At 31.6% G+C, this 72,089-nt stretch overlaps 5 protein-coding genes across 10 annotated transcripts in view; 2 read left to right on the top strand and 3 right to left on the bottom strand.

Annotated features, from left to right (window-relative positions):
* The window catches only part of LOC107945864 (protein TSS), a 17,915-nt gene extending 6,380 nt beyond the window's left edge, over positions 1-11,535 (bottom strand). For 2 of the 4 annotated variants that reach the window (XM_041106723.1, XM_041106724.1), the window contains exons 1-20: positions 11,051-11,484; positions 10,883-10,944; positions 9,894-9,986; positions 8,910-8,982; positions 8,460-8,777; positions 8,280-8,347; positions 8,034-8,165; positions 6,423-6,464; positions 5,768-6,286; positions 5,504-5,658; positions 3,799-4,306; positions 3,656-3,718; positions 3,461-3,562; positions 2,742-3,059; positions 1,994-2,287; positions 1,786-1,890; positions 1,486-1,619; positions 1,142-1,325; positions 520-651; positions 110-222 (exon numbers count right to left, since the gene is read on the bottom strand). In XM_041106723.1, coding sequence (XP_040962657.1) covers positions 110-222; positions 520-651; positions 1,142-1,325; positions 1,486-1,619; positions 1,786-1,890; positions 1,994-2,287; positions 2,742-3,059; positions 3,461-3,562; positions 3,656-3,718; positions 3,799-4,306; positions 5,504-5,658; positions 5,768-6,286; positions 6,423-6,464; positions 8,034-8,165; positions 8,280-8,347; positions 8,460-8,777; positions 8,910-8,982; positions 9,894-9,986; positions 10,883-10,944; positions 11,051-11,111 — 3,476 coding nt within the window. In that variant the 5' untranslated portion in view covers positions 11,112-11,484. Of the gene's footprint in view, positions 1-109; positions 223-519; positions 652-1,141; positions 1,326-1,485; positions 1,620-1,785; positions 1,891-1,993; positions 2,288-2,741; positions 3,060-3,460; positions 3,563-3,655; positions 3,719-3,798; positions 4,307-5,503; positions 5,659-5,767; positions 6,287-6,422; positions 6,465-8,033; positions 8,166-8,279; positions 8,348-8,459; positions 8,778-8,909; positions 8,983-9,893; positions 9,987-10,882; positions 10,945-11,050 lie in introns of all 4 variants that reach the window. The other 2 variants (XM_041106726.1, XM_041106725.1) reach the window with 2 other exon arrangements.
* A 25,097-nt stretch (positions 11,536-36,632) lies between these two features.
* Positions 36,633-44,531, top strand: LOC107945863 (histone-lysine N-methyltransferase ATX3). Its single transcript, XM_041106722.1, has 23 exons — positions 36,633-37,841; positions 37,917-37,972; positions 38,061-38,244; positions 38,498-38,596; positions 38,690-38,758; positions 38,850-38,918; positions 39,021-39,109; positions 39,212-39,304; positions 39,414-39,549; positions 39,795-39,867; positions 39,988-40,087; positions 40,176-40,300; positions 40,616-40,761; positions 40,951-41,055; positions 41,229-41,293; positions 41,438-41,651; positions 42,644-42,730; positions 42,872-42,928; positions 43,014-43,103; positions 43,236-43,322; positions 43,744-43,818; positions 43,954-44,054; positions 44,167-44,531. Exons 1-23 carry the CDS (start codon positions 36,993-36,995, stop codon positions 44,255-44,257), a joined length of 3,060 nt encoding a protein of 1,019 aa, XP_040962656.1. The 5' UTR covers positions 36,633-36,992; the 3' UTR covers positions 44,258-44,531.
* A 1,994-nt stretch (positions 44,532-46,525) lies between these two features.
* On the top strand, positions 46,526-50,294 carry LOC107945862 (putative RING-H2 finger protein ATL21A). Its single transcript, XM_016880012.2, has 2 exons — positions 46,526-47,252; positions 49,767-50,294. Exons 1-2 carry the CDS (start codon positions 46,559-46,561, stop codon positions 50,216-50,218), a joined length of 1,146 nt encoding a protein of 381 aa, XP_016735501.1. The 5' UTR covers positions 46,526-46,558; the 3' UTR covers positions 50,219-50,294.
* Positions 50,295-50,321: 27 nt separating this feature from the next.
* Positions 50,322-52,846, bottom strand: LOC107945861 (replication stress response regulator SDE2). The gene is made up of 3 exons (XM_016880010.2): positions 52,012-52,846; positions 51,036-51,585; positions 50,322-50,636 (listed from the first exon to the last, which is right to left on the bottom strand). The coding sequence occupies exons 1-3, from the start codon at positions 52,662-52,664 to the stop codon at positions 50,490-50,492; spliced, it is 1,350 nt and encodes a 449-aa protein (XP_016735499.1). The 5' UTR covers positions 52,665-52,846; the 3' UTR covers positions 50,322-50,489.
* Positions 52,847-54,083: 1,237 nt separating this feature from the next.
* Positions 54,084-59,983, bottom strand: LOC107945860 (cyclic nucleotide-gated ion channel 1). Of its 3 annotated transcripts, XM_016880009.2 has the most exons (10): positions 59,572-59,888; positions 59,254-59,336; positions 58,631-58,728; positions 58,149-58,597; positions 57,789-58,001; positions 57,400-57,692; positions 57,203-57,314; positions 56,157-56,393; positions 55,112-55,506; positions 54,084-54,521 (listed from the first exon to the last, which is right to left on the bottom strand). In XM_016880009.2, exons 2-10 carry the CDS (start codon positions 59,280-59,282, stop codon positions 54,221-54,223), a joined length of 2,127 nt encoding a protein of 708 aa, XP_016735498.1. In that variant the 5' UTR covers positions 59,283-59,336; positions 59,572-59,888; the 3' UTR covers positions 54,084-54,220. The 3 variants fall into 3 exon arrangements, with proteins under 3 accessions (XP_016735498.1, XP_016735497.1, XP_040962655.1); XM_016880008.2 differs by having other exon boundaries at positions 58,149-58,728; positions 59,572-59,983; XM_041106721.1 differs by lacking the exons at positions 59,254-59,336; positions 59,572-59,888 and having other exon boundaries at positions 58,204-58,728.
* Between the last annotated feature and the right edge of the window lie 12,106 nt (positions 59,984-72,089).

The following is a 72,089-nucleotide window of genomic DNA, read 5'->3' as shown; positions in this document are numbered from 1 at the left end:
AGGAGCAATTATGTGAATAGCACATGAAGTAGCAAAAAGGAAACTACATGACATTCACAACGATCAACTATTTCCTAGTCACTTATGAGGTGAATATCTAAGATAATACCTTAGATGGCCTTTGCTAGCTATGGATGCATCTGGCTTCTTAGTACCATTTCGAGCAGCTTCTTGTTGTTCAAATGCCTTGGACTCAAAGTACTCAAGCCATGCAGCAGCATCCTGCAGGGATAAGAAGTTGCAATAATGCATTGGTGAAATGAATCAAATAAAATGAAATACATGTAAAAATTAATCATATCTAACACATGCTGTCAGAAATTATTGATTTAATTCATGCACTTGATGTGCATATGTCAAAAATTAGCAAGCTGCTGTTTCTGCGAACTTTCACTTCATTATAATTTGTTCTGCCAACTAAGTGTTTGAACCACTAGCTGCACTGTTTATAGGCCACAGGTTACTTCTATTAGTGATCTGAATAGAGTACATGTTCAATCTATGAACTGAATAAGATACCTGGGTACGCAAATCATCGGGGCCCAGCTTTGCTCGGAGAATTTGCAAGGTTGTTTGTTCATGTTGTACACTCAAAGGGTAAGCCTCCATCAATGAGAGCGCAATTGCTATTGCATGATAACTTGCTGCTGTCTGGAGACGTTAACATAAAAAGTGTTATTCTGGTTAGGGGAAAAGGAAACCAAAAGTACACAACTTCATAAAATATTAGTGATACTTCCTAACAGCTGATTTGGGAGGATGTATATCCCGAAAATAAAATTTTATGTAGTCATTTACATGTTTGTAGAGAACCTGCATTTCAGCAACAACAACATCTGATACAGTATTGTCTTACTAACCACAGTATGATCTAACTTATCATGCTCATGAAGACCATTAATTCTCTGTAGTTATGAATGCACTTCGTCAGTTAAGATTATAAAAGCAAGCACTTGAGCTTTAAAAGAAAACCCAAGAAAAATTTTAAAAAAAAAAAAACTCTAGAATGCCTTTAGTTTTAGCCATATAAGAAGATTTTTGTGATAATTTAACAAAATAGCATCATAGATTCATATAAAAGAAAAAGAAAATAACAAAGATCGAAGAATATTAAATAGGAAAAGATAAAAAAAATTCACACCTGAATATGGTCTGGACCAAGTAACCTTTGGTTACACTTCAGAGCTTTGTGTAGATATCTGAGGGCAACATGAACATTGCCCAGGCCTTCTTCCATCATGGCTACATTTATATATGTTGCGGCAGTATTTGGATGAGACATGCCACAAGTAAGATGTAAAAGGTACAAAGTACGCTTTACATATCTGATCAATAATAATTTATAAATGTTTAGATTAAAAAGGTTAGCCAGAAAGAAAAGAAAAATGATTTTAAACCATATTGCAAGATTTTATTCAAAAACTCACAACGCGCAACAAGATTTTAAACCATGATTTGAAATGCATAAAATGAAAACAAACGTACTGAAGAGCAAGTTCTGTATGCTGAAGCCTGTAATAGAATACAGCAAGATCTCCATAGCTCTTCATTGTGTCTGGATGGTCTAGTCCTAGTTCTCTCTCATTAATATCCAAGGCTTTTTGCTGATAAATAGTGGCCTGAAATTGGAAAAGATTACTAATTTAAATTCAAATTGAAACTCTCAGTAAATAAAATTAGACAACATTTGATAAGAATACTTCTATAAATTTGTTTAGGGTAATATTGCTCTAGTATAACATGGATTTGCCCAAATTGAAGGATAGAAATGGTTCACAACAAGACCTGATTGAAGTCTCCAGTGTGATATAAAACTACAGCAAGAAGGCTGTAAGCCCCAGCTGTCATTCGATGATATGGACCACAAACTGCTACCAGCTTTGACAGAGCCTGCCAAAACCGGAAAAATACAACAGGTTAGATACAAGAGATTGAAGAAGCACAAGGTGGGAACAAGGCATATAATCTTGGAAAGAGGATACAAGACATATACCTTGGTTCCATAAGTCACTGCATCTTCGAGTTTTCCCTTATCTAAGGCTGTTTTTGATGATTCTAAAAGTTGCCTTCCATCAGCAGATGAGCATGCTGCTTGCTGAAAAGAAATAAAATACAAATCAATAATAAAATCAACAAATTCTGAAACAAAGTTCAGGAGGAAGAAAGAAAACGTTCCATGAATTGAGTTTATCACCTTATGGACTGGAACCAGGCTTACAACATCTGATGGTCGGAACGGGGTAGGAGAATCCATGTCAAAATCCCGTGGAACCAATTCAATTCCTACCTAAAAGAAACAAAGGAGAGAAGGAAATCAATATTTTACCAGCAACACATCCAGTTTTTTTTGTTTATAACCATTCCCTAGGCATACAAAGTATCCTATATAGCCATAGAGAATTCCCTTATTCTCAATTCTTAACAGTAAAAATGTGTTTTTTAGCCAATTTAATAGCGGAATCTATCATCTACATCTACTGAGACAGCAAGGGGGCTGGGGCAGGGAGAAGCATTGTTACCTACAAAATTTATATGCTCTTTCCATGACAAAAGCACTAATGAAACTAGGTTATAAAGTTATAAACTATCCAGGATGCAGTCCTATGCATCATCTCATTGTAATTTCAAAAACAGTGGCAAAGGGCAATATAGCCTTCTTACAACTAATTAGTCAACACAGTGGAATGTAATTCATGTACAAATCCTTAAAAGCTTGAACAAAAAATCATAGCCTTTAATACCTTATGGCATAATCCACGTAGAATTGCAAATTTCCTGATTTCATTGAAATCTAAGTTGCTAATATCCCATTCATATCGCTTCATCAAGAAGAGCTGCAACCATTTCCACACCAGGGAATGGATTCTGCAAGACTTGTGTAGTTCTCCATTATCAGGGACTCCAAGCAGCAGGTTCAGTGCAGAAGCTATTGATTCAGCCATTTTATCAGTGTTATCAACCGTGGCTATCACTGCCTGCACAACATGCTTGAAAGCCCGAACAATCATCTCATGAATACAAAGTGACTGCACATGCGATAGCTTTTCGGAAAGCTTGACCTGAGTAAAAAAGCAACATCAGCCAATAACTTATTATGAATAGAAATATCAACTAATAACTTATTAAGGAAAATAACGAAGTCAGTGTTACATATTGCCATATCTCACAGGCTCAAAACACCAGAAGCAATTTTATGACAATGGGATAGGCAGCAAAAGATGATAGACTGTAGTGAATTTTCACAAACTATGATGCAATATATGTGAATGATGTTTCTAAAACATACAAATTAAATCTGCTCAGAAAACTAATAAAATTATGAAACTACTTATACACTAGGCAGATCTGCACAAAACTTTGGGAAGAAAAAAGAATAGAGTTAAGAATTCCTTTCCAATCTGGATAAAGATGTATAAATAAAGCATTTAAGAATCAAAAGATATCAGACTATAGCACTTACAACATGTCCCAGAGAACGCATCTGAAGACCTCTAGTATGCATGAAATCAGTAAGGGTCCGCCCATCAACTGGTGAGAGTTCCAAAGACCCAAAATCTGCAACCTGCAATAGCTTAATAAGTTCTAGAACCAGGAATTTCTATAGCATTACCTACAGACACAATGAAGAAAATGAGGAAGCAACAGTCAGGGTTACCAATTTCGGAAGAGCAACTTCAGTGTAATATTTCTGTGACAAGTCAATAAGTTCCTGCAAAGACTGTCACATAAAATGGGCACATTAGACAAATGCTTCGTCATATAACAAATTCTATGGTATCAGTATCCAAGAATATTTACCTTGCAATGAAGTCCAGTATCCGATTCTTTAAGTCGAGCAAAGGCCTCTTCAGATAACTTGCTCTTCAACACAAGTTCACCATCTCTTGAATTGGTTTGAAGCGTAGATTCCATAGGAGCACCAGTTACTTTTTCAACAGCGCCTGGATGAGAATTTGAGTTTACAGACCCTACATTCCCATCTGTTTTTTTCTTGTTCTTGAGGGACCTAAGAGGTGTCCCAAGTCCCTCAACCTTCATCTCGTTCTTGGGCCTCTCCCTGGATGGTTTTTTATCTTTTTCTGTGTTTTTTTGGTCCTGCAAATGTTGTATCCAGCAGGCCCCGAGTTCCCATCTCACAAAAGGTTCCTGTTTGAGTTCCTCTTCCTCAAGTTTAGCAATACTTTCTTCCAGCAAACCCTCTACAGAAATTTGGGAAGAACTAGGCTCTTCATGTTCCAGAATTTTTGAAGGTGAAGCTGGCTTATTGGGTTCTGAAGGTTTTGTTTTGTGAAGAAGTAATCTCAAACTGAGAGGAAAAAAAAAGGAACTGTTAAGATTTCTGCTCATGAAGCCAAAGGAACCAAAAATCATACCAAAACTATGGAGCAATAAATGCATGGTACTAAATAAATTACTATGTTTTTCCATTATACAAGATGGAGAAAATGATAAAACTCCTTAAAAACCTACATGTAAGCCAGACGATCTAAATGCAACTCAAGCAAAAACACCAACATAATGATTTACATATTTGAGGTTTGAGCTTTCCCTTCAGGATAATAAGATACTAGAAAATATTTAGCGGAATTTTGGAAAGATCTGTAAGCTACACCATTTAGATATAACTCAAGCGGCCACCTATAAATGATTTCCATCTTTGAGGCTAATGTCTTTCCTACAGGAAAAATAAACTTGGAAAGATTAGTTGAAACTTGAATCTATATACAAGGCGCGCCATCTAGATGCAATTCAAGCAAGCACCAATCCTGTGATTTCCATCATTTAGGTTTGAGCTCCAGGATAAAACAAAGGATTTTGCTAACGAGTGCTCTAAGGACGCTCTTAAAGGTTACTATACATAATAATATCTTCTGCATTGGAAACAATAAATGAAGTTTTCAACCAATGCATTTAATACAATGTTATTAAAATAAATAGTCTATGTTAAAAGATTGCCTAATGGATACTTGTTAGCAAAACCCTAAAATAAATACTGTACAAAGGGAAAGATTTACAAGAGCCGCACCATCTAGATGCAAGTCAAGTGACCACCAATCTACTGATTTGCATCTTTGATGTTTAAGTTATCCCTCCAAGAAAGATTATTAAAGATTGGAAAACATTTAATTCAAACTTGAAACAGTATATTTAAATCATTGTGTAAATACACTCAAGAAGAGATCCATCCATCAAACACAAAGAAAATTTTGTTGAAACTTGAAATATGTAAGCAGAAGCATCTAAATGCAAGTCAAGCGACCTCCAATTCCCTAGTTTACATCTTTGAGGTTTAAGTTATCCTTCCAAGAAAGATTAATGTTGAACATTAGAAAAGATTTATTCAAGCTTGAAACAGTATAATGTTTTTGAATCATACTGTATACACTCAAGAAGAGATCCATTATCAAGCATATTAAAATATATCAAATCAATAGTTTGAAAAAATATATATTATACAACTCATACATACAGATGCTTAACATATAGTGGGAATTAGTATAACCTGTTAATATTGAGGGCATTGGCCCCGCCTTCAGGCTGTTCAAGTTCAATGCTTTGAGATGGATGACTGCTTTGCTGATTCTCTCTCCTCTCAACTTTCACAGTGGCAATATAGCCACAGTATCTCACATTTAGCACACCTAAAGTGGAAATGTCCTGCAGTCGACATGTAAAAGTTGTTTCAATCTCACCAATTCAGAACGTAGAATCCTAAATTGTGAAGAGAAGTTCGTTCATGATTAAGGTTTTTCTTAAAATGTCTTACGTGTGCAGCTGTATTTTCATCAGCTGTGATCCCTTTCAGTAAGTTTCTTTCCAGCAAATTCTTTTGATCTCCAATTGCTTGGATACCATCAATTTTAGTGTCCACCTTACAGCTTGCATTCGAAGCATCTTTCATTACCATAATATTCAAGTCCCCCACTCTCTTGGAGTAAAGAGGTTCATCATTATTTATTGAACTTGAATTTAGCTTTTTCGTTACATGCTTCACAGCCTTAATGGATCTGAAAATGGCCACGTCAACAAATAGACTGTGAAGAAGGAATGCTTTCCTGTCCCTTATCTGCCTCTCCTCTGCTGTCTTGCAAGGCATAGATGCAATAAATGAAAACTCATTGGCCCAAGGTATCAAATCACTTTTGCCATCTCTTCCTAAACCGCCTCCATTGCCCCCCCATGTTTCATCCTCTGTAGGAAGAGGTGGGAAATTTGAAGGTGATTGTGCTGCGATTGGAGGTACAAGCCATGTATTGGCTCTAAAGCCATAAGGAAGATTCGCAAACTGGAAAAAAGAAATTCAAAAAGAAAAGCAAAGTTGTGAAACAATACGATAGTAGTTTATCTTGATAACCAATATCTTGAACTGAGTCCATCAGAGCAATTAAATTAAATGACAAGCAGTGATGCAATGAACATACCTTGTTGCGTTCCAAAAATGCTTTCATGAGATCAGCGTATGCCTGTAATATGCATATCAAGATATTAACATGAGGATGTTGTTTACATAAACCAGAAGAGGGAACATGAACTGAAAAATACAACTTTGGTTCAGACAAAATTTAGTTACTTGACAAAAACAAGTCAAAGGAAACACATAGAAAAGAAGCGCAGCAGATTCGTAATATTGTCCTTAAAATCTCTTTGAAGAGAACTTTCAACCGATTGAAGAAGTCAACAACTTATCTAGTTACCTCAAGCATCACACACTAACTACAATTTTTTATTTTACACAAACTATCGAAAAATTTCTCATCAATTTAACCATTACAAAACTATGTAAAGGTCAAGCCAAACAATAGATTATATCCACAAGTTTAGCATGATACAATTCTTACGTAAATCTTACAGTACTCGATTCAACTTCCTATTCAAATATTATTACTTTCAGTTTCAAAGACATAATAGTTGCAGTACAAAGCTTAAACATCATAATATTCGAAAAGTTTCTTTTAACCAAACAAATCCAATATTATTTTCCCCAAGTCAACGTCCAAATCGATGACAAATCCATATATAAAAATTCGAAGCTATATAATTCCAAATAATTGAAATCATATAAATTACTAACCAATGAAATGTATCACTTAATAACCATATTAACCTAAGTAAAAAATTATAAGAAAAAATTAATCATGTTTACCATTATATTTCAGGAAATTGGGCTTCCAAAATTAATAACAAATTTACTTCAACGAATGTACACAACATCAGTGCTTATCATCATGGTTTCACCAAAACCAAAATAAGCATCTGTTCTTTATGCATCATCAACAACTACCTTACCATAGTGCAACGTTAAAAACAAAATCTACCAGGGTTCACAAAAATTTCAACCAATCATACTCCAATTCAAACAAGCAAAACTCATATCCATGATCAAAGATTCACCAAGCATCCATCAAAATTCCAAACCAAAATCAAAATCCATAATATCTCTAATATCATTCTCCACAATACTCATTCATCTTTTAAAATAATATATTTTTCCCCAAGAGAAGTCACAAACGTTAACACCAATAGTACCTCAAATTCTCAAAATGTTATCACACAACTGCGGTATTATCTCTTTTAATCCCAACGAAGCAGAAACCACATCCATGATCAAAGATTAACTAAACATCCATCACATCTCCAGAATATCAATAGATCAAAAACCTAAGCTCGAATTCATAAATTTCCCAATGATCAAAATGAATCTCCAAACTAACCCATTCAGCTTAAAAACACAAATATTATCAAAGATTCCACCATAGAAGTACCTCAACTCTTAAGATTCACTGATAAACAAACTACACGACCAAATATTATCATGCTTATCAAGGGAAAACCATTAAATAACGCATGCAAGACAACATAATCTCATAATCTGCAAAATATGAAGATGATCAAGAGTTGATGCGAATCTCATTTCAAAGCATTTTATTAGTTGTTGTTTTTTTGGGGGGGCAAAAAGCATTTTAGTAGTTTCGATAAAAGGAAAATAAACAAACAGAAGTAATATCGTAAAATGAGGGAAATAAAAAACTGACATTATCAAAAGCTCTACTCAGTTGGCGCAACAAATCAACAAGATTGCGACAAAGGATCTGCTGCTTCCCAACGCTATAAAATCCTTTCCGGCAAGCTTCCACGTGAACCAGCTTTCCATTGCAAAGCTTAACCTGATTATTATCAGAATTTTATATTACAAATTCAAGAGGAAGAGAGATATAGCATTTGCGAAGAAAAAGACGCATCACTACAAGCGGTTAAAGAACGAAAACGGAAAATCTCACTTCTAGAGAGAAGAGATGATCGTCAGTGGCGATCTCCTCAACATGGCGCTTCGCCGTCCTCCTTATAACTGAAAGTGAGATGAAAAAAAAAAAGTTTCTCTCGCTAAGTTCAAACTGTACGCGCGGGAAACAAGAAAAAATTCAAAGTTCGCTCGAGAGATCGAGAGAGAGAGAAAGTACACTGAAGAGGAGGAGTGAGATGAGAAAGGGAAAAGAATTCATAGAAGGAGCCAAGCTTAGGACGAGAATGGCTTATCTCGCCGTCTACATAGACTGGTACGTCCTTCGCTGGAGATTTTGACAAAGATTCTTTATTCGTACTGGCGGCGGTTTTCTTGGCGGCGACACCGCCCTTCTCCCCAGCAGCCGGCGCATTCTTGCTAGCGTCAGGCTTGATCTGATCTTTGGCAGCGGCCGACGGACCAAAGCACGTAGTACAGGCCACGATATCCAGCACCCGTCTAACGTGCGCCACCGCGCCGTCTTCATCGTAGTCCTCTGTTCGTTTTTGCAATCAAAATTTTAGTATTTTTTTATGGGTTTTTTTTGTGTGTTAATAATAGTTACGTACTTAAAAGCATGCAAATGCAATGGCCATATTATTCACTTTTTCCTCGTTTAAAATTTTACCTTCCGTCAAAGTTAAAACGCACGGCTTAAGCGCTGAAACGTCGACCGCATCTTTTAACCGCGGCCCTCTAACCTGTAAAAGTGTAAAAACAAAAGTAAATGAAAAAAAATTAGTTTCAGTTGGGATTAAATCTTGCCCTTTAACTAAGCCTAAATTGCGAAAAAGTCACCCAACTTTCTCTCAATTCTCATTTCAATACAAAAACTTTGGAATTTTCTTTTATGGATAACGGAAGTTTTGACAATTGAAAATTAAATTAAACATTATCTTTGATAAATATTTTCGTTATATTTAAAAGAAATTCTAAATTTATATTGACCAATTGAGCAAAAATGAAATGTACATGCACACTTTTAATAATTCAATTTAATTTCTTTTAATCCTTTTATTAAAAAAATCACTTTGGTACTTAAAAAATTAATAATTCAATTAAAGCTATTTTGACACAAAATTTTTTGCTTTGGCCCTCCATTTTTTTTAAACTTTCCTCCCAATTTAGCTTGTCTTTGAACTAGTTTAATTTTGTTAAACAAGCCCTGTACCTTTTTTTATATCCAAATAAACCCTTATTGCAAATGAAATATTTTATTAGGTATAAATTAAATGTTAGGGTCTTAATTGGATACAAATTATAGATTAAGGGCTTATTTAAGTGTAACAAAAGTATAAATACTCATTTAAATAAAGTGATACGATTTTGAGGACTTATACATAAATTATCCACAGGTAGAAAACGATTGCCACAGCGTGATTGATTCAATGACTTACAACAATATTTCAACTTGTCAATTTGAATCTATACGTTTGTGTCCTTCCATGGATTTTTAATATATATATACATATTGGTCGAAATTTTATGAATTATAAAATTAAACAAATAAAAAATAAGGTTTTTGAATTAAAAAAAACAAAATAAATCTTTTTTCTAAATTTATTTTAACAAAATAATGTACAAAAAATTGCATGCACCTTTTTATCCTCACCTCATGAGATAACGAAAAATTTGTGACGTGGCAGGTCTCGGTTTTTACCGACAAAAGACGACGAACGTCTAGGATTTTGTCCGTTGATATTCCCTGCACATTTTTTTTCAAAATTAAATTAATAAATTTAGACCAATTATGAAAAATTCAGACAAAAAAATGTGAAAATTAAAAAATAGAAAATGAAATGAAAAAGAAAAATTTTAATTTCTTGCCAATTTGTCCACAAAAAACCAAAATATTACAACAGTCAAATTACGCAACCGTAACCTAACTTAATCACGCAACAGCTGAATTTTAATTCATTTAATTTTTCACAAATTATAGGGAGATACAAAAATAAATAAGCATTTTTAGTAACAAGGATTAAAATATGGTCTAGTTCTATGCCCAATCCCTTTACTTTTTGAAATTTTAAAATTGAATCCTTTTATTTTTTATTAAGGCTAATTTAAATTATGAACTTATCTTAAATATGAATATGTTCAAAGATTTTGATTTAAAATTTAATGGGAAAATTGTAATTCAATCCCCTCATAAATGATGAGATTATAAGCTAATATGTGATAAAATTGCATCTTGACCCCAAAAAATGAAAAAAAAATCTATTTAATTCCCCAAAAAATAGTGAAATACAAGATAAAATTATATTTTAACCTATAAAAAATTTATAATTCAATTCCAACTCCACCTAAAAAAATTTCCAGATTCGCTCCTACTTTAATTTTAGTTTACTGAAATTTAAAGGAAAAGGACTAAACTACAAAAGTTTAAAGAGTACAAGTACTGTTAACAGAATTAAACCTTAACAAAGCTCGAAAAGCATGTGCAATGAAAAGTCGCCTCTAAATTTTAAAGAAACTCGTAAGCACCACACACGCATGGTGCCAAACAAAAATTAGAAGCAAAAGCTCGTAATTAATTACTAATTATTGTTAATAAATTATGGAAGCTGCAAAAAGAACATGAAATACATTTTTAAAACAAACCTTGAGAATAACATGGATTTCATCGGGAAGGTGTACGGTAAAATCCATCGCTAATGGAAGAACTGCAAAATTGAGGTTAATTTTTAGTGAAAAACGAATAATAATGGCGGATTTTAAACTTAAAATGAGCTGATTAGTAGAAAAAAAAAGAAATAGAAAATTTATTACGCTTATCTTCTTTCTTCTTCTTCTCTCCTTTGGCTTTTCCACGGCTGTTCCTTGGAGCCATTTTTTTCAAGCTTTTGAGGTAAAAGATAAAAAAGAAAATGGATCTTTAATGAACTGAATGAAGGGGAAAAAAACTAAGTGGCGGCGATATATAGAGCCGGTGAAGCTGACAAAGAAATGAAAAACGAAGGTGGTTTTAGAGAAAGGATAATGAAGAAAGCGTATTAATCATTGAGAAAAAAATAAGTGAAGGTCTGTAATCCGATAGAAGAGAAATGGTAGGGACGATGAATATATGATGATTAATATAAGAGGGAAATAAAAAGGAAAAAGAGAGTGTGTTGGGTGTGATAAGGAAGGAAGGGCGGAGATTTAGCAGTCAGACGAGTATATTGGCATTTTATGGCTGTTTCTAGACTTAGACGGTGATAGCATTTTGTGGGAGGTTTCTCCTCCTTTATAATTTTTCTATTAACTACTCTATGGTACATATGATATATAATAGTCGGATATTTGTAATTTTGAATATAATTTTACCATAAAATATTTTTAAAATATAATTTCGTGTTAACCGTGTTAACCACCATAGATGTGATCTGAATTCAAATTACACTAATCATATCGCGGATTTTTTCTTTTTTATAATATAAAAAAAAAATTTTAAAAACTAAAATATATAATATAAAAATAAAATGGGTTGAAGTTTTCATACAACTAAAAGTGTATACAAATAATCTAATTTCGTAAAAAGTAAATAAAAAACCTATAAATATCCAAATTCCCACCATTCATTTTTCATCTTTAGGTTAATTACATTGGTCCTTCTTAAGCTAGCACTCAAAATGATAATATCGTATCATTCATATCATTTTATTAGCCTAAGCATTAATTTTAGCGTTAAATACCAACTCAGATACAACATATAACATATTTAAAATATAATTTTAGTCGATTGAGTCTTAATTCAACTAACATGGGCATTATTGTCAATGTAGAATGGCATGGGTTCGAATGTGTTGAATAAGCTATGGGTAGTTCTAGGCATTATCTCAAAAAGAGCATACGGATGGTGGGTTATTTTTCTATAGGTAAATTACACCCAAGGTTGTTAAACTTAGGGGTGTTCAAATGATTAACCGAACCAAACTAGTATTAACTGAATTATGCGAACTAGTATTAACCGAATTAACCAAAACGAAATTTATATTTTTTTTGTTAAAACAAGTATAAAACATATAAAAAAATACATCGATAATGTTCATTTATCTTGAAAGCTAACCGAATTAACGAAATTAATTGAAATTTTAAGTCTTGAAACACTACATAATTAACCGAATTACCTGATTTCGAACCAAATTACCTAATAATCAAACTTTTAAAAAATCATTAATTGACCTCTGTCCGAATTAGATTGGTTAACCAACCAATTAACCGAATTAGATCATTCAATCGGTTAATTCGATTTTAACTGAAATTTGAATACCCCCAGTTAAACTATTAGTAAGTTTACGTTTTGGTCATGTGCATATCCATACACACACTCATTTAAATTACCATACAAGCACAGCTTGTACATCAATTCCACAACCTTGGGGATATGGTGAACGCCATTGATCAATAGGTCAAATGTTTTTAATAAAAATTTAAAAAGTAAAACAAATAACACATGTAGCATCTATTTAAAGATCTTGTTGTAGTGGATTCTTTTAAATCAACGATTGAAATAAGAAAGAAAGAAAAAGAAACACCAGTCCATTGTTGATCATGCTACATAGGATTTACATTGAGAAATGTTAAGTTTACCTTTTAACTGGTTCATATGATTTCATCACTAAAGAAGGAGAAACTAATTTCTAAAGAAAAGCAACATATTCGATAATCGATTTAACAAGTTCTAAGTCACCAACACAATTTCTAAGTTCTTGACATGGCTTAATCAAATACCTACAATCTCCCCGTTTCCATCTTTTAACTACAACAACTGCTTTAAAAAGGATCCCATAAAATCCCACTATAATAATATATCACCTTAGATATTACCGATAACATAAGAATAAAAGCAAGTTTAGTTTAGATCCATAAAATGGATTCAAATAATGGAATCCAATAATTAATATTCGCATTTGCTTTGAATTCACAAAAAGGAAACTAAAAACCCACAAATATCTAAGTTCATACTATTCATTTTCATCCCTAGGTTAATTGCATTGGACCTTCTTAAATTAGAATTGAAAATGACAATATCGTATCATTCATGTCATTTTGTCAACCTAACTATTAGCTTTGATGTTAAATACCAACTCTATTATGACATATAACATATTTAAAATACATATAATCATATGCAAATTTGAGGGGCAGGTAGGGACTTGTCCCCTTCCCCAAAAAAATGAAAAAGTTTCAATCCAATCCTCTTATAAATAAAGAAATTATAGAATAATATATAGTAAAATTATATTTTAGCTCCCTTAAAATGAAAAAAAATGTTTAGTCCTTTCAAATAATTATAATTAAATTCTAGCTATTGCTAAAAAAATAATTCTAGACTCGCCCATGCAAATGATACAAATTTTGGAGGTGGGATTAGTTATTTTTCTTTTAACTTCTCCTTAACAATTAGTACACATGTATAATAGATAGATAGATGGATAAATAGATAGGATTAATCGCACAATTCATTAGCTTTCGCATTAAATGCTAACTCAAGTCTAACATGTAGTATATTTAAAATATAATGATGGGTTAATTGCATTGGATCTTTTTCAAACTACTAATCAAAATTTACATTGATCTCCTAATCGAATACTCGAATCTGATGTCAATAAGACATTTTCAAATAACGATTTAATTATTACTTCAAGGTGTAGTATCATATCAATCAAGTCATTGCCTTTAACCTATCCATTTGCTTTTAAATATCAACTTGAATCTAGCATAAAATATATTTAAAGTACATGGATCAAATTGTTAACACGTATATATCTACTACATGGATAACTTGGATCAATGTGTTGAAAAAAAAACAACTCTCTTAAATTCTATAAACATATTTGTCTTTTAAATATATTCATATATATATACATATATAAGCATACACATAAATGTATATATACATAGTTTATAAAGGCATATACATATATCTATAATATATATAAAAGTAAGAGTTTAGGAAAAACCTTTAAACCGACAAAAATACATTTTGTTTTCTGCCATACTAAATTGACATTTAAAAATATTTATAATTTAATTTAGATTTATTAATTATAAATCTATTTAAAATTAAGTTCTAATAGTCTTATTGACTCTAAAATAGAGCAATAGCTTGAATAAAATTCAAAGCATACACACTAACAAGTCAAAATAAGTAACAATTAAGGTTAAAATTGTTATGAATATCTTATTAAGTGGATGTCATTCATGATCATGATAAAGTTTTAATATACTTTAAATTCTAATAACTATTAGAATTAGATCTCTAGTTATTTTATACTTCTTATGCTTATAAATAGAGACTCTGATGAAGCATTGTAATCACCACTTTTGATTAATAAAGTAGATTCTCTATTGCTTTCATTTTTTCTTTGTTCTTTATTCTCCCCATCTCTCTTTATTTTATAACACGTTATCAGTATAATAATTCTCTATTTTTTCAAAATCTTTCGAAGTCGTCCCACAAATCAATCTTCAAGATGTTGAAAGATTCAATCACAGAATGGATGCTCGTGATAATAGTCAAGGTGATGACGATGATGTTAAAGATCTTCAGGTATATTTTACTATGTTTTATTTATGATATCATATTTATTATAATTGGAGAATAATCATGACAACATGAATGGATAGATTCTGATTTAAAATCCACATATATTTACGATGTTGATTATGAAATAAAAAATCAATAGAGACGTTTAGAAGTCTGTCCTACCAGATTTGTTGCTTCCCCGAAGTGAATGTAAACATAAAGAAAATAAAAGATATACTCATGGACCACTAAAAGTAAAAATATAAAAATAAACTAAAAAGGCCTATTTTCCCGGCCCGCTAGAAAATATAAAAATAAACTAAAAAGGGTCCAGTCCATTTACAACAGGCCCGAAAGGCCCAAACCCAAATCAACCATGGCCTAAACTTAAAACAATTTCAGTAAAAAAACCTAACCCTAGCCCTTGCCTCGCGCCGCTGCTCCCATGTGCGCCTTCAGCACACACCACGCCCGAGGCCTGCCACCGCCAGTCGGCCTTACACCAAAATGGCAAGCCACGCCTCTACCTTCACCAAATACCTGCAAGCAACATGAAAGAAGAAACAAGCAGCACAAAATAGCAGAGACAGTAAAAATAAATGTATTTTTTTCGGTTATATAATCCGAAAATCAAAAAATGAAACGGGGGGCGACTTTTGTATCAAAAAACAGATTCAATCGAAATAAAAAACAGATTCAAGGTTTTTTTCTTTTTTTAGTTTTGAAGTATTTTTTATTTTTATTTTGTTCTCATTTCTTTTCGTTTACATCTATATAAATAAATATAAAAAAAGAGGGTACCTTTCTTACTTACGCCACGTCGGAAGGGGGGAAGGCGAGGGGTTTTGGCTCGTTTTCGGGTCTTTGGCTTCCCTTTTTACGAGTTTCGGCTCCATATCCGTGGCCTAGAAGCAATGGGCTACAAAAAGGGACCAAAAAGGTCCGATTTTGAGCCTCCGGTCGCCACACACGGTGGCGCTACGGCGGAGGCTCGTCGGATTCTCAGGTCGGATTTGTGGCCAGAGAGAGCATCTCTCTCTCCCTCTTTCTCTGTTTTTTTTTTTTGTAAAATGAAGAAACTGATTGTTTCTGGCCTTTTTTATTTTTATACTAAACATACAACGGCGTCGTTTTGATTTTGGGGCTCACAGGCCAAAACGGCGTCGTTTTGGTCTCTGACCCGCGCGGTGACCCAACCCTGGGGGAGGATCCGCGTGTTTTTGGCTCTTGGGTTATTTGCGTAATTGGTCCCTCTGATTTTGTGACGCTTTCAAGGAGGTTTTTCGCATATTTTACAATTTTGGTCATGAATTTTCGCGTCTATTTCGATTTGGTCCCTCGACCATGTGCGTGCGTTTCACTGGAACGACGACGTTTGGTCAGCATGGGAATATTTCTGTCTTGGTCCCTCCTCTTTCGGCGCACGTCACGATTTAGTCCTTTTCGTCTTTTTTATTTTGAATTCGCCCAGTATTTTTGTTTTTATTTCAATTTAGTCCCTTTTTCAGTAATTTTATTATTATTATTATTTCTATTATTATTATTTATTATATTATTGTTACTTATCATATTATTATTATTACATAATAGCTTATATACATATATACATATATACTTCTGCATACCTTTTATAGTCTTTATATACACGCATGTACATATACATATTTTTTATATTTTATAACTTAAAACTATTTCCATGCATATGTATATTCCTTTTTTTAAATACTAAATACATACGCATATATATATTTTATATTATAAAACTTAAAAGCTTTATATATGTACCTTCATAGATTTTTATATCTTAAAATTATATATACACATATATTTTTATTTTGTTTTATAACTCAAAACTATATATACACACATATATATCTTTTATATTTTTATAGCCGTATTCATTTCTTTATTTATATTTTCATTATTATTTTGAATGAATGTTTTGATTTTATTGCTTATATGCTTGCGTTTGTGTATTATATTAGTTTGTCTTTGTATTTATTTCGTAGTCTTCGCTCATATTATTTATGCTCATCATCATATTCATTTTTGTTCGCATATTGATACCATGTTTTATTTCGTGATAGATTAATTTTATTTGATGTATAAATTATGATTTTATTTGAATAAGCAAAATCTCGTGTTTAGATTTGCGAAGGTCGTACCCTAACTTATTGGGTTTCGATTTTCACCATAAATCTAAATACGTGAATTTTTTAAACTCAAGTTTTAAATGATCTCGGGAATAAAAAAGATTGTGTCCTAACTTACTGGTCGTGACCCCTTTTTTTAAATCCGAGATAGCTAAATACCTTTTAAATTCTCGGCATTCATTCGCGCATCGGGAATTCGAGATATTTTGTCCTAACTTACTGGATATGATTCTCTTCCTCGATTAACGTGAAATATGCCCCTTTTCTCAAGCATTTTCAACATTTTAATACAAGGATCGTATTTTTAAAATTCTTCAAAGTTTTCAATTCTTGACAACAAGACATTAACTAATCAACTAGGTACCAATTTTTGGGCGTTACGAGGGTGCTAATCCTTCCTCGTACGTAATCGACTCCCGAACCTATTTTTCTAAATTTCGTGGACCAAAATCGTTGTTTTAATAAAACCAAACCGTTTATTAAAAACAACCACTTTTCGAGGTGATCCAATCACACCTCATTAAAAAGGATTGATGGCGACTCCCGTTTCTTTTTTCAAAACCCAAGTCGACCCCGTTTTTCATCCTAAAAATGGTGTCAACAGCTTGGTGACTCCACTGGGGAACCAAAATAAGAGAGTCAAGCCACGAGTTGATTACTTTTTGTCTTTTTGTCGAAAATTGAAAACTTGATTTAAATATATGATCCTTGTGTTGCATTTCATTCGTCTTTATTTCAGTCTTTATCATTTTGTTTATAATTACTGCGTTTAGAAGTATATTTCTGCACATTGCATTGCATGACCGTTGGTCACACCCTTTTAAGTGGGAGTGAGAAACTACACCTTCGTGAGGTTTTCACCTCCGCATGGGATAGTGAATCGCTTCCGGGATACATCCGTACCTATGTCTTCGTGAGATTTTCATCTCCGCATGGCCATAGGGAAATGTATTCCCCTGAACCGAACTCAGTCCGTATGAGCTTATAATGGGTGAGGATCGAGGAATCTGTTGGTTCAGGTACCCTTACTTTAGAACCGAACCGCATATAATGAGCCTTAAGAGCCTACCCTAGGTAGAACCACACCGAATACCTAGAGGTCACCCGGAAACTTGGTTTAAATTTACGGTCATTTTGTGGTGTTTTGCCCTTTTTTTTGTTCCGATTATCATTATTTCTGTTTGTAATTACTCTATTGGTTTGAATCTTTTATATGTTTCTGCATATTGCACTACATAACCACTTGGTCATACCCTCTTAAGTGGGAGTGAGAAACTAGTCCTTCGTGAGGTTTTCACCTCCGTGCAGGATAGTGGATCGCTTTCGGGATATATCCGTACCTATGTCTTCGTGAGATTTTTATCTCCGTGTAGCCATAGGGAAATGTATTCCCCTGAACCGAACTCGATCCGTATGAGCCTATAATGGGTGAAGATCGAGGAATCTTTCAGTTCAGGTACCCTTGCTTTAGAACCAAACCACATGTAAAGGACCTTAGGAGCCCACCCTAGGTAGAGCCACACCAAACCCCTAGTATATACCTGATTAGGTACTTTTGTTTTTTGTGTTTGCTTATGTTTTGTACTAACCCCTCTTGTTGTGTTTTGATTATGATTGCATTGCATTGTATTTTCATCTTAGGAAAGAGATATGGATTCAAGTTCGATTACTAAATTAGAAAGCTTGTCATGGAATACGAATTCCTTAATAAAGTGGAAAATAATACGACTTCCCGAATATATTCTGAGGAACGCAAGAAAGGTGATGGAAGAGGACATGATTCTACTTCGCGGCCCAAGGATTCAAGACGATTGTCCAAGAGCCTTCGACATTCCAACTCCCTTAAAGAAGCTGATGAGCCTCGTGAAGATGACGACCAATATCTAAAAAAGAAGCTAGCAATGGCGTCTGTCGAAAATTGGCGAGATTATCACAAACATGCAGATGAAGAAAAAGATTGATGTTGTCTCTAGGAATATAAGGGCGAAGTCGTACATGCCTCTGCTTTATGTAAAGGAATTTACTTTCTAGAAAAGTTTTCTAAATGTCATTGAATCAGATTCAACATTTCTTTAGGCATTCATTTCACGCATTTGCATTACATGCATTAAAATCCATTAAAAGAGTCTAATTGAGTAAGTTTATTTCAGCTAGTCAACCTAACACCCTTATGGTATCCAAGCAAAGACTAGAGAAATGGAACGAATGTTGGAAAAATTGGAGCGAATGCAAATACAGATGCAGGAACAATTGATTGAATTTCAACAGGAAATGAGAGATCAGATGCTAGAATTACAGAAAACCATGATGAGCCAGTTCAACTGATTGCTAGCTGGAGAAAAAATGAAGGACTCGATGGACCACCCTGGGGTTGATAATGAGGATTTTACTTATTTCCTAGATTGTACTTCGACAAGTGCCCAAGTCCAGCCTGATGGGCGCCTACAAGGGGCACTCTTCACTATCGGATCTCAATAATATCAGGCTGGTACAGCAACACCAGTGAGTTACCTGACGGACCTAATATCTAATTTGAGGAACAATTTTCCTGTTGCTCTTGTTAAACCAGCAAAAATAAAACAATCAATGGTGGAATACCCAGATACTACAAAGGCCCCGAGGAATAAGGGGAATAAATGGGATAATGAAAGCTTAATGATAGATAAATATATTCTGCATTGGGATTTTTCGTGAATTTGCTAATTATGGACTAAATTGTGAAAATGAGAAATTGAGATGTTAAAATGTGAAATAAATGAAATATATGGGCCGCTAGAGACCTTAGGAAGATTCGGCTAAGGCATGGTTTTGATGAATTTTGTGTATTTGGTGTATTTTTGGTATTAAGGACTAAAATGTGAATTAAATGAGATGTGTTATTAAATAGTCAAATTTGAATTTATTTAGATCAAGAAAAGAGGAAATCAGATTTGGATCGGTAAAATTCGAAGGTTGTCGAATAGTCGTTCCGGTCCGTTCGTGTCTGTACGAGGTAAGTTCATAAATAAATATCGTTAAATTTGAATGTATATGTATTATAAATGTCGAATTGTTATAAGCACGGGAGAATTGTTTGCGAGCTTGATTCGATTGAATTACGACATCCGAAAGTCCGTACGAACCATAGGAATAGTTAGGATACATATGTCATGACATAGGATTCTGATATATGATTTCGTGTAAGACCACGTCTGGGACGTTGGCGTCGATTTAAGATTTACGTGTAAGACTATGTTTGGGACATTGGCATCATTTATGATTTCGTGTAAGACCTTGTCTGGGACAGTGGCATTGTTATTTGATTACATGTAAGACCACGTCTGGGACGTTGGCATTGTACGAGCTTTTCAAGCTATCCGAGTATCCTTTTTTTATTTCGAATGGTTCAACGGGAAAAGACATGACAAGACCGAATGTGAGTTCAATTTAAACGATTACGGTATGTATTAAGTTTATACGAACTTTGAAAGAAAAGATAAGTGTTGATGATTAAAGTGATCATGTGAGCTTTATGAGAAATGGGATTATATATATGTGTATGGAATTAATTAGACTTGGTTGTTTCAAATTGAATTATGAATGCTCTTGTGTTAATTTATTTGCTTATGGCTTACTAAGCTTTCCAAGCTTACTTTGTGTGTTTATTCGTTGTTTTATAGATTTTGGAAGCTAGCTCGAGCTCGGGATCGTCGAGAAACGTCATCTCACTATCGATATCTATTTTGGTATTTTAAAAGAAAACTTGTATTTATGACATATGGCATGTATAGTCTAGCTTGTTATGGTTGGATTTGAATTGTGTATATATATAGCCATGCGAAAATGGTTTGATCATGATGTTAATGCTTGTGTGTATTCGGTCATGACATAAGTTTAAGTTGGAAGTACATTTCATGATATATATATGCTTATGGTGTTTGGTTTTATATTTCGGCTTAGTAATGAGGTAAAAGATGAATGCATCTTTGGTATATGATATGTGAAAGATAGGTTAAGTGATGGTAAGTCTTTATTTGTATTTGGCTATTTAGGTACGTTTGGTGAAGGCCAGTAAATAATATGTTTCATGATTGTTATGGGTTGATTGTTTTGGTACGGATCAAAATGGTAAAATTGGTATGGCTTTTGTGGCTAACTTGGATAGCCAAATAGGTAAAGAGATGAATGGTTTGGTATATGTATTTTGAATTGATTATAGAGCATGCGAATTTGGTATGCTATGAATTGTTCTTTGTGTTCATAAATGTTTAATCTGGCTATGGTGAGATGCATGTGAGTCGGTTATTTGGTAATAATTGTTTATGTTTTTATAATTATGTTTATTAAGCTGTGTGGATAGCTTGACTTAGATTAATAGCCTAATGTGTATAATATGTGAATTGGTATATTCATTAAATAGTTAAAGGAATGGGTTTTGCTACGGTTTGGTATTTGTGTTTAGAAATGGCTTTTGCTTTAAAGTGATATACGCATGTTATAATAGCACATAAAGTATATTGGGCTGTGTTGTAAAGTTAACTAAAGATTTATATGTGAAGGAATATTAGACCGTGATTTATGATTTGTCTTGTTTGAAATACGCATGTGTAAGAGCTTATTGAAAGAGGTGTTCAATATTGAGCCAATAAGATAAATGTATACAATTGAGTGATGCGATGTATATGTTAGGTATATGACAATGTATTGTAATAAGTTTGTTTATAACTTGATTATTTGAATACCATGATTACAGGTCTTATGGTTCGACTATTAAATTTTATAAGACATTTGTAATATGATTTGATATATGTGGTTGGTTCGAATATGGGAATAAATAAAGGATACTGATATGATTAAATTTCGAAGCATAGTTTGTTTATGTGATATTATTATTAAAGTCTGTTTGAATTTTAATTAGCTTTATGTTGTATTTATATACGAATTTGACTTGTATGATTATGTGAATGTTTGAAACTGTGTTAGGTTCGGTAACGCCTCTTAACCCATTCCGGCGACGGATACGGGTTAGGGGTGTTACATTTTGAATGAGGAAAATATTATATTTCATATGAATCACTACTGTTATAAATATTTATTTTGAATGGATGAAAAAGGGAGGATTGAGTTATTGATTACTCTTGTTATTAAATTGAATTAATTGTGATTATTTTTGTGATATTCTTTTGTCATCATCCCCATTAAGGGGTTGGAAGCAAAATATTTGACTGTGAAAGATCTATTTATGAGCAATAAAATATGATAATTCTATCTAAAGCTGGTTATGGTTTGATGCACCTGAAGTTGCAATTTTTTTATATATTTAAAGATGTTGGCATATTCCCTGAAGCGAATATTGCATATAATTGTTTGGAAATTATATTTATTTTGTTGACTTAGTGACATTATAATATTCACATTGACTTAAACATTTCCAGCAGTAAATGTAACAATAGCACTTATATGTGGATACAAAGTAAAAGAAATGATAATAAAATTATCAATTTGTTACAATTTAGTACAATTGAAACACATGTTAAAGTAAACCAGAAGTTTACTAATACAAATGCATTTACCATTTGGCGTGACCAGTTAGACCATTCTGAATCATATATGATGCAAAAATTAATTGATAATTCATATGGACATTCATTAAAGAACCAGAAGATTCTTTAATTTAAAGAATTCTCATTTGTTGCTTGTTCTCAATGAAAATTGATTCTTAGAAACTCACTAGTTAAAGTTGAGATTTAATGTCTTGTATTTCTAAAATGAATATGGGTCCATTCATCCACCATGTGGATGGTTTTGATATTATATGGTTTTAGTATATGCATCTACAAAATAATCACACACGTGTTATCAATTTGCAACCTATCGTTTGCGAGATTGCTTGTTTAAATAATTAATTTCAGATAATGCAATTAAGACAATTCATCTTGCTAATACTGATGAGTTTATATCTCAGTCTTTTATTGATTGAGTTTGAAATTTTTTGTAAAAGTTTATTATTTATGCGCATAATGGTTTAGAGAAATCATTGATTGAACACATTTGATTAATGTCTAAACCATTACTTATGAGAACTAAACTTCCTATTTTAACATGATATTATGTTGATTTACTGTTGTATGCATCAAGCCAATAAATTATAAATACTTCCCATTACAATTGATTTTTGGTCAAGAGCCAAATATTTCTCATCTTACAATTTTTGGGTGTGCGTATATGTTCCAATTGCTCCACCACAACGCACAAAGATGAGTGAATCCTCCAAGAAAGTTGAGAATATATATTAATTACAAGTTTCTTTATATTATTAAATGTTTTGAGTGTATTTGAGATTCAATTATGACATGATTTGTGACTACAATTTCGATTCGATAGTTTTCCCGACATTAAGGGGAGAGGAATAATAACTTGTAATGAGTTAAGGGGAGAGTAATTTGAATCAGAAGTTCAATAAGGATAACTCATTACAAGTTAATTGTTAGATGTATTTACAAACTTAATGAGAATAACCAAGTGTTATATATCATCTAATGTTTTAATTTGAAATCAAAGTCCCAGTAGGACAATCAGTTAGAATAAATAATAGATTGATCGGTTCCAAAGATGAAAATTCTTCTAGATGGTCATATAGTGGAGGCGGGTGCTCCAGAAGAAACCCAAGACATAACTAATAAGTAAAACTCCAAAAGAGATTTAGGTACCTAAAACTAAAGATTAAAATAGTGAAAATAAGAGATCTAGATAAGTTATGTCAATTCGAGAAAATGTTGAACCGAATAATAAAAATGATCGACAATGATTTTGCATGCAATATTATTATTGAAATAATGAAATAAAAGGAGGATCTTGAATAAATCTATTGAGAAATATAGATATGGAATAAATTGATCAAAATAGAAAGACGCAACTCTAGTACAATTAAATTTGTGGAGTTTTTGGACTAGTAGTCTAAATATCTAAAGGTATAAAGCTAGTGAAGGTGCAATTGAAGTAGTTTTGCAAAAACGGAATAAAAATATGAAGTTTTTCACTAAGTCCGGGCATTGATTATGAAAAGATATAATATTCTTTTGTGGTGGATGTAATAACCTTTAGATATATTATTAAATTGACAATTCATAAAAGATTTAACTTGCGTCTAATGGTTATTGTTACAATATTTTTTGAATCACTGTATAGTAAAGTTTATATTAAAATCCTTTAAGGATTTAGGATGCTAGAAGCATATTGAAATTCTTGAGAAATTGTTCATTTATATGAATTGAAATAATTTGAACACATGTTGTAAATTTGAGTAGTTGAAGGAGGATTATAAAATTATTCAAAATACCTATTTGTGTTTTTATAGAAGGATCATGATTAAAGTTTGTTATGATTATTATTGAAACTCCGGAAGAGATCAAAATATATTTTCCCGAATTTCCCTTACTCGTAACTTTTAAAAGAATGGTAATATAAATGCTTATCAAATACATCCAAATAGTCATTTGAAAAACTAGTATTCAAGATTGAATACATAGAATATGAGAAAATATGTGATGTTTTCATGAGGGGGAGTAAATACGCGTTGCATTCTTTTACCCTTAACCGAGGTTCTGTCCCATTGGGTTTTCCTGATAAGGTTTTTAATGAGATAGCATATTTTGCGTATTATAGATCGTGTACTCTTTTTCCTTCATTAGGTTTTTATCCCACTCGGTTTTTCCTAATAATATTTTAACGAGGCACATTATCTACCAATAGAAATCCAATGGGGAGTGTTATGAAATCTTATTAAGTGGATGTCCATCATGATCAAGATAAAGTTTTAATATACTTTAAATTCTAATAACTATTAGAATTAGATCTCTATTTATTTTATATTTCTTATGCCTATAAATAGAGACTCTGGTGAAGCATTGTAATCACCCATCTTGATTAATAAAGTACATTCTCTATTGCTTTCATATTTTCTTTGTTCTTTATTTTCCCTATCTCTCTTTATTTTATAACAAAAATATTATTTAAAAAATTAGAATTATTTTTATTTTTTTACAAGTAAACTTTTTTTTATTTTCATATTTATTAACTTGAATAGAAGTCTAAGTATATAAATAGAGATTAATTTCATCTTTTAATGATCACTTAAATAGTTTTAGAGTTACATATCAATTAAGATTTAAGTTTGGATCTATAAATAGCTTCCATTAGTAGCATCTAAGAAAAATTATCGGTAAAAAGAATGAAAATTGTTAGTATTAATAAGTTAAAATATCTCAAAAAGAAATATTTGAACGACAATGACATTGGAGAGCACCGGAGATTTACCATATAAGATTTCAATAATTATTTTTAATCATTGTTATTAAATAAGTTTTTAAATTTAATGTATTTTTTTCGTATTCAATCAATTTAATATAAATATCTTTTGTACTTATCATGAATCGTTATTGTAATTAATGGATGTTGTTTTACCTTTTTTATTTTAATTTAATATTTTATTTTATTTTCTAATACATGAAGTTTAAATGAATTATCAATTGGGAAATATGGACTAAATCTACAACCATACGCATAGTACAAAACTAATAATTGAATTTAACCAAATGGATTTAACTACTACTGTTTAAGTCAAAACTAAAATTTCAAATTTCAAAAAGTAAAAATACTAAACTTACCCAATTTGAAAATTATGAGGACTAAATTTGATCAAATTAAAGTGTAGAGGCTAAATTCAAAACTTTTGCAAAGCACAGGGACTAATCCCAAAGTTTAACCAAAAAATTGGTTTAATATTCTGTATTCATTCCCAACCACATGCGTTCAACGACCTTTATGACATTCTTTCAGAAAAGGAAAAAGAAAACAACCTTTTATGGTACAGTTGTGGATCATTAATTCTTATTACATAAATTTGTTCACATATTAGGTTTACACGTTGGGATGTGATTGAGTTAAAAAATTGAGTATGGGATTTGATATGAATATAATTTAGGGTTAAATTCTACCATTAGTGACAAAATTATGGTAAGTTTTTGTTTTGGTTACTAAATTATTTGGAAGTTTTCATTTAAGTCACTAACTATTCAAAAGTTTTTATTTAAATCACTAGGCTATTAAATCTTTATAAATAAATAAAAAAGCCCGTCAGCGAGCTCCAAGCGACGATTCAACGATCAATACAGTGGATCAGTACCCATCCACGTAGAAGAACATACCTTAGATTCAAATCGATCTGGCAGTTAGTCTCGGAGATTAGAGAAAAAAGTTGTTTAAATTTTAGTTCGCAAATTCATGACACACAAAGTTGTTTCATGAAAAAAAATTGAATTGTAAAAGAAAAGGGAAAAGAGAGCTTTCGATTAGTGCAGCCAGTGTAAATAGAGAAAGACATACAACATTAATTTTAACAGCCCATTGACTTAAATGAAAAGTTTTAAATAGTTCAATGACCAATTTTTAACTTTTTTTTAATTAAGTGACCAAAATGAAAACATACCCATAGTTCAGTGACTAATATGTAGTTTACTTTATAATTTAATAATACGATAATAAATTTTTCACTTTGGTGCCAATTCCTTTTTTTCGGGACAATGTCAATCCTTAACATTCATAATTTAGTTAATTTGCTTTTTATTGGATAAAAAAGTTGACCGAAGTAATAGCTCAGATAGCAATTCATGTATACTTAATTGCTTACATGAATTATTTTTTTTTATAATTTTTATGAAATACACATAAACTGTTATGTGAGCAATCACGTGATTCTTGTTAAAATTTTAATATTTTAGTCATATTATTCGTAAGTTTTTTTTAATATTTTAATCAATTTTAAATTGTAAAATAAGTATTTCAAAATTACATCGCCAACAACCTTTAAAAAAAATTACTGACATTTTACTTGCAATTATAACCATAAATTAAATGAGATTCATGAAAATATTATATAGAACCCATTTTTTTTGAAGTAATGTTATTTTTCCAATTTGGTAATTTCTTTTAAAATTTTCCGTTTTAAAAAATAAATTTAATCCATTAATATCTCTATGATTTCCATGTTTTAAAGATTTTTCAAGATTAAGACAATAAACTTTCAAATTTAACTTTTTTTTTTCTAAATTGAATACAAAACCAAAAATATCTTCGAAGAAATCGATTCTAAAAAATTATTGAGGAGATTTATTGTTTCATTATAAACATTCTCATCAATTCGTTTATTTCTATGAATAATACGTTTTTCATGAAGTTTAGGTTCTATTTCCATCTATTTCTTTAGCACGTGCCATAGCATTTTGGAAAACATCTTCCCTATATTTTTCAAAAAATGAAAGAAAACATTTTAATCGTTCTATAGCTACATCAATTTGCATATATGTTTCGAATGTAAATTTTTGCTCAACAAAAACTCAAAATTTTCAACCTCATATATTGCTAAACATTAAGCTTTAGATTTGACTTTAGGATCATCGCTAACTTCAACTAATTTCAATAAAGCATTTTTTATTTGTGGAGTTTGAAATCTTATAACTTTAACACTTTCAATACGACTTTCCCAACGTGTTTGTGACAATGATTTCAGAGTTAGGCTAGGTATATGATATTGTATAATTTTCTATCTTTTCGTTGAAGAATAAAATAATTGGTATATTTTTTTAACGAAAGGTTTGTTCTTACTAATACATTTCGCCAGTATTCCTTTTTCTCTATTTATTCGATATTGAACATATTACTAATTATTTTACTTTTAAATAATCTTATTTCTAAATCGACCCATATGCTCGTTACTTATTTCATGTTCTTTTAAGTTTTATACTAGGATTTCTCCAATCATTAGTATATTTACGTACTAGTTTACTGATCTGTCATAATTTAAAGATATGAAAAATATAAATGAGTAATTTGATAGGCATATTTAGTGGAAACTGGAAAGTAATAAATGTTTATTTTTGCTTTTGATGATATGAAAATATATAAATATATATATATATATAAAAGTTTGGTTGAACTTTCAATAAGAAACATTTAAACGTTTTACTTCTATTTAACAACTAGTCATGACTTACATATAATATATATGTTTATATTTATATACAGGGGCCTACATTTTTCAGGGGCCTAAAGCAAGGGCTTTACTTGTTTTACCTTCCAGATGAGTAGCGTATCTAGGGGATAGTAGGTAAACTGAATTATGGGTGAAGAGTTCCAATTTAGAAAAGGGTAAATTCAATCAATGGTCACTCCATTGTGCATAAGTTTTCATTTTGGTTACTCAACCATAAAATGTTAAAATTTAATCATTTAATTATTTGAGGTTATGTTCATTCATCACACAATTGTTAAATGACTAATACAAGGATAATGTGGCATTTCTTTAATTAGCAAATAACAAGTTTAGCTCCCAATATTTACATATTATGTCAATTTAGCCCTAGTTCTAAAAGAATAGTCCTTGATATTTTCACATTACATCAATTTAGTCCTAATTCTGTTTTGGGAAACTACGTGTTGATTGATTGTTTTCTCAAAATTTTAAAGGTTTTTTATGAAATGAGATTGTTGGATTGTTGAGTTTTATTGAATGCACGGTGGACATTGAAATATTTTATGTACTTGTTTTTAATAAATATATGAATATTTGGAATTGATGAAAATATAATATTGGCTTAGACTTGTATGGTTTTTAAGAATATTTATTTTTCTTGTATTGATTTTTTTAGAATTATGATGAAATTGACGCAATGTATAAATATCGGAGGCTAATTTTTTGAATTAAGACCAAATTGGCATAATGCGTAAATATCAAGAACTAAATTCCTTATTAAGTAATTTTTGTTTAAAAAAAGGTCATGCCATCCCTCCATTAGCTATTTAACAATTGAGTGATCAAAAATCATAAGCTTGAATAGTTAGGTAACCAAATTGTAGCATTTCATAATTTGGTAATCAAAACGAAAACTTATACATATTTGAATGGCAATAGTTAACTTACACTTAATTTATATATTCTTTGTGATCAAAACGGTTAAATTTATCTATATGTTTCAAAATAATTTAGGGTAACTACACCATTAATCATTAAACTATGGGTAAATTTTCGTTTTGGTCATTAAATTATTTGAAAGTTTTCATTTAAGTCACTGAACTATCCAAAAAAAATTATTTGAGTCACTATGTTGTTAAGTTTTTTTTTTTTAAGTTCCACTAGTGAGCTCCAAGCAACGACTCAACGACCGATATGGTAGATCAATACCGATCGACAATAAGAAGAACATACCTTATATCCAAGTTGATCTAACGATCAGTGTCAAAGGTCAAAGAAAAAATATGTTTGAAATTTGGTTCACAAATTCGTGACATCCAAAGTTATTTCATGAAGACAAAAAAAAACAAGTTGTAGAAGAGGAAGGGAAAGAGCGCTTTCCATAGGTGCAAATAGTGCGAATAGAGAAAGCCATATAGCATCAAATTTAATAGTCCAATAACTTAAATGAAACTTCTTAATAATTAAGTGACCATAACAAAAATTTACTCATAATTTAACAATTAATGGTGTAGTTTACCCATTAATTTATCCACATTGTAATTTTATTCAAAACCTAACAAGAGAAATAAAAGATAAAATGTTTTAGCAAGTCAATATAAGCGAGGGTATTCTTTATAATGTTTTAAATATTTTAAAACTAAATTTTAATATTTTTATCTTAATTATTTTTATATAATATTTAATATTTTTATCTTAATTATTATTTTTATATATAATTGCATTTGACACTTTTATTGAGTCTTGCAAGTACCATAAACTAAGGTGTCCCTCCATGAACTGTACACGATCTTTTGTGGAGGCTAGGGGCAAGGCTTCGATATAGGAACAATCCCTTCGATTTGTCAATGGTTTAGGCAAGCTACCCGGTGGATGGCTCTTTGCAAGCTTTTCTTGAAGAAGCTGATCCCCTCAACACACACATATATAATATTTAAAAATATCAACAACCATTTAGTGTCACGGGCCGCAGTTCAAAGCCCGTGACCATCGCACCAAATGCATCCATGGAGGTCTATTGCTCAGATGGGGATCATTTGGCCCACGAGAATTGGTCCGATTCAAAGAGCTATTAGATAAGCCTGTCAGATTGAAGTCTGGTTGGTCCAATAATGAATACATGGCAACTTAGGCTGATATGGTAACTAATTTTAGAAGATAGAAGGAATCATATTTGTAAAGATTAGATTAGATTTGATATGACATATCTTGTAAATCCCTAAATAAAGAGATATGGTTAATCTCGTCCGTTGATGTAAATGTATCTTGACCGTCGGTTTTGGGGGAGCTCAACTATAAATAGAAAGCCTCCCCTTCAGTTGTACTCACTCCATTCATTGTTTCATTATTCTTTGTGAATAAGAGAATAGAGAGCATTTACTCAAACACTTTGCGAGCGTTCTTTCTATTGTTCTTTGTTGTCCTTCTTTTGGCATAAATCTCTTCCGCTCTTCAATTTGGTGCCTTGGAGGAGTTCTTAAGGAATCCTCACTTGATTTAAGGCTGACTTAGGCAAGTTTGGACGAACGGATCGCCTAAGGCCGCACGGATCGCAAGAGAAAACTCTAGCCCCGTGACACTAGCGGCTGGTGAATGTTGTTGTTGTTGTTGTTTTCTGTGAATTAAAAGAGGAGGACAAAACCCTAATAGCAAAGCGGCTAGGGCGACTTGAACTCAAGCCACACATGGGGAGGTGAAAACCTTTATCGTCAGGCCAATACACGGGGTTCCCGGTGAATGTAGTCAATATAAGTTGTAATTAATTAGTATAAATTCAAATTTAATATTTTAAATAAATAAATAATTCTTGAAACGATTTTACATACGTTTAGTCGTCTATAACGTGGGTGGATGGATAACCTACCATTCTCTTTGAATTTGATATTCACCGGTTAACTTTGATGTTAACCTTTTATTTTTTTCTAACCCTCCAATCTTAGAAAAAAAATTATTTTAGTTATTTGTTTAACTTTTTGGTTTTTTAGCTTTTAAATTTATATTTTTTGTCAAATCATTCCAAAATGAATGAAAAAATTAAGATTTTACTGGCGTGACATACATATATCATATGGGTGACATGTCAATATTTAATTAATTTTTAAAATTTAAAAATATTAAAAAAATAATTTTTTTATATTTTGATACTTTTTTTAACAATTTAAATAATTTTTAATTTTTAAAAATAATTTTTTATATTTTTGTTGGTTTTTTAAAATTAATTAAATATTGATGTGTCTTCCACATGAAAATCTATGTGCATGTCACACCAGTAAAGTTAAAAAATATTAACTTTTTCATCAATTTTGGGTGATTTGATAAAAAATGTAAATTTAATGACTAAAAAAGACGATAAATTAAATAAAAATTTAAAATAACTTTTTTGTAAAGTTGAAGCGCCAAATTAGTTATTATACCTATAAATACCTCATTTATTTCTTAATACTATTATACGATGAATTTTTATTATTTTGTTGTTTAAAATTTATATTCATATTAGGCAATTAATTAATTAATTATGCTGTAACGTATATGGAAAATCAAAATTATCAGATATTTGACAAATGGATAATATTTTACTTCAGGAGCGAAGTTAGAAAATTTTTTTAGGGGCCAAAATTAAATTGTAATTTTTACGATAGTAAAAATAAAATTTCATCATTTTAATAGCTTCTATTTTTATAACTTTTAAAGGATTAAATCAAATTTTTATCATTTTTAGAGGGGTCAAAGTGCAATTTTATCTTTACTAATTTAAATTTTTAAAAATTTCAAATGGCCTAAATGAAAAAAATTTCATTTTAGGGGGACCGAACCCCTACCAGGCCCCTAGTTTCACCCCTGTTTTACTTATATATTTTTTTCAATGCAATAATGTAATTATCAAAGTAGAAGTTGTATTTATAAGTAAGATTTTTCACATAAATTTAGATTGAGATATGTTTGATTGTAATATAATTAATAAACAATATAGTAATGCTAACGAGATATTGATTTAATGATAGGGTTTACGTCTCAAAAACCTTTGAAGATTTTAAGTTCGAGTTTTATCGTGTGTAGGAATGAAATTAAAAAACAATTTAGGATGGTTGAGATTAAATTATATATTTTTATCTAAGTTAAAATGTAATTCCACCGTTGTATTGAAATATATCTTTATAGTTGTAGAATGATTAAATCAAAATTTTATCATTTGATGGGCAAACTATAATTTTATCATGTATTAACATAAATTTTATAGATTTTAAGGGACTAAAATATAACTTTCCCATTTCGGGGAAGTCTACTTTCTAGACTTGTCCATGGCCCAGGCCCTAACAAAATTCTAAGCCCCACTAGATCTGGCTCGAAAAACAAATCTAAATTTTTGTCGAAGCCCGGCCTAGATTATAGATGCTAAACCCAGGGTTGGCTTGTATTAAATTTTTATTTTATTTCTTATATAAAAAATAAAAATTATAATACACCAAAAACACTAAAATAAATGTTTCCCAACCAATTGGAAATAAATTTAAAAAGTCTTTATACTTAAATAACACTAAGATATGTGCAACTTAACAAGCAAATGCCTCTAAAAATAGTAGTAAAATCAATAATAAAATAATAGTTATATAATATTCAAACAATAACAACAAAATAGTAACAACATAATAGTGAAATTACAGTAAAACAGTGAGTAAACAGCAGCAAAACAACAATTTCTTTTTTGCAAATTTGGGCCAGCCCAAGACCAAAAAACTTTACTCGAGGCTTGATCCGTTTTTTAAAAAATCTTTTTTTTTGCCCAAGCCTATTTTTTAAACCCGTATTTTTTCCCAAACTTTATTTTGAATTGTTTAAGACAATAAATCATTTACATTGATATTAAAAATTAAACCCTATGTTTATTTTAAAAATACTTCGTAATAAATTGATATAATCTAAAGAAGAAATAAGATTAATATGTTAATTTAATTAATAAATTAAATTAATACACAATTCATTGGTTTTATTTATCTTTTAATGTATATAATTATATATATTTAAATTTAAATATGTCTCTCTAATAAGAAAACAAAAGAGAACAAAAATAAAATGCATGTTGAGTGGATAAGAGACAAAATAGACAAAAATAAACTTGGATTGCTTGACAGGTCAAGTTGCGTGACTTTTTGCTCTACTTTTTTCTTAAAATGAAATCTCATACACAATAAATTTTTTTTAATAATATTTGACAAAAAAGAGAGTGAATTTAGGATATAGGGCGGACAAAATTTTAAGTCCTTAAATAAGAAATATATATATATATATAAGACATTGATGTGAGTGCAGATAATGAAATGTGTAAAAATAAAAATAAAAATAAAAATTGTGGATTGAGTTTTTATTCGATTGACATATATATTATTGTCAATGTAGAATGATGTGAGTTCGAGTGTAATAAAGCACAATATACTCATATTTATAGCTTGAGAAAGGGTTATGGGTAGTTCTAAATATTGCGTAAAAAAACAGATATGATCAGAACCTATATGACTATTTTTGGTCTATTTTATATTTTTATCATTTTATTATCTTTAAATAATAATATGAGTTTTTTGTGTGAGTCATGCTTAAGGTTGAATTTAAAATTGTTTTGGAGTAACCTATATCGATAGTCACCTTATTATTAGTACTTTTTACATAATTTAATTATGAAAATTTTATAAAATGGTCAACTAACTGTTTAACTTTTTATTTCACCAAATTTATTTTTTTTTTTAATCTGGGGAGGGGAATGGGGTTGAACCAAGCTCTGATGCCTGTAACTTATCACTCTTGCCATGGGCTAAGAAGTTGTTGGCAAAGGAAAGATAATTTAGTATAATAACAACTTTAACCTTTAATATTTATATATTGCACCAATTTAGTTTTCAAATTAATATAATGAAATGAAGGATATTCTTGTTATTTTTTTTTCAACTTCGTGCTTATATATATTATAGATATAAATTATAATTAATGAGTTTATTTAATATAAAATAATTCTTTATACTTATGTTAAAGGCTAGCAATAGCTCCGACATATTTTTTTAATTGGATGACTGAAATAAATTTACGCTAATCCTTTTGAGCATAATCTCAAACACATATAACAAGTAATACAATTACAATCATAAATAATATATATTCGGTTAATTGGAACCAAGATAAACAAAATTGATTGAAAACTAGAATACATTCAAACTTGGACTATAATAAATCTAATCAAAGCTTTCACATGATGAGAGTCGCACCATAATTATGAAGATCCTAATACCTCAGCTTACAAACATGGCTAGGGGTGGCAAAACAACAAAACACCTTGAACAATATGGGTTTCAATTTGTGGCGGGTCGGGATCAAATTCAGGAAAAACCCACTTCGGGATAATTTTCAAAATATCCTTTATATATAATATTAGTTTATAAGATATAACAATAAAATTTATATTAATAGTTGCTCTACAATAATTATACTTGAATTTTATTATTCTATCTTGATAAAAAAATAAAAACTGTGAAATATCAAATCAGGTGTTAACTTCTCAAATCAAATTGGAAACAAATAGATTAATGTTTAATTTTGAGTTAAATTGAGATCAAATTAGGTTGAAAGCAAAGTTTTTAAATCTAGTAAGGTGTCAAGTCATCAGTTCGTTAGTCTAATCAATCTATTTAATTCGAATGAATAAATTGTTAAATTTTTGATAAAAGAACAAAAAAATCCAATTCAGTCGGTTTAACTGTTTTTTAGCCTGGTTCAATCGGCTTGTATCAATTCCTGAGTGGCTTTGTCTAATCAATGTTTTTATAATTGGACCGATGGTCGAGCAGATTAGGCCACTAGTTCACTAGTCTAATCGATCTATCCATGATTAAATAAATCATTAAAATTTTCATAAAAAAAATTGGTTCAATTGTTTTTTTGCAATTCTCAAGTCAGCCGGTTCAATGCCTTTCTCTAGACTGATACTCGTATCTAATTGAAATAACTTTGAATCTAACATCTTTCTTCGCACCAATACTCTGATCGATTTTCCTTCCAATTAATTCGAAATATGAATACAACCTAATTCAAACATCCATGTTAAAAATATATGAGTCAGGGTGGAGAAGGGCAAAAGCCCGCCCCATTGCTCCATTCCCATTGAAGGCTAACTAATGCTTAGTTTGGATGGGCGGTGCGTCTACCTCCAATGAGGTTAAAAATAGTGGTGACAGTGAGATTAGTTATTGTAGCGGTGAGATTAGAAACAATGATGGGGTATGTGTTTGGATTCAAACACAGGTGTAGCGATGAGATGAGAATGAAAAAAGACTATTAAAAACATTACATTACATTACATTAAATTAAATTATATATGTAAAATAAATAATTATATTCCATATTAAATAATATATATTAAATTTTTATTTATGTTAAAACAAAAATTAATAAACAATTACATAGTTCATATATCTACTTATTTATAATTAACTTTTATTTATATATTTATTTTAAAATATATTTACAGAAAATATTAAAATAATTATGACAATAAACATTTAATTTATATATTTTATAATAAATTTATATATTTGCTACGTCAACATATAAAAGAATAAAATTTATTTAATTACTATATAATAATAACATTTGTAATTTACTTATTTATTTAGATACCCAAAAGTCTTATTTTCACACCCATATGAAATATAAAGTGGTAATAACATTACCCACTATAGTTTCTTTTTGTTTATTGATGTTTGACACTCTAGCCCAAAACTTACTTACCAGTGCGTTGGAAGATCTTTCGCTGGCCAAATTTATTGTCATCCAAACGAGTATATATGGTGCGATTGCACCAAAATCAAGAGTAAATGTGTTAACTGGGCATCCAAAGGAACTCTATCACTAAAATATTTTTGAATTCAAGTAGAGGTGTTCATGGGTCAGGTCGGGTTGGGCTTAAATATGATTTAATATGTTTTATACTTGTTCAAGCTCGATCGACCCAAAATATAGATTTAAAATTTTGCCAAAACTCATTCATATTTGCAAAAGACTAACCCAAATCCATTTTAGGCCAGTTCATAATATTTTTTATTAAAAAATATTTATATTATATTATATTAATATTTAATAAATTTATACATTTTTTATATAATCATCTTATCATTATTTTAAATGTCTATATTAGAGTAGTATTATATATTTAATATATGTTTATTTTTCAATATGTTTTAAATTACATAATATATAAAAATAACATAATTTAAACACAAATCTAATATTTTTACACAAATTTATTTTTCGAGTTTATTATTTTCATTCAAATCCTATCAAATTTTGAACCGACTTTCGAGCTTGTAAGGTAAATCGTCCCATAGACAGATATAAATTCAACCCAAACCTTGTAAAAATTTTCAAAATACAAAATAAAAAACCAATCCCCGCACCTTTTAATTTGGTTTCGCGCTATGCAGTAGCCAAAAATTTCGCTTCTTTTTCCAATCTTCCCTCCATACTTTTTCCCATTATTTGGAGGCAAATACGTCGCCGTTGGCGCCACCCCGCCAAGGCCCACACTTTAAACCAATATTATATTACCCTCATTGGCCCACTTAAGCCTTTAATTATAATTTAAACCCCCATTAATTACTTTCTTTAAATCTATAAACAACCTCTTCTCATCTCTCTACCTATAATTTTCAAGTCACTGAACCCACACAAATTACAATACCTTACCCTATTCCATTCATATATAAAAGCAACAGCAACAATTCACGTTAATTAACCCTTTGCCTTTTTTGTTTAATTTTTTCAGTTCTAAAATTCGAATTTTCCTTTCAGTGTTTCATTCAAGATTCACGGGAAGAACGTGCGAATTTTATATCTTCATTGTATGGATCGTATTTTTAAGGTTTTCAATATTGGATTCAGGTGCGATTGTGTGCGATAATTGTTTTTGAATTTAGGGTAAGTGATTGGGTTTTAAATCTAGCTGGGGGCTTTGTCTCGATGTGAAAATCAGGGTCTGGGTACAGAGAAGGGGGCAGGAAGATGATAATCAAACGGACGGGGAATCTTGAAATGCGGAGTATGAAACGGTGTAAGATGGAAAGAGAGGGCTACGATGATTGTGGGGAAGAAGAGATATTTTACGATTACGAGGGTAATCCGAAGAGATTGAAATCGAACGGTTATTATTCATACGGCGAGTTCGATGATTTCAGTAGCGGTTCAGGTTATTGGAGTAGCGAGGAGTCGTACTGGGCTGGTGAATTCGAGTCGAATTCGATGAATTTGAATAAAGCGAAACAAAATAAGAAGAGTTCCAAGAGGAATTTTAAGCCTCCGTTGTTGAAATCATCTAGAGGAAGAACTCAAACGCTTCCTTCTAGATTTAACGACGCTGTTCTTGATTCATGGAAAAGTAGAAAACTGAGAGTCGATTATGCGGATTCGAGCCTTGAGGATGATGAGTTTGATGGGTCGAGATATCTGAAAGATAAGTATGGATATGGAAGCTCGGATTTGTATCTAATTAGTAAAAGAAGAGAGGAACGAGGAATGAGTTGTGTAGGGATTAATAATAGTTATGAATACGGAAGTTATTTGGATTCTTCTTCTTCGACATTGCTAGAAACTGAAGAGACTGTGCCTTATAATAGTTTTAAGGGTATAGAGAGGTTGAAAAAAGAGAGAGGTGGAAAAAGGAAAGATGTGTATAAGCCGGAGGATTTTGCTTTGGGTGACTTAGTTTGGGCTAAATGTGGGAAGAGATACCCTACTTGGCCAGCTATTGTCATTGATCCTATATTGCAAGCTCCTGAATCGGTCCTAAGTTGTTGTGTTCCTGGTGCTATTTGCGTTATGTTTTTTGGGTACTCAAAGAATGGAACTCAGAGGGTAATCTCATCTCTTATGTTGTTCTTGTTGTTTAGTGTATGGTAGTATACTCATTTTTTTCAGAACTGCAAGCAGGATTATGCCTGGGTGAAACAAGGAATGATATTCCCATTTGCAGAATTTATGGATAGGTGTGTGCTCTGTAGATGACTGTTCTTGGCTGACTTTACTAAATGGTAATAAGGTGTTTCTAATGCTCTTGGCTTTTTCCTAGTTCAGATATCAGGGGCAGACCCAGTTGTTCAAGTGGAAGCAAAGTGATTTTCAGATGGCTCTGGAGGAGGCAGTTTTGGCAGAAAATGGTTTCCTAGACTCGGAACATAAGACCCAACAAATAGGATACACAGATGCTCAACCCAGTTGTTCAAGTCAGGATCTGGATTGTTTATACACCCACAACCAGGCAAGTTCCTTCAGAACAAGTTTTCTTGTATTTATGAGTTGAGCTTCACAGCACCAATGGTTTTATGGGGTATCTGATAATTTCAATGATCTAAGTGACATGAGACGTGTTATAGTTCTACTATGGATTAGTTCAGTTGGATATATATTTTTCTTTTTCTATAAATTTTGGTTTAAGCTCTCTGGTTTCTCCCATTTTGGTTAATAGGCTTGCAAAGTAGCTCACTTGTAAGAATGCATGTTGATTTGTGCAGGATACAAGACCTTGTGACAGCTGTGGCTCGGTTGTTCCATTAAAAACTATGAAGAAAATGAAGAAATCTGCTGAGCTTTTGTGCAAACATTGTTCTAAGGTTAATGAAAAGACTCTTCCTTTTGAGGATGTTGTGTTTGAATTTGAGCTTCAATACAACTTTAGTTCTTAAAATGTTTACATTTCTTTGCAGCTGCGGAAATCAAAGCAGTATTGTGGCATATGCAAGAAGATTTGGCACCATTCAGATGGTGGCAATTGGGTAAGATATTTGCAGCTGCTGTAACTAGTTTGAGTATTTTCTTTGATAAAACATTTGTGTATTTTAAGATTGGTTTAACCCTGTGGATTAGGTATGTTGTGATGGATGTAATGTGTGGGTTCATGCTGAATGTGACAACATTAGCAGTAAAGTTTTCAAGGTTTGCTTATCATGCCCAACTTGCCCCTTTTTATGTTTATGTTTCTCTCTTATGTTACTTTGTGCTTGAAGTCATTAGAACTGCCTTGGTTATTGTTTGAAGGATATGGAGAATATTGATTATTACTGCCCCGAATGTAAAGCAAAGTCCAAGTTAGAATCATGCTTAGCAAAAAGAGAGCCAAAAATCAAGTATGTTGGTCCAATGTGTCTTTCCTTTGAATTTTACTTATGTGCATTAAAGGAACCCTCTATTTTGTTTCTACCTAATAATGTGATGAAAAACTGAAACAGATCTAGAGAAAAAAGTGGGGAAAGTGTTCCTCCTGACAAGTTGACTGTAGTCTGCAATGGCATGGAAGGATCATATATTCCAAATCTTCATTTGTAAGTCTTGAAATGCTTTGAATTATTTGGAGTGCGTTAAAGTAGGTTGTAAACTATTGTACTTCCATCTACCATTTGTTCTAATGTGAACTTTTCCTTCATGTTCTAGAGTTGTATGTGAGTGTGGTGCATGCGGGTCAAAGAAGTATACACTAAGTGAATGGGAGCGGCATACAGGCTGTAGAGCAAAAAAATGGAAGTATAGTGTGAAAGTCAAGGACACAATGACAACTCTGGAAAAATGGGTCTGTTCTGGTGTTTTTTATTTTGGAAGCATGGCTTTGTTTATTCATTTATTTATTTATGTTGCTTTAAAGCCTTCTTTGATTTTGCCCCAAAGAAACAAGGTTTATTTCTTTTTATCATTTTGCTTCTTTTCCTGCTGAATGGTTATCATTCATGGCCATTCTTGAATTCTTCAGTCTTTTTGTTATTATTCATTCCTATAATCTATGCTAACATGCATTATATAAATTTGGTATGTGTGCAGATTGTTGATTACAATGCCCATGGTGTTCATACTCTAAAGCTAGATAAGCAGAAGCTAATTGGTTTTTTGCAAGGTAAATCCCGTTTCTTAAGGACCATTTTTCTTCAAGTTCCTTTTTAATCATCTTTTTGTCCTTCGTTGGAGAAGTTAATTGCTTTCAAAAGTGTGAAACTTAATTAACCATCTTTTTCAGAAAAATATGAGCCTGTTGATGCAAAGTGGACAACAGAAAGATGTGCTGTATGTAGATGGGTCGAAGACTGGGATTATAACAAAATTATAATCTGCAACAGGTATTTTAATCACGTACCAGTTCTTGATTTTGACTTGCATATCATTTTATGGCTCCCAGACTTATGGAAAGAGAATTTTCTTTTCCAGGTGTCAAATAGCTGTTCATCAAGAATGCTATGGGGCAAGTAATGTTCAAGATTTGACATCTTGGGTTTGTAGGGCTTGCGAAACACCTGATATTGAGAGGGAGTGTTGCCTTTGCCCTGTGAAAGGCATGTTATGTAAAATTAGTTTTTGCTCTCCTTTGTTAAGGTTCATCATCCTACATGTGTAGCTATGTAGATTGTGAAGATCTTTACAGAATATATCCGGGAAAGAATAGGTGGCGGGGGCATGGATATCTGCATAAGAATATATCTGGACATTTACTTAGTTGCAAATATGGATGGCACTTCAGTTGTTAACTCATTTGACTTCTTGCATCAAGTCATTTTTGTGATTTACTTTTGTCACTTGAATAGCTCTTTGTGGAGTTTAATCATTTCTTTTAAAGTTTGTTCTTAAAATGTGTAAATATGATTTTCTAGGGGGTGCTCTGAAGCCAACTGATGTGGAGTCACTATGGGTTCATGTCACATGTGCCTGGTTTCGGCCTGAAGTTGGTTTCTTGGATCATGAGAAGATGGAACCTGCTGTTGGAGTCCTCAGAATTCCACCCACTTCTTTCTTGAAGGTGCCTTCCTAATCAAATTATCTTTGTAAACCATCATGTTTCAAGAATTCTTTTTTAAGATTTTTTTTTGCTAAATGTGAGGACCTGAAATATCATCGTTTTCTGCAGTTCGTTTTGCAGTTATTTATGGTTTCATCACATTGTTTCAATAGATTTCATCTAAGTATGTTTTAATTGTGTGGATGACAGAGTTGCGTGATTTGTAAGCAAACTCATGGTTCCTGCACTCAATGTTGCAAGTGTTCGACTTATTTTCATGTGATGTGTGCATCAAGAGCAGGGTACATCATGGAAGTAAGTTTTTAATCCTTTTATGTTTATCTTAAAGGCAAATGGTGATCCCAGATTTCTCAGTTGAAGAGTGTTTGTATGAACTCCAATTGCTGCCGAAATGCTCATGACTGAACTTTACAAAACATGTTCCTTCATGGTTAACTCATATTTGAGTCTTTCTTATTAATTTACAGCTACACTGCTCGGAGAAGAATGGGATGCAAATGACGAAAAAGTTCGTGTACTGCACTGATCACAGGTTTGATATTGTCCCTTTTCTTTTTTTATTTGCTATTGTACATATCTTCTTAATAAAGAAGATGGAAGATACTTTTGGTTATGCTTCTGTATGTGTCACCCATGTTTTTTTGATGGTATCCTCATATTTTGGTCTTTGTTGCAGGAGCCCAAATCCAGATGCAGTTGTTGTCATGCATACTCCTTCAGGGGTTTTTGCTGCCAGAAATGTTCTTCAGAATGTGAACGATTGTCCTAGAGGTTCGAGGCTAATTTCATCCAAGAATGCTGAGCTCCCTGAATCCCCAGCTCTGGATACCAATGACTTTGATGCATGCTCTGCTGCTAGATGCCGCATTTTTACAAGGTCAAAATTTAAGGTAGGTTTCCAGGAGTCTTGTGATTTGCTGTCATTTTAATTTTTTATATCAGTAACATTTTCCAATTTTCTCTGCATATATTTATATACTTCCTGAAACCTTTTCATATTCTGCTTGACAAAAGTGAAGCCATTGATTTTATGTGATTATTTATTTTCCAATTAAGCATGCACTTTTTATTAGGGGTGAGCAAAACTCTAATTGATTTGAAAAAATCGAAAAAAAATTTGAATTTCGAGTTAATTTAATCGAGTTATTCAAGTTGACTCAAATAAGTAATTTGAGTTTTAAGTTCAAATCGAGTTGAATTTTATAATTTGAATAACTCGAATAATTCGAATAATAGATTGGTATAAATACTTTTTTGGTCCTTGTTAATTTTGAAAATGAGCAAATTGGTCTTTCTCTCAACAAAAATTACAAAATAATTATAAAAATTCCAAAATTTATATTTAAAATGAAATTATAATAATTTTTAAAAAATCCTAAAGAATTTATAAAAGCAAGTTAAAATTTTTTAAAAATTTCTAAAATAATAATTTTGGAGACCTAAATAAGTTAATTAATGATAAGTTTATCATACTAAAGTCTCTTATTTTATTATTATTTTGCTTTGAAAAAGTTTCAAATATATATATGTTTTCTAATTTATGTGTTCCAACATGGAATTGATTATATTGTAAGAAGAGTTTAATTTGACATGTTTAATTTTTTAATTTAACTTGATTCAATTTGACTAATTTCATTTTACTCGACTCGATTTGAAAAGATTTCAAATCGAGTTAGGATGATAAAATAGGATTCGTCAACTTGATCAGTTTGAAATTTTTTCATTTGATTTGACTTGATTCAATTGAACTCTCACCCCTACTTTCTATTGAAGTTAAAGCTGTCTGCTGGTGCCACTAACTTTGTATTTTGTAAACTGCTAGCATGATGCAATTAGTTGTGTCAGTTTTATCTTTGCTTATACTATTCTTGTTATTTGCCAGGGAGCTGAAAGGGAGCCAATATTCCACAGTCCGAGTGGGCCAAGTCATCATCATATAGATGCATTAAGAGCATTAAGCACATATAAAGTACCATTCTTCTCTTTGTTGTAGTAGATATCTTATCTTTTGAACATTAACTTTTTAATTAGAGAATAGCTATCAATTAATTTGGCCTTCAGGTCCTTTTGGGTTTGTCAATGAGTTCATAATACCATTGTCTTGTAACAGGAAGTAGATGATTCTACTGTTTTCTCGTCATTCAAGGATCGACTGTACCAGTTGCAGGTAAGCTATGATCCTTGATTATGTCCCATTGGTTATTTCTTAGTTTGATGTAGTCTTCTAATTCAATCTTTGTACGTGTCTTTAGAGGACTGAGAACCACCGAGTTTGTTTTGGCAAATCTGGTATTCATGGATGGGGCCTCTTTGCACGTAGAAACATTCAGGAAGGAGAAATGGTAATACTTTGTCCTGCAGTACCTATTTCTGTCCATTTTCATAGCATTAACATCAATTTGGTTTTAAGTTGTATTTCCTCAAGTAAAGCATTATTATGTTTGGTGTTTTGATAGTCAGCATGTGTATTCCAGGTTGTTGAGTATCGTGGTGAGCAGGTTAGGCGTAGTGTTGCAGATCTTAGGGAGGCACAGTACCGTTCTGAAGGAAAAGATTGCTATGTAAGATTCTTATAATCCCCGTCCTTAATTTAGGAATGTGCTGCATCTGGTATTAAAAGGATTTAGATTTAGGGATGTGCTGCATCTGGTATTAAAAGGGTTTAGATTTGAACATCTATTTATCTCCGATCCCACTTGACTGAGTAGTTTTACCTTCTTGATTTACTTACTGTAGTTTGGATAAACCTCTAGAATTCTCGGAAAAAGATTCCATGCCAATGGTTGCGTGTTGGTTAAGTTAAATGTCCCTATATGTTAAACATTTGAGGTTTTTCTGTTTACCGTATTGACTTGACTTGGTGCCTCCTTAATTGTCTGTAATTAGTCAGGCTTGAAACACTCTGGTTAGGTCCATTTTCATTGTTGCTGACCTCCTTATGGTGTTAAATACTGATTCTTGATTATTCAAAATGTAATGCAGCTGTTCAAAATCAGCGAGGAAGTAGTGATTGATGCCACCAATAAGGGGAATATTGCACGCTTAATCAATCATTCGGTATGGGTCGGGTTGATGCCCCCTCCCATTTTTTAAAAAAAAGGATGCCCCTATAATTACTTGAGTAGTGCTAGTGTTGATTGTTTAGCATCATGAATTCTTTATTGTAATCTGAAAATACCACCCATTTTGCAGTGCACGCCTAATTGCTACGCAAGGATCATGAGTGTTGGCGATGAAGAGAGCCGGATAGTTCTTATTGCTAAGACTGATGTCTCTGCTGGTGATGAGCTAACGTAAGATCTCTAGATTCTGTTTTTCTCACTATTTCCATTTCCATCGGTGTTTATTCATTCTAGTTGGTATCCTTGTAGCCATTCATTACAATACATATGATTTGTTTGACAGATATGATTATTTGTTCGATCCAGATGAGCACGATGAGCTTAAAGTTCCTTGCCTATGTAAAGCTCTTAATTGTCGAAAATATATGAATTAAGGTTGGCTATACTTACCATTCTTTTTTCTCTGGTATAAAGGCATTAAAGAGCTTCTAATTGATGGGATATTTTTACATTTGATATATAATTCAGAACTGAAACAAATGAGGAACCTCATTATTTTTTGTCCCCATTTACCCAGTGAGCTTGTAATTCTTTTTTTTGTTTGTAATTCTTTTTCAATAATTTGTAAATTTTATCAGCGATTTAGCTGGTGCCTCTTACAGTAGTATCAAATATTGATACACTTACAATACTCTTTTCAATTGTTCATATATTTTCTTGCAACGTGAGGCCTACGCGATTTTATCAGAATTTAGTTAGTTTTATTTTTATTTTTTGAACAAAGCAATTTGGTTTGAGTTAGACTTGTGTTTTCACTTTAATGTAGAAACCTTTTTTGTCTCAAAAAGTAATGTGATGTGTAACATTTCTATAGCTAATTTTTATCTTTTTAGATGAAAATGATGATTCATGTATTAAAATGAATTTTAGGGTTAAAATTGGTTGACTTAGTTGAGTTGATTTTTTTTTAATTTTTTTTGTCTAAATGAGACATCAAAATTAGTTTCTTTTGATGGATTTGACTTAGAAGGGAAAGAACACAAATGTATTTTGGAGAAACTCTTCAATTTAATTGATTGGTATTTTGGATTTGGAGAGGGAGTTCGGACTATTATATGTATGTAGGTCAAAAAAATTATGAATTTTGAGTTAAATGAGTTAATTTCAATTTTTTTTAAAAATTTGAGTTTAATTTTTAAATTTGAATAACTCAAATAATTTAAATAAATTGAATATTAAATTATAATATTTTACATTTTAATTTCAAATCCCTAAATATTTTTACTTTCTCTCAAAACTTTTACTTTCTTTCCATTCCACCTTTCTTTACCCTAAATCCATTTTCCTTTCAAAATTTTATTTCTCCTACTTATTTTCATCCCCAATCCTCAAAACTTTTACTTCTCACTCTTTACTCTTAAATAAAAAATCATCCAAAAAAATTCTTGAACTTAGATAGTAATAATTTTATTTATATCTATTATTTATATTATTAAATTAAATTTCACATTTTATACTATTTATATTATTTAATTGTTTAATTATATTAAATATTTATAAATTTATGTTAAAATTGAATTATTGATGATGCCATAAAATATTCATGTTAAAATTTTATGTTGATATCAATTTTACATTTGATCTATAAGATACTTTTATTAAAAAAATCACATTGTTTATGTTTAATATGTTTTTTAATTTTAAAATACACAGTGACAAGAATCAGAAGATAACTGAAGCAACTGAGCAAGCAAAGAAGTTAACTCGTATATAAAAGATTAATAAATAAATTATGAGGGGATGAAAGTTAATAACAAATTTGATTACGGTGGGTGACAGTAATTACAAGGACCCAAAGTCATTTTTTTAAAAAATTAACTCGAACAAATATATTCGATTCGAATTCCATTTTACTTGACTCAATTCGAGAAAATTTCAAATCGAGTTAAGATGATAAAATATGATTCGTCAACTCGATTAACTCAAAATTTTTTTATTCAATTCAATCGAACACTCAGCCCTACTTAAATGTCAAAAGGTAAACATATAAAGTTCTATATGGAGTTACCTATTCTCTATATGAGGCCTTGCTATCCAAATGACATGCCCCACATATGCTTGTAAAAGTGCAATACATGGTCACAAAAAGGCATAAATGTTAAGTATGCTTCTAAAAATATACTAATGCATTTAACCCTAATCATTTGGTCATAATTAAAATTTCAAATTCTAAAGAGTATAGAGATTAAATCCACATCTTACTTATTATACAAAGATAAATAGCAAAATTTGACGTAATAAAATTATGATGTAATATAAAACATAAACATTTGGACCACATTTTTTTTATTACGATCAATGTACCATTCATATTCATTTTACGATCTATAAAGATTAACTTTTTTGTAATTCGTGATTACCCCTTTTAATAATTTCATCTCTAAATTCTTAACTTAAATTTTATTTGTGAGTGCAATCTTTTTGTCTTTGGTCCCAATGCAACATTTACATGTGTTGTTTCCATTAGTCTTATAGAATTCATACTAATTACGGATCATAAACAAGCAACATGATGATCCATGGGACCTCCTAAATATTTTAACCTAAAAAAAAATCCCTTTATTTAATTTGTAAGTAGTTGACTTTCTAATGTAATAAAACTATTTTAATATAAAGTCTTGCAATGAATTCCTCCCTTAAAATTTATCCACACTTATGAACATTCCTCATTAAACATGAATACCTTCATCATCTTCTTCACTTTCCTCTTCCCTCTCTTACATACATCAACAACAGCACAACCATGTCCCATCACCAGATGTGCCCAAAACCAAGTCCCCATACGCTTCCCTTTCTACCAACAAGCCACTAAACACCCCCAAAACTGCGGCTACCCCGGCTTTAACCTCAGCTGCAAAACCCAAAGCACAACTTACCTCAGCCTCCCATATTCCGGCGACTTCTATATACGCGATATCAACTATCTCGATCAACTAATAACACTTTACGACCCCAACAATTGCCTTCCCAATCGGCTTCTTACATTCAATATATCAGGAACTCCTTTTGTTATTCCTTTCCATGAAAACTATACGTTCCTTACTTGTCCTAGTGAAGTCATCAAGTCTCGGTTTGATATTATTGAATGTATGAGTAATTCGACGCATTCGGTGTTGGCTACTTCTTCGATGAGACTTGTGAGTTCGTTGGTGTCGTCGTATTCGTGCCGTGTTGTCGTGGCGGCATTGCCGGTTCCGGTTTCGTGGCCGGTTAAGGAGGACGAAGAGTTCACGGCTGAACTTGGTGGTGATATTCAATTGACTTGGTATGTACCTCAATGCGGGGATTGTGAAGCACAAGGTGGGATTTGTGGGTTTAAAAGCAATAATAGTGACGAAATTGATTGTTTTCGTCGTCTTCCTGAATCAAGTAAGTATCTTTATTTCGAGCTTTGATCTTTGACATTTTTGCATTTGGTCTAATTTTGTTTTTAGTCCCTCTGTTATGTTGGAATTTAGTTTTTAATCCTTCTACTATTTTTTAATACCAGGTAGAGTTTTTATTCCCTCCGTTATGTTCTTTTTTTTTTTTTAATAAAACGGTAGAAGGTAGGGTTCAAGTGAGGAGTTTAGGATTCAATGTTAATAAAAAAAGTTGAAGGAAAGTTGACTCTTTTTGAAAAAGTTTATGAAGTATTATTTTTTCGGAGTTGGTATACTTTCAATGTGTTAATATTATTGTCGGATCAAGTCAGGTTGTTCAAAGATCAAATTAGGATCGAAACATAAGAGGAGCTAAAGAAGGCCTTCGCCGCCTAAAAAATTTAGGCGCTTCAATTTTTTTTTTTAAATTTACTAAAACCATTAAAACTTTTGAAAATTCTCATTAATTTTTTTCAAAATTTTTAAAAATTTTAATTAAACCTCAAAAATGCCATGTCTTCCACGAGATTAAAACCAAGATCTAATTTCTAGAAAGACTTCATTAAAATGAAGTCATTTGTCATTACACGGTAAGCTCGGTTGGCATTTAATCCCTCTACTTTACTCTAACATAATTTAGTCATTTAATTTTAAGGATAAATATCAAAATTATACATGAACTATGGTTTAATGTGTAATTGTATACATAAACTTTGATTTTGTGTAATTTTATACATGAAATTTTGATTTGATCCGATTCTTATAGATTATTAACACAATTATTAATATAACATCATTTTATGTTTATATATTGCATACATAAATTCTATTTATCTAATATAAAAATAAATTGATGTATTTATATCTTTAAATGTGTATAATTAAATCAAAATTAAAGTTTTAAATATACATTTGAATCACAATTAGAGTTTCACATGTATAATTACACCAAATTAAAGCTCATGTATATAATTGCACATTAAATCAAAATTCATGTATAATTTTGGAAATTTCCCCTTATCTTTATAGTGTTATTAGCATTTCCAAATTGATAACATTGTTAGTTGTTGATATTTTTTAGTTAGCCTTAAGCATTCAATTGACATGTCAATTTACTTGAACACGGTTGATTATATTTTCACGCGAGCCTGACTCTGTGATTGAATAACAGTAATAAAACCTACATCACCACTTTAATAACAACTAGTAGTTCGACATGTAAATTTATCATTGGTTGAATATGGTTAGCTTCTAGTTATCACTTTAACAACATCTAAGAACCTTATTAGAGATTAAATCCAATATTTCGATATAGTAGGAGGACTAAATCTGAATTAGACATTTTTACATTTCCACTAACATCACATATCTTTTTTGATGATTAATTCAACATCCTTAGGCTAGAATTAATGTTTCAATCAACTCATTTAATAATAAAATTGAGAAAGGTGTGAGAATGAAGATATTTGGAATTACTTCAACCCATTATGGATTTTATTTTGGACTTCATTAAAATAAATTGATAAATGAGTGGCTTTTACGAAAGGAATAGATTTCTAGTGTTATTTGACTTTAGATTTTTTATTTTTGAAGTTTGACTTTAGTATTTTCATTTTTGAGGTTTGACTTTAGAGTTTTTATTTTTGGAGTTTATTTAACTTTACTATAAGATGATGTAATTGCATTATTTTATGTTATCGTTGTTAAGACTATAGAGATTGACCCATTTATTCTAATGTCAACTACAACGAAAGGCTTAATATATATATATAAGTATGACGTCATTTCTCTCATATAGTACGGCTAAAACAAGATAATGTGTTGTATATTAAATTAGTAATGCAATGAAAAGTCAGAAATTATGTACGAGTTGGATAGGTATGTTTTGAATAAAAAAATAATTAATTAATTCAATTAAGTTTTTAGTTTGATTTAGTATATTTATATGAATTTATGAGTCAATTGATCTAATGCTTTTATTCAAACCAATGCCTCGATCGATTCAGTTCGATTGAAATAATCATGTTGCATTTTGCTTTTGAAGTTTAGATGACAAAATTCGAATGGCTTATTTACTTACCCTGCCCCATCCCTCATAAAGTAGAGAGAATATGCTAATAGTAAAATAGTGAAAGATTTAACAAGATCTACTTTTACCCCGCTCCATTATCATCATAAATTAAAGAGTCGTAAAGGAAATCATTGATCTGCTATTACTTGAACCGAACCAAATTATCTAGTTGGAGCGGTCAAAAACTGACAGATGTACCAACCCAAATATAGGAGTTAAATTGATTTTTGAGCCAATTATTTGGAATCAATTACAAAACCGGAAAAAAAAATTCAATGATTGAACCAATTTTATAATTTTTATAAAATTTTTAGTTATTCAACCATTCAATCCAATTATTAAAAGATCCGCAATAATAAAGTTAGCCAAATGTTAATCTTGTATTTCCATCTTCCAATTAGCATTTGATCTAATACAATGTCAAATTTTCCTTTTGGTATCATATTTCAGGCCAAACAGGCAATGGTCTTAGAGTTTTCGGGATCATCTGCTTGTCAATTGCTGCACCGGCACTTGCGTGCGCAACCGGGATCGCCCTCTTCGCATGCTGCTTCAGCAGTCGCAATCATGCTGGGGAAAGCCCCATGCAACGGAACAACAGACCTGCGGCAGTGCTGCCGCAACCTGCGGTTGTCGTAACAGGGCTGGATGAATCCACAATCGAATCATACGAAAAGCTGGTGCTCGGTGAGAGCCGGAGAATACCCGGCCCCAACGACAGCACTTGCCCTATATGCTTATCTGAATACCTTAGCAAAGACACTATCAGGTGCATACCAGAATGCAAACACTGCTTCCATGCAGAATGTATCGATGAATGGCTACGAATGAACTCTACATGCCCTGTGTGCCGGAAATCTCCAACGGCAGAGGGTGCTACTCCACATACCAACCCTGTTTGATATATTACGAATGAACACTTCTTGTATTGTATGTATGCAATCACAGTAGGCATAATAGTTCTTATTCTTTTATGCATTCAAGAGTATCCCCGGCAAAATTCGATTTTATCGAAGCAATTTCCATACATAATGAGGTTTCAGCTCACAAGTACCATGTCATAAAAGTTAAACAGAACACGATATATATAAACACGCACACATTTCATATTTTGACAAAAAGAAACTCCTTAATACTACCATGAGGTTAAATGAAGCCTTACAACATTGGTTTTCATTTCTTTGCAAGCAACTTCTTTGGAAGCTTATCCAAAGAGATAGACTTTAGCAGGAAAAGCCGAGCAGCTCGTTCTTGCAAAGTACCGCCGCACTTTAGACCACGAGCCTGCAGTTCTGATTTCAACCTCTCCAACCCAAGAACCTATAATACAACAAAAAAAGTTAGCACCCAAATCACAATAAGCATTATAAAACGGGTGATTGAAGAGTACGCTAAATTACATTATATATAACTATGCCTATGACCCGATTTAAGCTTGGACTAAAGGAAAGCATTTGATAAACTTGCAACAAGCTAATACCCTACTCATTTAGTTACATGATCGAAGTCCGAAGAGTACGTTGAAAGCTTTTCTATTTTTATTTTTTAACTTCCGTCTAGTATGTATATAAACCGATGAGAGCAATAGTGCAAAGAAGGCCGCATTAGTTCACAAATCCTTTCTTTGCAATTCTTGCTCTCAAAAGTCTAAACACATTCCCTCAAACAACCTAAGCCTACATGGAAAGCAGGAACAGGAAAAGAACTTCGAGTGCATACCTCCATCTCTTGTGGCGAATTGAAGTCATCAAAGTTCAGCGGCTTTTCAGGTATGGCCACGTTAGTGTTTGAAACTACTGTTTCTCCATGAAATTCTGATTTCACATCAGAACAACCATCGACTCTATCTATCAGTTTGTTCCCAACTCCTTCATTTTCTTGAACTGGAACATCGGCACCCTGACTAACTATTTCCTTCTGATCTTCGGTTTTAGTTCCATTATTTTCCAGTATCTCGGGTTGAATTGCTTCAACTTCAACCTTATCATTTTCTACATTGAGCACATCTTCCCCACCGGATTTCGAGCTTTGCAGTGGAACAATGTCTTTCTCTTCCTCGGAACCACTCTCACTCGATACTCCACCTGAGAATTCCCCATCACGTCTTCTCCTAGAAACCAAACCGGAACTCCCCTCGGTTCCCTTACTAGAATCTGAATTATTCCCATTGTTCAAAACTACAGATTTTTCATCTTCCTCATCATCTTCACTCTCTTCATCATCACTGCTATTATCACTATCACTCTCATTTAATTTCCTCTTTCCCATCCTATTCAAAACAAGAAAAGCAAACAAAAAACTAATAAATATCCCAAATATTAAAAAGAAATCCATAACCTAATCTTACAAACAAATTAAATGATGGTTAAATTCTGCTATTAGTACTTTGCGAAAGTTGTGAATTTAGTCCCTATACTTTAATTTGATCAATTTTAGTTCTACTTTTCAAATTTTGAAATTTTAGTACCAAACCAAATAGTAGCAGTTAAATTCGTTTGGTTAAACTCAATTACTAGTCTTGTACTATGCGTAGATTTGATCCATATTCTCTATATTTTCAAAACAAATGACAATAAGTAATCCATTAACTCAAATTTTGAAAATATCAATAATCGTTGGTGCTGACATTTTAAAATCTAAAAAGTACAGGGACTAATAGCAGAATTTAATCTTAAATGATCTTGATAAGACTTACCAAATCTTTAACCTTTTAGGGTCAGCTCCGCCAGGAACCGCCTTCCTCTTTCCCAGGCACGCGGCCTTAACGGATTCTTCAACCACCGCCACACACCTTGCTGATTGCTCCCTGTACTTCGCCACATACTTCTCGGCTTCTCCATCTCCAACCCCTTTTTTCCCATTTTTCGCCTTTTTCTTAATAAAATCCTCCGCCATCTTCTCCAATTTCCTCTCTTCCTCCTCCGCCTTCCACTCCTCCAGCCTCTTCTCCGCATTCACGTGCCTCAGCCTCCTTCCGCTCATATCACGGCAAGCCTCGAAATTGCTCGTCTTTTTCTGCCCGGCCTTTGTGGCTGCGCCACGTAGCAGCGATCCGAAACCTCCTTTGCCACCGGGAAGGCTGAAAGAGAGGTTGAGGGTGGCATTGGGGTGAAAAATTACAGAATCGTCCTTGAGCTGATGGCCGCGGATCAGGCGCTGGAAATTGATTGGGATTTTCGTGATTTCCTGAATTTGACGCTTGACGGAACCGACTTGGACTTGTGGGGAGGAGAATTGAAGCGATAACGTTTGGCCATTTACAAGTTTAACGAATAGCTGTAATTGCCTCGGATTAACGTTGTTGTTGTTGTTGCTAATGTCGTCTTTGCTGATTCGATGATCTTCCATAACTGTTGATTTTGATCTGAAATTGGATATTTTCTGGGTTTCGTCTGAACGGAATTTGGGATCGGGGCAAATTTGAGGAAATTAGGGTTAGGGTTCTGATTTTAAGTACCCCCAATTTTTAAATAATCAATATTTTTTCTTATTTTGAGAAGTGGGGTGGCGGTGAATTGCCATTTGTGAGTCCCGCTTTATGTAGCTAGGTCTAATTATGTTTATAAATTAAAATTTAGGTTAAATTTTGCTATTAGTCCCTGTACTTTACAAAGTTGTGGATTTAATCTTTATTTTTTTTGTCATTGTTAGTCTCTGTACATTTTTAATTTTAAAATTTCAGTCCTCATCAAAGGAAAACTATTGAATTCATTAAGTTAATTCTGCTATTTTCAAATTTTGATTCAACAAACAAATTATGTGCCAATATTAATGGTGACTCATTATTTCGATGAATCATTTCTTCGGACAGAAGAAAATTATGTAAACACTTACTCGAAATCTCACTTATTAGTTTTCATTGTGGAAGACACAATTTTTTCTGAAGAATTCGCCATGATATATCTGATCCTTGCATAATATCATGAAAAATGGATACAAAATTTTTTACTGTTACTTAGTATCGACAATATGTGTAATATCTTATCAGCTTATTATTTTAACATATTACTCACTAAATTTTTAGTTAATAGATTAATAACTATCATTTGTGTTAAGACTAAAATTTCAAATTCAAAAAGTACAAGAACTTAGAATGATCCAGTTGAAAAGTATGGATTAAATCTACAACTGTACACATAGTACAAGACTAGTAATTAAAATTAACTAAACGGATTTAACAGCTACTGTTTGAGTCAGGACTAAAATTTTAAAATTCGAAAAATACAAATACTAAAATTTACCAATCCAAATTTACAAAATATAGGGACTAATAGCAGAATTTAACCTTAGTTCTTTCAAGCGAGTTGCAATATAAATGATATAGCTCAAAGAAGTTGTACATTTTTAAGCTCATAATTAGGGGTGTTCATAGTTCGATTAAAATCAAATTAATCGACTGAATTGATCTAAGTTGATTAATCAGTTGGTGGCCGAATTTAGTTCAATTGGAGGTCGATTAATAATTTTTTGAAAAATCGGTTATCAGTTAATTCGGTTTGAAATTGGATAATTAACTGAAATAAATAATATATTTTTGAACTATTAAAAAAAAAGATAATGAACATTAGCAATGTATTTTTTATATGTTTTATATTTATTTTAACCAAAAGACAAAAACATATAAAATTTGGTTAACCGACCAAATTAATAAAAATATTTCAGTTCGGTTAATGTATTTAAAAAAAATTCGATTCAATTAACAGTTAAAAATTTTTACATTTCGGATAATTCAATTAATAACTAAACTGACTATTTAAACACCCTTACTTATAATTGATCCCATAAATTGATTTGCATTTAAAAAAAAACTATATATGCATCTGTTTATAAACAGGTTTTCCCCAAAATTTACACTAATCGAATAGAGAAACGCAAAGCTCCTTAATTAGCTATTTTCCCATTTATTATTCAGCCGTAAAATCAGGCTCGGCTGGCTTTTGAGGAAGCAACGGCGACAATCTTTGAGGCAATCTAGGGCTGCTTTGCGAACCATGCCTCCGCAACGTTCGTAACGCATTGACGGCAAATTTTGAAGCGTAAAGCGTGGCGCCGAGGCTTGGTGAGGTTTCGTTCCCGTTTGCCAGAGCTGCAAGCGGCTCTCCCTCGGCTTCACGTAGTGACTTTACCTGCTTCCTCCTGCAGTGTCGGCGCCAAGCTGCTTGTATAAACGACGCGGCCCATGTCTGCCATCTCACCGAGTAGAACCTGCATCAACAAAATCACTGCGTGTAAGCATTCCATTTGATAAAGAGAACTTATCAATTTTCATAAAAATAAAAAATATTTTAAAAAACCCAATGCAACTTATCGGTTCATACTATTCTTTAGACCAATTTTTGGCTGGTTTTTGGTCCAATTAAATCGGTTAAGTTTAAACATTATAAAAAAAAACCCGAGCTTCAAACAATCCAAACTCATAATGATTGGATCTTGAAACTATTTGAACTCAAAACAACCCAAAACAAGTTTCTTGAAAACTTACCTAAAACAATTTGAACAAAAAATTTTATATGAGAAAACCTAAACCTAAAACAAGCAAGACACAAAATAATTCAAATTCAAAATGACTCAAAATCGAGATAGTTTTAACTCGAAATTGATCTAAATTTGAAATAAACTCAATCTAAAACAACTTAATCCAGAACGACTTAAACTTAAAATTAACCAGAATCCATGAAAACTCATGCTTGAAACTTAATCCGACCTAAACCCGAAATTAACCCTAACCAATACCAAATTCAAATAGCAAATTAGTAGAAAAAAGCATTGGAATTTAAAAAGGAAATATTAATTACTTGAAAGTATGCATGAATTGCTTGCTGCTAAGACGTCGAAACTGAGAAGCCACGAATTTCAAATCATCCGCCATTAAAGCAAAAGCTTCAACTTCTTTCAAGGCCTGCACTGTTCTCGTCGAGATCGGTAGGTTCGACGATGATTGGGGATCCAATGCCCATGTGAGAAGATCGTCGCCGCAAAAGTCACCGGCTTTGAGATGAGCAGAGTTGAAGAAACCGGTTCTTCCGCCGTTTGTGGTCGTACTTGTCAGATCCCCTCGGATAATAAACAGCATCTCCTCCACCGGATCACCTTCTCGGAGAATATAGCTCTTGTCGGTGTAAAGCACTGGTTTGAGACGATCACACATTGCATCTAATAGTTGTTCATCCATTTTGTCGAACATTGGCACCTAAAAGAAAAAGATTAGTTCAATGTTAAAGCTTTAATCGCATGTTCATATGAATAAAGTAAGCATTCCATTTTTTCCTACTCCTTTCAACAATGTTCTCTTCAAGACTTGAACTCCTTCTCTTGAAAATCTAATGGGACTTACCACTAAACTCAAACAATTATTGATCCAGAGCCCTTAAATTTATTAAAATTATAAGTTAAGTCTATTGTTTTAGTTGTAAATTTTAGTAATTGATCGAATTAACCAAAATCTCGAATAGTCCAATAAGGTTGACATAATCATAATAATTTATTCAAATGGATCAATTAAGTCGATTATAACCCAATTTTGCTAGCTGGTTGGTTTTGTTTGGCTTACATGTAGAATAAGCACGTTTTTCCGTTTAGGTATTTAAAGTTTTTCTTTAATCAAAATTGGTAACTAAACTATTAATTCATCTCATTTTGTTCCGAAACACAATATCAACCATTAAAAATATCACATTTTTACTAAACATCATACATTATTTAGTAAAATGAGACGAAATTAAAATTTTAATTACCATTTTGACAAAAAAAAAACTTTTAAGTACTTAAGTGAGAAAATTGTTATAATTGAGGGGCTAATTTTACAATTAAGGTTTTTTTTTTTATAAGAAAAGGACTCACTCTTTTGAGAAGATCCAAGCAAAGATGTCTCTTTATATCTCTTCTGAGATCCCTAGGAAGGTTAGCAATGAGGGCTTCTTCTTCAACACCTCTGGTTTCTTGCCATTTGTACTGTTCATATCGCCTTATACGTTCCCTAAGGTTCTCCGGTAGCATCCGGTGTGACATCCATTGCTCTGCATCTTGCCTTTTCACCCTCATTTCCTCCACTCTCACCCCTGTTGATTCTAGATATTTCTGGGAAAATAACAACAAAGAAAATGTAAATGTTGAGCAAACTATGAAAGAATTTTAGATTCATATAATTTTTAGTCCCTGAAGTTGTCAGCAGCTAGGACCACTTTAGTACATGTTTTTTTTTTGTCACTTTGGTATATGAACTTTACAATTAAGTACATTTTGATCTTTGAACTAGAAAACTAAAAAAATGTAATTACGTAATACTCCGAGATAGTACCATGTCATTGTTTGAAAATTTTCAGACAATGACATCGCGCTTTTATATTTTACAAGGGATTAAAAATGAGCTTAGTTGTTAAATTTAATTATCAAAATAGAAAAAAAGTACAAGTATTCAGGGGCAAAGCCAGAATTTTTGTTGAAGGAGCCGAAATTAAATTAAAAAATTTTATGAGAGCCAAAATAGAAAATTTTTCATTGCAAGCTTAAATTATTAAATCACAATTTAATCATTTTAGGAGGTTAAAAAATGTAAGTTTATCATAATTTAACTTATAACTTTCCAAATTTTAGATGGACTAAAAACACAAAATTTCCATTTTAGGGTAAAGACCCCTGCTTACCCCTTTTAGTGAAGCTTTTGTAGGCAAAGTTTTTAGAACTAGACCAGTAGTTGAACTCCATAGGCCATTTATTTGCCAGTTCGATTAGATAAATTATTAAAAGTTCGATTAAATCATCCAGTTCAATCGATTTTTAACCAAGTCAATCGGTTTAGTGCCTTTTTCTATCTGTCCGATCCTGTTAAAACAACTACTAAAATAGAGGTAATTGTGAAGTTGATAACATTGAAATTGCAGAAATACCTGCATGTTCCCAATGAGCAGTGAAAACAGAATCAAGCCACCAATGGCAATGGCAATGGCAAACAATATCTCCCACACATAGGTACTTGTTTTGAGATTTTGGCCTAAAGAACTAAAACCAAAAAAGAAAAGGAAATCAACCAACTGTTCTATGAAAAAAAATCAATGTAAAGAGTTTATTTATTGCTTTTACAAACCTTAGATTACGCAAAGCCCACCAAAAGCAGTACAAGAACTTCATAGGAAAATCCATGGTTTCCACCACACCGGACTCGAGTGCATCGAAAAATATCCCGAAGTTGAAGTGTTTCGGATCTTTCAAGTCGTCGGGATTGATTAACGAGCAGGTAGTATTCAGCATATTCACTAATGTCTCGTTTCTTGTTATGCCTTTATGACAGTACAACGCGGCTACGTCACCATTTACAGCATTACGCCAACACCGGTCCTGTCGTTCGATCGAAAACAAGTACCAAAAGGCTCCAACTGCCTGTTATGTTCATGTTGGAGACATCAATGACTTGGTTGTAATGGTTAATGTTTTTGCTTAAATGGTTTGAAAGAATATATACGAAATCAAACCTACATGACTAGCTAACATGTATAGGAAGAGATTCAAAGCAGCACCGGTCCATGCCGATTTGGTTAATATGCCGGAAGTGGTTGTAACTTCTTTGAAAAGAGGAACGATTCGAAGGATTCTCGGCACGTATTGGATGAAAATAAAGGTTTTCAATAAATCTTTCGTGATCTCCGAAACGGAGCCTCTCAATGATGATTTTATGATTATGACCACCATCTAATCGAAAAAAAGTAAACAAGTGATGTTAAAAAGACCGATTTGTCTTTTTTACTCAAAAAATAAGTTAGTAACACGAACAAAATATAATCAGATTCTTAATAAAGTGACCTCCATAGGACTGCAATAATTGTTGTAAGTCAGTACCTGTGGAAGTGGTAAGATAGCAAGAATATCGATGAAGAAGTTCTTGAACAAATACCGTTTCGCGATAGCCCAAGGATCTTCAATCAACTCGCCTCTACCGAATACACGCGACGAAGGGGCAATGAATGCGGTACGGAATTGAAACACGATATGAATGACGTAAAAAGCGTCGATTAAAGTACGAAGGACACTAGCAACGATCCCGAGTTTGTTGTCCAAGTCGAGGCATTTCAAATTTCCCTTAACCACAGGGATGTAAAAGAACAAAGGATCAATAGCTAGAGCAATGGCACATGAAAGAAGGAACATTTTGTTCCAGTTTTGAAGAAACTCTCCTTGTGGATTAAGAGTCCTCTTCTTTGAACTCACTGCCTTGTCTTTCTTCGGTTGCTTTGTACTCGAAAACCCGAAATTCACTGGTTTCTTTAAGCCTTTAACTCGTTCGGAACCATTCTCGAACAGTTCCCGGGCACGTTCGGAACCATTCTCGAACAGTTTCCGGGCACCCTCTATAACAGCACTGAATGATGGTCTAACTTTTGATGTAAATGATCCATCATCTGAACTCCAATCTTTGAACCTGATTAAATCCAATGAAAAAATGTCATCAAAAGCCCAATGTCGAAAACACCTGTAATAGTGTCCTATAAATTGGGAGTCAATTTGTATTTTGCACACTCTAATAAATTAATTGGTCTTTATATCTTAGAACAAAGAACAAACTGGTTAAAGACACTAAAAAGCCGGAAGTGGCCATGTCTCCCCAAAATGGCAAATTATTATTTTAGTCCCTTGAAGTATTTAAAATCATAAATTAGTTTAATGGTAAAGATACACTTTAATTTTCCAAAAGATAATTTTTTTTTTCAATTTAATCCTTTTAAACTTCTAAAACAATAAAGATATACACAAAAAGAACTAATTTGTTGTTTAATTTAAGATACGAATATTATTGTAGTTGTACTATATACTTATGGTACTTAAATAATTCTAAAGTTGAACTGATCAGTGAAATAAAAACAACACAAATACGAGTCGGTTCATAAACACACTTTCAACCCTCACCGGTGACTTTAGAAAAACAGCAACTGTAATAAAGCCTAACCTTACAAATTTGTCTCGCCGGAAAGTCATGATCTGAGATAGTTTCAAATGCCAAAAAACTTCAACTTTGAGAATTATCTAACCCTGATAAGACAAACCAAAAACTTGATATGATTAAAGAAAAAAAAACCAAACTTCGCATGAAAACACTACTTTCCTACAAATTGAATAAGGGTTGGTTTATGTAGGGAAAAAAAAGGACATAAAAAACTACTCATGAATTAATGAAAGAAAGAGAAACCTTTAAAGGGGAGTTGAGGTGTTGCTTTCTCATAATAAAAAAAACTAAAAAAGAAAGAAAGAAAGAAGAAGACTTTACCTTAGCAAAGTCAAGAACTTGAATTGTCGATGAAAACTGTGTTTTTTTTTTTGAAAGAAATTTTCAGAGCAACCAAACATGAAAACAGAGGAAGAAGAAACAGATGTTTTAAGCCTTAAAGATTCTTACAAGACATTTAAAAATGAAAACGTTGTCTAAAAAAAACCAATGGAAAACGGCAGAGAAGTTTCGTTAAAGGGCAGCCCTTTTGGAAAAAGAAAAAAGAAAGAAAGTTCGGGGTGAGAGTCGATAATGGCAGTTATTGTCTGCGGTTTTTTTATTTGCTTTTTCAAAAAGGAAGGACATACCAAAAATGAAGATGGAAAAAAATATATGTATATATAATATATATAGATAATATATTATTGAAGGAGAGGAGACCTAAAAGGAAGACGAAGTCCACAGGGAGAAGAGTCAACCCAAAGGCCTAAAGCTTCCCTTCTTTGGTTTTGGAGGGAAAAATTACATTTTGGGGCCATGATAAGTAAAAACTAGGAAATAAGGTACTTATTTGGATAAACATGTTCTATGGATGAGAAAAACTCGATTTAATTTAAATTCTAAGTTAATCGAATCAAGTTATTCAAATTATCTGAGTAACTTGAATAAGTTTTTCAAGTTCGAATTGAGATGAATTTTATAATTTCGAAAAACAGATTGGTGTAAATACTCTTTTGGTCCCTGTCAAGTTTAAAAGTGAGAAAACTGATCTCTCTCTCAATAAAAATTACAAAAAAAAAATCCAAATTTTTTATTTTTTAAAAAAATTATAAAATTTTTCAAAAAAATTCTAAAAATTATACAAAAAAGTTAAAAAAATTATAAAATTTCTAGAATAATAATTTTTGAGACCTAAATAAGTTAATTAATAATTTTAGTTTATCATACTAAGGTATTATTATTATTATTATTATTTTATTTTGAAAAAGTTTTCAAATATATATGATTTCAAAATTATGTGCTCTAACAAGAAATTAGTTATACACAATATTTTAATTTGACATGTTTAATTTTTTAATTTAACTCAAACAATTTCACTCGGTTCGACTCGACTCAAATTTCATTTCACTCGAATCGATTCGAAAAAATTTCAAATCAAGTTAGAATGATAAAATATGACTCGTCAACTTGATTATCTCGAAATTTTCACTCGATTCAATCGAACGCTCACCCCTACTTTTATAGTTGGGTGATTTGGTTGGCTCGGCTCAGTTTGGGTGGTTTATTTGGCTCAATTCAGTTCGAGTTGAGTTTAGATAAAAGAGAGAGAGAGAGTAAATTACACCCAAAGCCATTAAATTTTAATAAGTTTACGTTTTGGTCATTAAAATTCAAAAGGTTACAAAATGATTATTGAACTATTTGAAAGTTTTCATTTAAGTCACTAGGCTATTAAAATCACTGCTATATGGTCTTCTCTGTTCGCATCGCCTACACCAGTCGAAATCTCTTCTTCCCCTTCTCTTCTACAATTCAGTTTTTTTCATGAAACAATTTCCCCATTCTCCATCACTAACTGTTAGATTGACTTACCATCTAAGATATGCTCTTCAACTTGTCGATGGGTATTGACCTATAGTACTGATCATTAAATCGTCACTTAGAGCTTGCTAGTCGGACTTAAAAAAAAAACTTAACAACCCAATAACTTAAATAAAAACTTTCAAATAACTCAATGACTTAAATGATTCAGTGACTAATTTGTAATTTTTTAAAGTTGTATGACTAAAATAAAATTTATTAATAATTTAATTAACTTTATTTTATTTTATTTTAAAATTTGATTAGTTTTGTTGTGTTTCTTCCAGCTAAGTTGGTGTTACTTAGGACAAATTATACTAGTTTAGGTAGTTTTAGGAAATACTAATATAAATTTAAATAGATTATGAAACACCTACTATGAAAAAAAATTATATGTAAATATATATTTAATTTTAAAGTGAAGCAGCACGTAATTATAGTAAACTCTTTTTTTTTATAAAATAATAAATATTATTGTAATGATATTTTTATCATTTCAAATAATGTAATATATAAAAAAATACGATTAATGGAATTCAAAATTAAAACATCGTAATTTCCAATGTCATTACCATTTCAATTAAAATTTCATTCAATCTTTAAATTAATTTCTTATAATTATATTTGTTACATAAAAATTTTCCACCCACATCGTTAATGTGTCATAATCAAGTATAGATTTGAATAGATAACATTGAAATCGGTCATCAAACCCGCTCAAGGTTAAGCTTGGGATTAATTTTTATTTGAAATAACATATTAAATCTTACGTGACAAATATATATACATAAAGAAAAGTATGATATATATATATATGATAAATTTTTAATACATTTTGAACAATTAAAAATTATGGTTATAAATATTTATTAAAAATAAGTAAAATTATTATAAAATATATAGATATTATATATTTAAAGTTTTCTAAAAGATAATTACCAAAGAGAAAATGATTCATTACCAAATATGGATACATATATAGCCTCTTTTTTTTTTTAGTCCAATTGCAGGTTTTTTAAATGAAAAAAAAAATTGAGCCGACAAGAGTATAATCAATTTGGTCAAAAAAAGAGTACAAACAATTTAATATCAATTATGGAAAAAAAAGTTGAAAAAAATATAATATTTATGGCCTAATATGAGTAATATACCTTTTTTTTAATTGTTTTCTATATGTAAAAGTACTATGGAAGTCTTTATAGTAGGAGTTAGATTGCATTTTGTCCCCTTTACTTAAAACATGGACAAATAGATCTCTATATATTAGTTTAAAGAGCAAATTATTTTTCTATTAAAATTGTACTGTTAAAAAATTGGCATGGCTAGATGAATAAATGGACAATGATACATAGTGTGTCATATGTACGCCATGCTAAGGTACATGGACTAGTTTTAAATAATAGAAATGGATGGAATTTTTAACAGAATGACCAATTTGCTCTTTCATTTAATATATAGGGACTAATTTAACTATTTTTTGAATAAATAAAATAAAATGTAATCTAACTTCTAATATAGGGACTTCTATGGTAACTTTTTTAATTTTTTTTTATTGTATAATTTATCAAATAACGTTTTTTTATTAAACGATTTGAGTCGTTGACTAATCAAAATGAGGAATTTGGGTTGTCTTATTAGGTGGAAATTTATATTTTGAAAAAAAAATTATAAGAGAAAGGGAATATATATGATTGTATATAATATAAAGTTGAGATTAAAAAAGGATTTGGTAAATTTGACTAATCAAAATGAGACATTGGATTGTCTTATTAGGATATATTCAATTTTTTTAATTGTGAATTTATTTTAGGTAAATAGGAGGTGGTGATTGGTGGTGGTTCACATTATAAGCATGTAAAGAGTTCGGAAATATTAAGAGAGAGAGAGAGAATAGCTAATGAAGTATGAGGAAGAAAGTGAGGTTGTTTGTCCCGTGCACGAGTAGCTATATAAGTCAACCTGCATAAAGTGTAACAAAATAAGGCAAATTTTGGTTCAAAAGTATTGTGGAGGACCTTGTATAGGAGTCAAGTTACATTTTGTTCTCTCTACTAAAAAATGAACAAATGAGTCACTGTATGTTAGATGAAAGAGTAAATTGATCTTTGTTGTTAAAAGTTTCATCCATTTCTACTGTTAAAAGCTAACATGACTAGCAAAATAACCAAATAGTTACATGTGGCTTGCCACATGTACTTCATGTTGATGTATAGGGATAGTTTTTAATAGTATAAATGGATGAAATTTGTAATAAAATTACCAGTTTGCTCTTTGATCTAACGTACAAAGACTAATTTTCCTATTTTTTAATACATGAAGAAAAATGTAATTCGATTCCTAATACAAAAACCTTTATGAAACTCTTAACAACGAAATCTACATTACATAAGAGTGGCAAAGTATATCAATAATGTAAAATTAGGCATGACTCCTTAGCGATATAGAGTTGGTTTGGCAAGGTAGTTTTGATTGACAAGTTGGTGAAGTATGCCCCAGGTGAAGTATAATACAATTATATTTGATCTTATCTTATATATTTCCTATACTATTCTTTTAAGTGCCTGGTTGAGCGAGTATCACTTATCAACCTAGTCCCAACTTAGTTAAAAGATTAAAAAAACCATTTATTTTACAAAGTAACAAATACTACTATGAAGGCATTTTACCTTTTTATGTTTTATATAAAATCTAAAAAAAATATACACACGATGAAATTTGAATCTAAAACATTGTGATTTTCAATATTTAAACTTTAACATTTTAATTAAAGTCTCGTTTGTTTTTTTATATAAAATTTTTATAGATATATTTGTTACTCACAAGTGTGCCATAATATAATTTTAGTTATTTTTCTTCCATTGTATTTATATTTGACTAAAATGTACAAATGGCGACTACATATTGTGAGATTTGGAGACCCACACATATCCTTGCACATGATGAGTCTTAAACCTGTATATTCTAGACCCTATTCCTTCGTCTTTGTTAACATTGCCAAAACCTCATTTAATTCAAATCAAATTTTCAATATAGAATCGGGGCAAAAGATATATGTTTAAATTTTCTGATGACACCAATTTCAAATTTTATACTTAAAAAACATTTATCTTTTATAAAAAAAAAGAGATAAAATACAACCAAGGTCATTATGTTATTAGTAAATTTACGTTTTGATCACTCAACTTCAAGAGGTTATAAAATTATCATTGAACTATTTGAAAGTATTCATTTAAGTCATTGGACTATTCGAAAGTTTTTATTTAAGTCATTGGACTATTCGAAAGTTTTTATTTAAGTCACTAGGCTATTAAGTTTTTTTTTGTTAAAAAAGTCCAACTAGCAAGCTCCAAGCAATGGTTTGACAATTGATATGGTAGATCAGTACCCATTAACGAGTAGATGAACATACTTTAGATCTAAGTCAACCTGACGGTCAATATCAAACATTGGAGAGAAAAGCTATTTGGATTTTAGTTTGAAGATTTGACATTCAAAGTTGTTTTACGAAAATAAAACTGAACAGTAGAAGAAAATGGGAAAGAGAGCTTTTGATTGGTGCAGGCGGTGCGAACAGAGAAAATCATACAACAACGATTTTATTAGCCTAGTAACTTAAATGAAAACTTTCGAATAATTCAATGACCCATTTGTTACTTTTTAAAGTTGAATGACCAAAATATAAACTTATTAATAATTTAATGACATTAATTACCCTAAAATTTATTTTTTACTAAAATTGGTTATCGAAAGGCAGAGACACAAGTTTAATTTATATTTTTTTGGGTTGTTTACGTTATTGTCTCTCTCACAATCACTGCATTAAGCTCCTCCTGTTATTATTTCGTATTATTTTTAAATTAAATAATTAAAATTTAAAGATTATAATATGCTCTAAGTTTCTGTATTTTTTATATTTTTAGAGTTTAGTCTTTATATTTTTACTTTTAAGAATTAGTCCCTCTATTTTTTAAGTTTAAAAATTCAGATCTAATTGTTAACACTATTAAAATTCTTTTATTAAATTTATTGGTGTCACATTCTAAAATTTTAAAAAGTACTCATTCGATAATCATGTCACAAAAATATCATTGTAATGGACTTGATTTTAACAAAAAATAATATAACGATGTTAACAATTCTTTAAATTTATGTCAACATTTTAATTTAGAATAAAATATTTAGAATAAGGTGCTATTTGATGAACTGGAAAATTAAGTGCTAAAAAATAAATATTGAAAATTTAAGTGCTGAATTTAAATTATAAAATTAATTATGGAATATAATTAGATTGTTTGAGAAATATAGATTTTAAATTATAAAAAATAAAATTCTACATTTTATTTTTAATTTTTAAAATTTCACCTTATTCTAAACAAAAATTAAATTTTAAAAGTAAAGTTTTTATAGTATAATATAATATTAAAATAAATAAGCTAAAATCGAATTAATTAAAAATATTTTCCATTAAGTGATAAATAGCTCTTATCTACTTATTATTTTCTACACTTTTTTATAGAAAAATTCTATAAAATTGTTTTAATTTTGAATTATCAAACATGCATACAAAATTAAATCATTGAAAATATTAATTTTTAATTGATTTAATTTTTTCAATCGTCTATCAAACAAAACTTAATTAAAGTATAAATGTCGAGGTACTAAATTATGTAAAAAATTAAAGTATAAATATCAAATATTAAATTTAATCATAGTATAATGATTGAAATTGAAATTTGACCTTTTTTATAATAAAAAAGGAGAGGGACCACAATTGAAATATTTAATCATTATTGTTCATAATGTAAAAAAAAAAAAGTAAAGACAGGTGTAAAAGAAAGAAGACTTTAGGGCCTTCCTTTTATATATAGTAGTATACATATAAATTTGTTCAAAAAAAAAAAAAAGAAGTATACATATAACCGTCGAGATACCAAATAAGGACCTAATGTTTTGAACCATTCTTCGGTTCAATCCTTTTGGCACTAAATGATGTATTAAGGACCTAATGTTTTTTCTGGTCCAAAAGACTGAACCAATAAACGACCGAAAACATTAAGTCTTTATTCGAGTAAAAAGATTTTAAAAATTCACTAAGGCTCTGTTTGTTTCAACGTAAAAGCTTTTATTAAAAATACTTTTAACGTTTTTCGATGTTTGTTTCATGTAAAATAGAATGGTCAACGTAAAATTACCCCTTTATTCCCGTAAAATGTCTTACTAAAAATTTTTTCGTAAAATATTTTCCAAACTGATAAGGCTTTGTTCACTATAACTGTAACACCCCCTACCTGTATCCGTTGTCGGAATAGGGCACGAGGCATTACCGGAGTTTACTGAATATTTTCAATAATTCTAAGTCATTTATTATTCATATTTTGAAAATAATCATAACGTCCCTCTAGGACCCTTAAAGCTCAAAACATTCTGTCGAAACCATTTTTTGATAAAACAAAAATTTAGTTGTCGACTTTAAAAAACAAAAATTGGAGTAGCCACCGATCCTTTATTGAGGTGTGATCGGCTCACCTTAAAAACGATTCTGGTCTACGAAATTTGAGAAAATGGGTCTGAGAGTCAGTTACGCAAGAGGAAGGGTTAGCACCCTCGTAACGCCCGAAAATCGGTACCAAATTGATTATTTGATGTCTTAATGTCGAGGGTTAAAAAGATTTTTAAAATTCAAATGATGAAACTTGAAAAGGATAATCAATTGTTCAAGTCATGCAAAGAAATTGAGACCCAATACGTTAGGGTACAATTTCTCAAAATCCCCGAATTTTGAATATCACTTTTGCTTTATAAGTTGTAACACCCCTTACCCGAGACCGTTTCTGGAGTCGAGCACGAGGCATTACTTAGCTTATCTTACCAGTTCGGAGTATAAAAACTAGGTTTGAAAATTTATTTCATTATTCGCAGCAAATCTGTCTAATCGCGCAGCAGTTACTAAATTAATTATAACTTGAGCTAAAGAACTCGAAATTTAATCCCGTAAATTTTACCTGAAACTAGACTCATATATCTAATCACCATAAAATTTTTAGAATTTTTGGTTCAGCAAATTAGTACAGTTTATTAGTTAAAGTCTCCCCTGTGTCACCACCAGACTGCCCTGACCTCTAGTCACTAAAAATAAGTTTTCTCGCTATAGGATTTTCATATGAAGTTCTTACTTGTTTCTATAGAAAATAGACTCATTAAGGAATCTAAGCATGTAAATTTTGACTCATAACCATTTTTGTACAATTTGTAATTATTTTCTAAACTCAGAATAGGGGACTCCAAAAACAGTTCTGACCCTATCTTACTAAAATTCACATATCTTAAAATATAAATTTCTTTTTTCTACACCGTTATTTTTCCATGAAAATAGACTCAACAAGCTTTAATTCCATATATCATTCACCCTCTAATTCATTTTATACTATCTTGGGTGATTTTTCAAATTCACGTCACTGTGCTGCCTGAATTCTGTTTCTTTGCAAAATTTTATCCTTTCATGATTTCCATGCATAATTTATCACCTAATCTTTCATAACAACAAACACCTTCATCCTTAATCATTTTAATAACCATACATCATCAACTACTTACACATCACTCATTGTTCATATTATACCAAAAGTAGCTAAGTTTCTATACATGCCATACACAAAACAAAACGTCTAATTATACCGAGTTATTTCTTTGATAGTGTGATCGGCCTCCGACGTTTCCTTCGATCCCCAAGTGGCTAGATAAGTACTATAAGAAGAAGAAAATAAAGAGATTAAGCACTAGGCTTAGTAAGCTTACAAGCAAATAAATCACAACATTCAACATAATGGATAATTATGCATAATATCATCTAACATCATAAATTTCTTTACTTCTCAATTTCTATCTTCTTCTTTATTCCCTTACCTTCTTTCTTACCTGACCTTTCCGTTTTCATAAATATAATCTACTTTTCCTTTGCTGTTAATTCACTGTAATTTAACTCGTATTCTGACCCGTTGAACCACTCGGAATACTAAGGATACTAGGGTCATTCTTGTCTATCAATACCCTGCCAATGCCATGTCTTTGACATGGACTTACATGAATTATTCCTGTCTCCAATGCCATATATAATATGGACTTACATGGCTCAATCCTGTCTCCAAAGCCATATTTCTAATATGGACTTACATGGCTCATTTCTGTTCTGTCCTGTCAACCCTAATATCCTAACATTCCTAGGGTTCAACCGGGGCTTTCTAACACTTTTCCTCTGTCACTTCACCTTAAATTCGACTTTAAATATTTTCATAACATAAATATATAAATGCTGGAAATTGACAATAATAATGTAAAATAAAAGAATATTGCATTTATTTACTGTAAACTTACCTTGATACAAAATGTGACTAAACTTTACAATTTAGTCCTTTACTTTTTCTTTTCCCCGATCTACTCCCGAATTTCGTTCTTCTTGATCTATAATAGCAAATTTAACTTATTTAATATTCAAATTTATTAAAATAGCCCTCGACTCTAACTTTTTGAAAATTACAATTTTGCCCCAAGGCTCGGAAATTAAACTTCATCTCTTATTCTTATGTTTTATAACATTCTGAACATTTTTTTTAACACATAAAAATCTCAGATTTTTATACTTATGCCGCCTCAACTTTGGAAAAAGGCATAATTGCCTATTTGGTCCTTTTAACTTTTCTTTAATCTATAATTAAACTTTTATCCCTATTGCAATTTAATCCTTTTTCATAATTAACTATCGAAACATTAAAATTTCTTAACGAAACTTTAATATTATCCTATTGACACTCCGTAAATATTTATAAAAATATTTACGGCTCAGTTTATAATATCGAGGTCTCGATACCTCGTTTTCTACCCAATTTACCTAATAATTTCTTTTAAATCACAAAATTCACTAATTCAAAAATATTTCTAACTTCTTCATCGAATTTAGTGATCTCAAATCACTGTTCTGACACTACTGAAAATTGGGCTGTTACAACTCTTCCCCCCTTAAAAAAAATTTCGTCCTCGAAATTTCTCACCTGATACAAGCTATTAAGTCAAATCTTTCTTCACCCCTTTCAATCGAAGTCCATAAAAATTAATCATAACTCATATCACTTCCGAACTCATACCAAAACTCATTTTAAAAATTGATACTATGCCTGAACTTAACTGAGCAGCTCTGATGTTCTCTTGCCATCACTTTTTCACTAGTAGTATGACTACCAAGAAATGTCCAGTAATTGTCTGTCGAAACATAACTGAGAAACCCGAATTATCTTATTTAATACCTTTGAACGAAGATCTTGGAAACCCATTCAGCGATAAGAAAATAGATAATTTAAACTCATTGTGGAGACCCAAGATGTACTGATTCCATCACTGATTATAACTCAATTAACTTTTCAATGAATAACCCACTCTGATTAAAACAACTGAGTCGATTTTATCTATCAGATAATAACATTTCAGAATAATCCAATCTTCTTGTTGTCAAAACAATCCAGATATACCATATATCATAATCCTCTCGGAACACCAATCGAAAATTTCCACAAATAGCATTTAACTCAAACGAATTTTGACATTCCATTATTGACTTGTTGACATAATTTCAGAATTACCTGAGAAGTGAAAACCAAAATACAAGTTTGAGCTCAATCTTCCTCCATCTACACTTTTGCCGATGTCAACCCCTTTCACGAAAACTAGAAAGGAATTATATATAATAAAATATTTCAATCATTAACATCGAAGCTTTAAACTATACCGAAGCCACAACCATCAGATAGATTAAAAACCATAATGCCATAATAGAACTGACGTTCCAACCATATAGATAGAACAATACTTCAACATCAATAATGCACTCCATGTAGTCTAACTATCTCTGAAATGTATAACTCGGCCAACTTGTCAAGTGAATAATCCATACGGATTGGGATAAAATGAGCCGACTTAGTTAGCTTATCAATCACAACCCATACTGCATCTTTCTTTTTCAGTGTTAACGGCAATCCTGTCACAAAATCCATAGTAACTCTGTCCCATTTCCATTCCGGAACTAGCACAGGTTGCAATAATCCTGAGGGTACCTGATGTTCGGCCTTTACCTATTGACAAATCAAGCATCTAGAAACAAACTCTGAAATATCTCTTTTCATTCCTACCCACCAATACAATTTCTTCAAATCATTATACATTTTTGTACTGCCTGGATGAATAAATAAAGAACTGTTATGTGCTTCCTGTAAAATCTTTCGAATAAGCTCATCATTCTTTGGTACACAAATTCTGTCTCTAAACATCAAACAACCATCAGAACCAATCCAGAAATCTGATTCTATGCCTGACTCACATTGAACTCTTTTAGCTTGTAACTCATTATCATCTTTCTGAGCTTCACAAATCTCTTCAAGAAATACCGGTTTAGCTCTAAATTCAGCTAAAATAGAACTATCATCTAACATGGCTAAATTGGTATTCAAAGCTTGCAATGTAAATAAAAGTTTCCTGCTTAAAGCTTCAGCAACTACATTTGCCTTACCTGGGTGATAATCAACCACTAACTCATAATCTTTAAGCAATTCTAACCATCTTCTTTGCCTCAAATTCAAGTCTTTTTGAGTCATCAAGTATTTCAAGCTTTTATGATCGGTAAATATCCGGCACCTTTCACCATACCAAGAATCACATCAAACTCATCAAATGGCAATAGCATGAGATCGGCCGGAAAACAGTAGCCTCTAATCATTAAAGGACAATTTCTACATACTTTATCTACTAATACATGCTTGCCTAATGGATTCGATACTTTAATCACAAATTTTGTAGATTCTATAGGCATACTTATACTAGGCATCGATTTCATACAAACATAAGAATGAGTCGAACCCGGATCAATCAGAGCAATGACATTAATATCATGTAGAGAAAATGTACCCGTAATCACATCGGGGGAGGATGCCTCTTCGCGTGCACGAATAGCATAAGTCCTTGCAGGGGCTCTAACATCTGGTCTCACAATTGAATCTCCAGAGGTACCTCTGTTACTTGCTCCTACTCCTAGTTGCCTCGGTGATCTGCCTCTAGTAGGAGCATTTCCGAATCTAGCACTCTGTGTTACCTCTCGGCTAGCCACTTCTGGACATTCTCGTACAAAATGATCTGGAGCACCACATTTATAGCAAACATTTTCGCCTGCCCGACAAGGACCATAATGAAGTCTACCACACCGTGGACACCCTGATCTACCCTGTCTGACATTACCTACACTCGTAGTCGATGTGGTCTGAGCCTTCGGATCCTTAAATTTGCTACCTCTATTCTGACTAGATTGCCCTGCCGAAAAGCTAAATCTGGTAGAAAACTCTTTGGGCCTCTTGGATGTAGCCTGAAATGATCTACTCATCTGTCTCTTCTTTGTATCTTGTGTCTCTGTCTCAACTTTGCCTTTTCTTTTTAATAGCTCCTCTGCCTTACAGGCTCTCTCAACTAAAATAACGAACTCTTTTATTTCTAGGACACCCACTGACAGTCGGATATCATCATTTAACCCATCCTCAAACCTTTTACACATGATAGCCTCTGTGGACACACATTCTTGAGCATATTTACTGAGCCTGACAAATTCACGCTCATAATCGGTCACCGTCATATTGCCTTGTTTCAATTCCAGGAATTCCTTTCTTTTCTGGTCAATAAACCTCTGACTGATGTACTTTTTACGAAATTCTTCCTGAAAGAAATCCCAAGTGACCCTCTCTTTCGGTACAACTGATACAAGTGTCTTCCACCAGTAGTAGGCTGAGTCTCTAAGAAGTGATACTACACATTTCATACACTCCTCGGGTGTACAAGATAATTCGTCGAAGACTCTGATAGTATTTTCTAACCAAAATTCTGCTCTTTCTGCATCATCATCTTTTGTTGCTCGGAACTCTTCTGCCCCTTGTTTCCTGATTCTATCAACTGGTGGCTTTTCTCTTACC

The sequence above is a fragment of the Gossypium hirsutum genome, chromosome D12 (assembly GCF_007990345.1).
Source record: "Gossypium hirsutum isolate 1008001.06 chromosome D12, Gossypium_hirsutum_v2.1, whole genome shotgun sequence".
NCBI lineage: Eukaryota > Viridiplantae > Streptophyta > Magnoliopsida > Malvales > Malvaceae > Gossypium > Gossypium hirsutum.
The sequence above is the reverse complement of the archived record's forward strand: the minus strand, read 5'-3'. Positions and strand labels throughout refer to the sequence as shown.

Bases quoted from the DNA above. Each gene is read 5' to 3' on its own strand.
- LOC107945863 (XM_041106722.1), top strand. From the start codon at position 36,993: ATGATAATCAAACGGACGGGGAATCTTGAAATGCGGAGTATGAAACGG. The intron at 39,550-39,794 runs GTCTGTTCTGGT...GTATGTGTGCAG, and splicing joins TGACAACTCTGGAAAAATGG to ATTGTTGATTACAATGCCCA. The intron at 41,056-41,228 runs GTAAGTTTTTAA...ATTAATTTACAG, and splicing joins GAGCAGGGTACATCATGGAA to CTACACTGCTCGGAGAAGAA.
- LOC107945862 (XM_016880012.2), top strand. From the start codon at position 46,559: ATGAATACCTTCATCATCTTCTTCACTTTCCTCTTCCCTCTCTTACAT. The intron at 47,253-49,766 runs GTAAGTATCTTT...ATCATATTTCAG, and splicing joins TCGTCGTCTTCCTGAATCAA to GCCAAACAGGCAATGGTCTT.
- LOC107945861 (XM_016880010.2), bottom strand. From the start codon at position 52,664: ATGGAAGATCATCGAATCAGCAAAGACGACATTAGCAACAACAACAAC. The intron at 51,586-52,011 runs GTAAGTCTTATC...TGTTTTGAATAG, and splicing joins CCTAAAAGGTTAAAGATTTG to GATGGGAAAGAGGAAATTAA. The intron at 50,637-51,035 runs GTATGCACTCGA...GTTGTATTATAG, and splicing joins ATTCGCCACAAGAGATGGAG to GTTCTTGGGTTGGAGAGGTT.
- LOC107945860 (XM_016880008.2), bottom strand. From the start codon at position 59,282: ATGACTTTCCGGCGAGACAAATTTGTAAG. The intron at 57,315-57,399 runs GTTTGTAAAAGC...TTTTGGTTTTAG, and splicing joins TGGGCTTTGCGTAATCTAAG to TTCTTTAGGCCAAAATCTCA. The intron at 55,507-56,156 runs GTGAGTCCTTTT...TTTTTCTTTTAG, and splicing joins GCTTGGATCTTCTCAAAAGA to GTGCCAATGTTCGACAAAAT.